The sequence below is a fragment of the Enhydra lutris genome, unplaced genomic scaffold (assembly GCF_002288905.1).
Source record: "Enhydra lutris kenyoni isolate GAN:26980312 unplaced genomic scaffold, ASM228890v2 scaffoldscaffold59, whole genome shotgun sequence".
Classification (NCBI taxonomy): domain Eukaryota; kingdom Metazoa; phylum Chordata; class Mammalia; order Carnivora; family Mustelidae; genus Enhydra; species Enhydra lutris.
In genome coordinates, this window is record NW_019154143.1 from 8,498,963 (window position 1) to 8,571,051 (window position 72,089).

A 72,089-nucleotide genomic window follows, 5' to 3' on the forward strand; every position below is an offset into this window, starting at 1 on the left:
ATAGAGAGCCCAGGAATAAACCCATGATTTAGGTCAATTAGTCTATGACAAATAAAGCAAGAATATGCAATGGGGAAAAGACATTCTCTTCAACAAAGGGTGCTGGACAGCTACACACAGAAGAATGAAACTAGACCATTTTCTTACACCATACACAAAAATAAACTCAAAATGGATTAAAGGTATAAACGTGAGACCTAAAATCACAAAATTCCTAGACGGAAACATGGGCAAGAGCTCTTTGATGCCAACCGTAGAAACATTTTTCTAGATATGTTTCCTAAGGCAAGGGAAACAAAAGCAAAACTAAACTGTTGAGACTACACCAAAATAAAAAGCTTTCCACAGCAAAGGAAACAATCAATAAAACAAAAGCCAGCCTACTAAATGTTAAAGGACATTTGCAAATGACATATCTGGTAAGAGGTTAGTATCTAAAATATATAAAGAACTCATACAACTCAACACACACACAAATAAATCCAATTAAAAATGGACAGAGTACCTGATTAGACATTTTTATCAAAGATGATAAAATTTGTGTATCAAAGAAGATACACAAATGACCAACAAAAGATGCTCAACATCACTCATAATCAGGGAAATGCAAATCAAAACCACAATGAGATATCTCACCTCACACCTGTGAGAATGGCTAAAATAAAAAATAGAAGAAATAAACAGTGTTGGTGAGGATGTGGAGAAAAAGAACCCTCATGCACAGTTGGTGGGAATGCAAGCTGGTGCAGCCACTGTGGAAAACAGTGGAGTTTCCTCAAAAAATTAAAAATAGAGAGGCCCCTGGGTAGCTCAGTTAGTTAAGCATATGTCTTCAGCTCAGGTCATGATCTCAGGGTACTGGGCTCAAGCTCCATACTGGGCTGTCTGCCCAGTGGAGAGTCTGTTTCTTCCCGATTTCTATGATCGCTCTCGCTTTTGCTCTCTCTCAAATAAATAAAATCTTTAAAAATAAATATATAAAATTAAAAAATAAAAATAAAAATGGAATTATTATATGACCCAGAAATTCTGCTACTGGATATTTACCTAAAGAAAACGAAAACAGGGGCGCCTGGGTGGCTCAGTGGGTTAAATCCTCTGCCTTTGGCTCAGGTCATGATCCCAGGGTCCTGGGTTCGAGCCCCGCGTCGGGCTCTCTGCTCCGCAGGGAGCCTGCTTCCTCCCCTCTCTCTCTGCCTGCCTCTCTGCCTACTTGTGATCTCTCTCTCTGTCAAATAAATAAAATCTTTAAAAACAAAAACAAAAACATTAAAAAAAAAAAAAAAAGAAAACAAAAACACCAATTTGAAAAGGCATATGCACCCCTCTGTTTATTGCAGCACGATTTATAATAGCCGAGCTATGGAAGCAACCCAAGGATCCATCAAGAGATGAACAGATAAAGAGGATGTGGTATATATATACCTATACACGCAAAGGAATATCGGCCATAAAAAAGAATGAAATCATGCCATTTGCAATAACATGCATAGATCTAGAGGGTATAATGCTAAGTGAAATAAGTCAGAGGAAGGCAAATACTGTATGATTCCACAAATATGTAGAATTTAAGAAACAAAACAAAGAAAAAGAGACAAACAAACAAACACAGACTCTTAAAAACAGAGAACAAACCGGTGGTTGCCAGAGGGGAAGTGGGTGGGGGTAGGTGAAGTAGGTGAAGGGGATATTAAGACCTTGGGGAGCACTGAGTAATGGACAGAATGGCTGAATCACGATGTTGTACGCTTGAAACTAATACCACACTATATGTTAATGACACTTGAATTTTTTTAAAAATTAATTTTAAGAAAAACAAAGTGGCTGGCTCAGGTTAGCACTATTTTGTGCTAGGATTTTGGAAAGGGACAGGATGAGCGATCACGCCAGCCTGTGCTAGAGCGTGAAAGAACAAAGCACCAGCCGTGCTAACAGGGCCTGGCATGAAGTAAACACTCAATCAATGACTGTTGGTTTATGTAAATCTTGACCAAATGTGTATAACTTAGTGAGTGACAGGCTAGAGACGCTGCCTTACCCATCTGCTATCTGTGGCATTTTCTGGCTGCACGAGGTTCATAAAAATCTTACAGTCAGTACACATCTTGCAAGTGACCCCAAGGGTTGTTGACAAAGGTAGATTTACGTGAAGCTAATTAACCTTAAAACCTAGCAAGGTGTTCACATGTCAGATATATATGTATAATATATGTATATGTAGACATATATATGTTCAAAGATTTATTTATTTATTTTAGAGCGAGAGCACGAGCAGGAGGGTTAGAGGGAAAAGGAGGGAGACTCTCAAGCAGGCTCCCCACTGAGCAGGGAGACCCATGCAGAGCTCCATCCCAGGACCCTGAGATCATGACCTGAGCTGAAACCAGGAGTTTCAGAGGCTTAACTGACTGAGCCACCCAGGTGCCTCTCACATGTCATATATTTTTATAAAATTCGCAAGTTAAGGAATTTTTTGCTAATTTCTTCATGAGTTCCCAAAACTCTATAAACTTCAGGCTCTGTAAAACCTGGATTTGCCACCTTAACTCCTCAAAGCAGGGCTCAGAAGTGCTAATAGCAGAGGGAAATAGGATGCTGGAAAGAACCATGCCTTCCTGGCAGTCTGGAGCCTTCAACACCGATGGATTGTGCTCTGAGTGAGTCAAAAAACCACAGACCCCCGCCTCAGGCCTGGCTGACACTCTCTCCTCTCCACACCTGGCAAAGAGTATGCAGAGCTCCGCTCCCCTGAGGGTACCAGCAGCTACAAGGAGCCAAGGAAAACCCTCTGCAGCCCTGCAAATCCCTTAGGCTCCTTCTCATTATCCCAGGGCTGGGAGTTCCTCACTCCTAGACCATCCCACCCATGCCGAATTCCATTTTGGCCCCAAACGACGGGTCCCCGCCTCTGTCCCCAACTCAGTGACCATGCTACCTAACCATAAACAGCAAGGTGGTCAGAGAAAATGGGGATGCCTCATACACAAGGAGGGCTTTACAAACACTGTGATTCAATTTGAAATATTTGCTTTATGTAATTTGTAGATTTTAGCTATTGGACTAAGATCATTCACAGAAATAGATTATAATTTACTGCTGTATCACTGGTTTTTTTTATTACAGCATAATTAAAACCTACTGTTAGCTAGCACTGTGGGGAAATGTCTGTGCTATGCAGTATGCATTTTAATAGTCTGCATAACCACCATCCCTTCTTTCAGCAACCCTGCTTCTCTGCAGCGGGTGTGCATAATTCTCAGATCCCATTATGTTCCTGTAATCCATAGCCTTTCAGTAAACCTATGCTCTGGTTCTCCAATGCTCACAGCCCTAAAGATGCCTGCAGAATGAACGATGTCAAAGTGAGGGTACACGGGCAAGGGGAAGCTGTGCATAAGTGTAAGCGGGACGTCTGGAGGAGGCTTGGCATGGAGCATGGGTTTTGTTCCTTTGGCTGTACTCCCTGTGGCTATCAGGGTTGACATAACGAATGCAAAGACAAGAGGAGATGGGGCACTCAAGTAGGCAACAGTACGAAAGAGGATTTCAGATTCTCTCTCTCTTTTTTTTGTCCAGTACATTGACACACAAGGTCTCATTAGTTTCAGGCATACACTTTGCTATACTTTATGCTATCCTCACCGTAAGTGTAGCTCCCATCTGTCACCATACAACGCCACTGCCTATATTCTTTTTGAATATATGCCTTTTGAATATATGCCTTTTGAATAAAAGTCCTCCCATGAAGAGGATTTCAGATTCTTAATAAATAATCAATCTCCACCCATTCTATAGGGTCTTTTAGGCAGCAAACATATATCTACTCTGTGACAGTCACTGTGCTTGGCCCTCGGGGTGTAGCAATAAATAACACACAGTCTTCGTCCTCGGTAAGCTCACATTCTAGTAGGAAAGGATTCACATAAATAACTGCATTGCATCACCATGGGTTTTACTAGAGATCTGAGGAGCTGGTTGAGGTAACGGAAAGGACATGGTCTTTGGAATCAGAGAGACCAGGATTCAGATCCCTCTTAGGCAATGTGTTCAGCTTGATCGCCTTTGGAAAATCTACTGCATTAAAAACCTGCGATGTCCTGGTGATGAGAGAACACTGCTCGGCAGGGTGCTGAGAGGCTTCGGGGTTGCAAGGAGGGTGTGGCTGGTAAAGGTGTCCTGCTCTCCTGTGCTCTTCTCACTTTCAATCCCCCAAGGCGGCAGGAGAGTGTCCTATGACAAAGATCAGAAATGACAGATGGCAGGTACCAGGTACAGCGGTAGCGTGTCACAGGCATTTGGCAAATGGTAGCGATCATTGCTGACAAGTCTTGGGGAAACACCATTTCTTCATGTCCCTGGGCTATTTTAGTAAGCAAGGGACTCCACTCTCTGCTCCCCCTGAGCCTTCTGATGGAGTCCCAGGAGAGCTCCTTCTGCCATGCAAAACGGATCTGTTAAGGACCCATTCTGAATGCTTACTAGCTCCACCTGTCACAGAGAAATTCTATCTTCTTGGCTTAGACTGTGGGCACCACAATGTTCCCTTCCTTCCCTTCCAGCTCACCACCGAGCTCTCCTCCCGTGACCCTCCCTTTGTCTCTTACGGAGCCAGTTCCCTGCCATGGCCTGCTTCCTCCTGCCTCCAGATTTGGGACATTCTATTCCCATCATGGTCCTTCAGGTCTAGCCGTGTCTGCTTGTGCAAATCCCTCTGAGAAGCCACACACTCCAGCCACCCTCATATCCCACACAACTATTCACAGAATCCCCCTAACTGCTCATGCACTTTCCTATTTGCACCTCTCCAATCCGTTCTCCAAATTGCAGCCCAGCCGGTTTCTACATACAAATCCCACCAGGGCACTTACTCTCTGTTGTATGGTGACAGAGGGCAACTACACATATCAAGGGAGCACAGAGTCATGCAAAGAATTGTTGAATCACTATGTTGTACACCTGAAACTAATATAACATTTTTTGTCAGCTATATTTCAATTAAAAAAAAATAATAAAACCTTCAGTGGCTCTGCTCCCATCACACTTGAGTGAAATCCTTCTCCTGACCAAGACCTGCAAGGCTCTGCTCTCCACTTGTTCATCCTCCAGCCACACTGGTCGGTCTGCAGTTCCTTGAACCCTGAGCCCTTTCCACCTTCACACGCACACCTGCCTCTGCTTCGAGAATGCTCGCATTCTGTCCTTTGCAGACCCCACCTCCCACTCAGCTCCAGGACCACTCCCTCTGGGAGCCCATTCCTATCTCCCCAGACAGAATCATGGCCCTATTATTCTCTTTCATCGTACCCTGCTCTTCTCTTTCATAGGAATTACCTCTCTGCATATTGATGTGTTTGTATATTTTTTACTTAATGCCCTTCTTTCCCTCTAGATTGTAAATTCCATGAGGACAGGGCCTTAGCCCCAAGCAGGAGGCTCAGAACCCACATTTATACCTAGCAGAAAGATTAACTCATAAAGGCACAGTGGTCCTGCACCTGTAGACAAAAAGAGAAAAGCCTTGCCTTCAGATAACATTATGATCAAATGCAAAAAAAAAAAAAAATTAATTTCCAGGACTATACTGAAAATGTCTGCAATCGTAAAGTGGTCAGAGTATTTACGTAAAGTAATATTGGTACTAAATTGCCATGTCTCACCTTACTCTTGAGAGAGCTTGGCCAGGGTTTCTATTCATACTGAGGCCTCTGATACCCTGAAGAATAGAAGGAAGACCTTTCTGGGGACTTAGAAGAAAAGAACAAAATGTTAGGAGAAGGGCAGGGAAAGGCAGGTTGAAAGGACAAGAAGAGGCCAAACAGTGGTGTGCAAAGAGCCTGAGTTCTGAAGTCAGGGTCGATTCACACCCACTGGGCACTCCCCCTCCTCAACCGTGGCTTTGGGCAGGTCCCCCGTCCTCTTTAGATGTTCATTTCCTTGGGTGAAAAATGAACATAGAGTTGTCTTGGTTGTCATAAGAATCAGATTAGGTAAAACAGGTCTGGCATAAATGCAAAGGCACCTTAGCAGTCATCGCTCACAGCCTCCATTCATCTGCATTTACGCATCCAAGTATTTATCAAACTCCTACTGTGCACCCAAAACTCTATTAAGCTGCTGAGGTTACAAGCGAGAGCAAAACCACCACGTTTTCATGCTCGCAGAGCTTGCAGCCTCTTCAGGGATGTAGACGTTCAAACCTATAGTTGGTGAGACGGAGCAGATTCTGCTGTGAGCACAGGTAACCATGGGGGAAGGCAGTGACCCAGGGCAGACTCTGCAGTCACCTGGCCTAGGTCTGATGTCTCATACTCCCACCTACCAGGCAGGACCTTGGGTAACTCAAAGTGTTTCCTTCCTGACTTCCTTCCATTCGCTGACCTGTAAGAGAGGGGTAAATAGTAGTGTCTACCACACAGGCTCATTGTGAGGGTTAAATGAGTTAGTATAGAGAGGGCTGGTACTCGTAACTACTATTTAAGGATTTGCTGTTTCATTATTACTATTTTGCTTACCTGGGGCAGTTAAAGAAGGAGTCATAACAAGAAACACTTGAGCTGAGATAGTCACAGATTATTAGTGCTATCTAGATGAAAGGAAAGAGGAAAGAGCAGGTGAGAAGATAGTATCAAATCGAAGGAATGAAAAGCAAGGCAGTAAGGTTGCAGCTGAGAAATGAAGTCAGACCAGGCAGGACTTTGTGAATAAAGTCAGGAGTGTTATCTTCAACCTACAGGCAATCTGAGCCTATAGGGAGAGCACCTCTCTGCCTTCAGAGTATAGGAGAGACCTGTGAGGGGACTGAGTGAATGCCAGCTGGAGGTTTACTGTAGAAATCTAGAAGACATTAGGATAAATGGATGAGTGGGGTGGTAATACACATGATGAGAGCACAGATTTGAGAAGGGTTTTAAAGATAAAAGTGAAAAGACTTGGTAATGGGGCAAGAGGCAGAGAGAAAAGGAGCAGAGAGAGAGACAGCAAGTACAGCTCGTGGATACCCAGTGACAAAACCAGACGGGCAGGGGCACTGTGCACTGAGATGGAGAAGCATGATGTAGGTCCTTGTAGGGGCAGCATGGAAGGCAACAGAAGGTAGAATGCCACCTATGAAACACTGTACGTGAGTAATCAGAGGGCAAGGAATCTGGGGACTCTTCCCTTGCAGAAGTCACATGACCTGCATAGCTCATCTTCTCTTAATAGCTCTACCAACAGGGGAGACAACTGATCATCCAAAGGCCATTCATATTTGGCTGTGGGACGCAGTGATGTGAGAACAATGTATACTTAACCTGTCCTTTCTAGCCCAGACAGTCCTCCATGTCAGGATCCTCCAAGAAGCCTGAAACCAGGAAGGGCAGAAAGATAAAGTTCTAACTAGATGTCCCACTGAAGCAGAGAGTTAACTAAGCAAAGGGCATTAGAACAAAACCATGTTCTCCTGGGTGTACAAAGAATCCAGGTACACTGTCACAGAAACAGTCAATGGATTTTTTTTAGCTCATTGTTATTTCTAGCTGTTCTTGACAGAGCACTTAAAATGCGCCACACATTTCATCTACCTTGTCTAACATCCTCCCAGGGCACCTACAGAGACCAGAAGAAAAATTCAGAGAGTTAACTTACCTGAGTCACACAAAAACTGAGTGAAAGAACAATGGATATGGACCCAAGTTTGCATAACTGAGACCAATCTTTTGTAACCCAATCTTTTGTAACCTAAGCAGAATTTCCATGACTGAGCAAACATATCAGCATTGACTGCCCCACCCCCACTCCCAATATGAACAACAGGCATTTCCAGGTGGTTAAACACAATTAGGGTGAAATCCTTGGCCACACAACAGAACAAAGCTTATTGGCCTCTGCAGAGATCAAAACCACGACCTTGTCCTTATTTGGTCATGATGCCAGTGGGGTGTTTAAGGCAGACAAACACTTGCCATCAAATGGCTTTCAAGCATTCATTTCCCTTCATATTGTATTGGTTGCTCATTTATTACAAGAACTCAGCCTTTCAAAATAAGCCAATGGATAGAAGAGAGACAAGTGATGCTTCTATAAATTATCAAATGGAAAGGCTTTTACAGAATTTGCCAATGACTTATAAGGTAGGAATAGGGGACTGGAACGGTACCTTCAGAGATAAACAGAACCAGCGCCCACCATTGCCTTGTCTCATGCTCATACTGCCACCTGCTGGACATCCCATGCATCTCCCCTTTCCCTAATGGTCCACCTGAAGACCAGCACTGCCCATCAGGCAAATCACTTACAATTTTATCACCTCCTTTTCGCATTTTAAGGTGTCATCCTCAAGAGGAATTTTTCTTTTCAGACAAAAAAGTTCTTTTCAGACTGATATCCAAGAGATACAGGTGGGAATCCATGCAAGTATTGGTGGTGGAGAAGAGCCAAGGACACAAGGGAACATTCCAGGGGCAGGGGAGGGCAGTGAGGGGAGGCCACGTGGGCCTGGGACACAGCCAGGAGACCCACTGCACCCAAATCCAGTTGTCTCATTGTCAGAGCCCTCAAGGTTTTTTTGCAATTCTCTACTGATAAAACCTCTCCAGATCCCTTTTAAATACAATGAGATCCATTCCTCCCTGCATATTTTCTTTTCCTACAAGCACAGCTTGACTATCTAAGGGTAGTGCGAGCTCCTGCTTCAGAACATAGCGCTATTATTTTACAAGACCACAGGAAGCAGTCTTTCTTTTTAAAAGAATTTCAATCTTCCCCTTTCATTCACTCACAGTGTGAAAATAAATCACTGTGCTCAAGCATTTTAAAAATTAAAGGCTTAGATGGCACATGTTGATCAAAGCTGATCTTCAAATACCTATTTCCATGGCCTATTACTTTTTTAAAGTTTTCTTTCTTGTTTTTCTTTTTATTTACTTCATGTGGCATTACAGAGATGCAGCAGACTGAAATCGCTTTCTCTCACTGCAAACTAGATAGAAAGCTAAACTCCATTCCTTCTGGACAAGTTTGGAAGAGAAAGATTGGTTGGAAAGGATTGGGGGTAAAAGTCAGGGTACCTGTGTAGTGACTTTTCTCTTGAGGTTCAACTCAATAAGAAATAACTTAGAACCATGTCCTGAATTCACTTTCCAAAGGAAGATATTCAAAGACTCTAGCTTGTCCAGATTTCCAGAACTTCTAGAAGAGGACCTGGAATTTCTCAGCCAGTTTTCAGGTTTTCTGCATCATTCACTGAACCCCATTACTGTCTTCTGATTTCACGTGGAGAAACCATACAGGCAGTCTCACCCCAAGGGGTCTTGCGTATTCCCATGGCCTCAAGTCCACATGAGCGTCAATGACTCCCAAGTCTATGTCTTCGGTTTCAAACACTCACCCAAGGTCTAGACCCATCTCCCTAAGTCCTCACTAAATATTTCACCTTAGATGTCCCACAATACCGTAAGCTCATTGTGTCTAATCTCAAGTCTTGATGATCAGCCTGGCCCCATGTCTCAAACCAACTTTTCCTTCATGTGTTCATTCCATTTAATGGTAGAACTGTCCACTCAACTATGTAAACCCAAACCCCAAATGTCCACCTGATACTCCCACCCTCTGTGTATGATTGATCACAAAGTCCTATTACATCAGCCACCAACAAAACTATTATTCTCTTCTCTCCAGCTATATGGACACTGCCTTTTCCCTTGGGCTATTCTAACAGCCTTGCACCAATCTACCTTTCCCCATGCTTAATGCTCTCTTTTTCATCCTCCAGCTGACAAATATATAACAGATCACCTCCTTCACATCACAATCATAATACATAAAATGAAAAATTGATAAATCGGGCTGCATTAAAATTAAAAACTTTCACTCTGAAAAAGATCCTGATTAAGAGGGTAAAAATATAAACTATAGACTGGAAGAAAGTATTCATAGTCGCTTATCCAACAAAGGAATTGTCTCTAGAATATATAAAGAACTCTCAAAACTTAACATTAGAAAAACAATCAACTCAAAAATGATCAAAAGACATGCATAGACACTGCACAAAGGAATATATACAGGTAGCAAATAAGTACGTGAAAAAGTGTTCAACATTATTAGCCATTAGAAAAATGCAAATTGGGGCACCTGGTTGGCTTAGTCATTAAGCGTCTGCCTTCGGCTCAGTTCACGATCTCAGGTCCTGGGATGGAGCCCCAGATCGGGCTCCCTGCTTGGTGGGAAGTCTGCTTCTCCTTCTCCCACTCCCCCTGCTTATGTTCCTTCTCTCGCTGTCTCTTTCTCTGTCAAATAAATAAAAAATAAAATATTTTTAAAAAGAGAAATGCACATTAAGCCTACAATAAGATACGACTACAGCTATCAGAATGGCTAAAGTAAAAAAGTGATGACATCAAACTCAGGGAAGGATACAGAGAATGTGAATCTCTGCTGAGAACGTAAAATGGTAGAGCCACTCTGGAACATCATTTACTATTTCCTTTTAAAACTGAAAATGGACTTACACCATACAATCTAGCAATTGCACTTGGGCATATATCCTAAAGAAATGAAAACTTATTTTCACACAGAAATTCATACGCAAATGTCATAGCAGCTTCACTCGTAAGAGCCAAGAACTACCCAAATGCTCTTCAATGGGTGAATGGTTGAACAAACTGTAGTACAGATATCCCATGGAATATTACTCAGCAATAAAAAGGAATAAACTATTGATACAAACAACATCTTGGATGAACCTCAAGGAAATTATGTTGATTGAAAAAAGCCAATGTCAAAAGGATGTTATTTTGCATGATTCCATTTATGTGAAATTTATGAAATGACATAATTATAGAAATGAACAAATTAGTGGTTGCCAGAGGTTAGGAAGGTGTGTTGGGCGGGGAGATAAAGGAGCTATAAAAGGCTAGCAGGAGAGAGTCTTGCAGTAAGGGTAGTTAAGAATCTTGATTATAATAATGGATATATTTAATATACATGTAATAAAACGGCATAGCCCTACACACACGTGCACAAACAAGTGAGATTAATGAGTGCTTATATTAACTGGTAAAATCTGAATAAGCACATTATACCAATATTATACTCTCGTTATACCAGATGTCCACATTAAGAGGCTGGTGAAAGGGTGCATAGGGCCTATCTACACATTTCTTTGCATCTTCTTGTGAATCTATAATTATTTCAAAATAAAGGTTTAAATAAACCGATTATGTTACTCCCTTCTGAAGTTATTTATAGCTCCCAGTATTCATAGAAAAAAAAAAAAACTACATTAATCTCTGCTTAACATATAAAATGCTCCATTCCAGCTTCATTACCTACTAAGTGTTATGGTTAATTACAGCTCTGCTGTCTTTCATTTCCTTATTAGGTGTGCTAAATGTCTACCATTTTTTAGAATTGCCTTTACTTCTAAGATTATAGGAAGTGTATGCATGAAAACTGAAAATTCTCAAATTTGCTACAGTTGGACATTCTAAACATGTTCCATGGCGATTTAGTAAATCTTTGCATGCCTAAACCAATAATCTATCAAATAACTATCCATTCTGGATACTATAGGCTTTATGCAGTTTCTCTAAAGAGAAAGAAAAGATGAGATACTGTGGTGAGAGCAATAGATGAGTGAGAATTATTATAGCACAAAAAGCATGGGAAAGGTGAAAGGGGTCCACAAATCTAGAAAATATCCCTTCATTGGTGATTTTGCTCATTTCACAAAGACAGTGTACTCCTTTCCTAGGGCTAGAGTAACAAAGTATCACAAACTGGGAGGGCTTAAACAATAGAAATATATCATCTCGCAGTTCTGGTGGCTAAAAGTCTGGAATCAAGGTGTTGTCAGGGCCAGTTCCTTTTATGGGTTGTGAGAATCTGTTCCTTGCCCCTCCTCCAGCTCCTGCTGATTTTCTGGCAATCCCTGGCATTCCTTGGCTTGTAGAAACATCACCTTAATCTCTACTTTCATTTGCACATGACATTCTCCCCGTGTGCGTATCTGTGTCCGAATTCCCCCCTTTCATAAGGATGCCAGTCATATTGGATTAGGAGCTCAACCTCCTCCAGTACTAACTCGTCTTATTTAGCTAATGATATCATCAATAATCCGATTTCCAAACAAGGTCACATTCTGAAGTATTAGGGGTTAGGATGTCGATATGTAAATCTGGGGGAAAACAACCCCACCCCTAACACCCAGGTAGGATTAGCAACCAAAAAAACTGTGTTCCTACTTCTGTTTAAATGAACAGATAGTCTACATGTCAATACTGTGCCTGGTACCAGAGGGCACACATAATTTGGTGTGGACACTCAGTGGGGCTTACTGGGAAGATGCTTATGCCCACCACATAAGAAGACATTTAGTAACCACATGAGAGTGTTTGACACTCCGTTAGCAGATATTTGACAGCTTGCCAAGTATGCAGGTTGGATCATTCTACAATCAAGCTGCTGATCACATGACAATCATATTCCAAGGAAGGGGCGCCAGGATAGCCCAGTCGGTTAAGCATCTGATGCTTGATTTCAGCTCAGGTCATGATCTTAGGGTTGTGAGATCAAGTCCCACGTCAGGCTCTGTGCTTATCACAGAGTCTGCTTATCTCTCTCCCTGCCCCTCTACTTTTCTACCCACTTCTCAAATAAATAAATACATAAAATCTTTTTTAAAAAACATATTCCAGTGTATATACTTGACTCTCTTTGTGAGTCAGTCTAGAGTCATCAATTATCTATAAAATTCTATGGGGAAAAAAATTTCCTTATTGGAAACAAACCATAGTTGGTGAATAATTCATTTAATTTTTATAAGAATCAAATTGCTTAATCAAGGTATTGTAACTAGCTCTGACAAGGCACTGTGAGAAGAAATTGGATGTGGCCATTCTAAACACTGCCTGGGAACTGCTTTGTGTCTTCTGTGGGATGAAACAGACTGTCCAAGGAAATTCTCTGCACAATCCTCCTTCATCTCCAACAACCCAGACCATTCATACATGTTCAGTGCAGTTAGGTCAATCTAACAGTTCCTGTTACCAAATTGGAAGCTATTGTCTGATAACTTCTGGTATCTCCTATCTTTTGGATCTTAGCACCTTAATCTAAATTTCTAATATCACATCCTGTATGTATGTCTAGTTTCTGCTGCATGTGATACAGAATTATCTGTATTTCTAGAAACATCTAGAAACATCCATCACCTACTCAGGAGTTTAAATTCATATCAAGATGTTACACAAGACATCCATTCAGGGAAAATTAGAATATAATGAGGTTCTGTGGGAATGTATCCTGTGAGATAGAACTCAGCTGATATACAAGAAATAGTCTTGCAGAGATGATAGGAAATGACAGGCCAAAGAAAGCAAAGAGAATCATGCAAGTAATTGTTTCATAACTGGTATAGCTCAGGCATGGAGCCCATAGCCCATGAAGAGCACCCCGAGCAAAGAAGAAAACAAGGGGGCCTATGTGTGATAGGGAGTGAAAAACCAATCAGGAAAGAAGGGGCTGGAGCCCAAATTCTAAATCTACCAGGCAGCAGAAATCCAGGACAACACCAATACCCAAGAGATCCAGTCTGAGGGAAGCAACTTAGATTCTTGGCACAAAGTGGATATCCACAGTCAAGGAGGCCCTAAGTCTGAGAAAAAGATGCTGAGTGGGAACAGTTTTGTGTCTTAGTGCTAGAGACTCTACACATTCCAAATTACCAGATACTGGAAGTTTCCCTTCTCTGAGGTGGAGTAGGATGGGTGGACCCAAGCTGCTCAAGGTGCCCAAGAGGAAAAGATTCCCCTTTTCCAAGGGGAACCTTGGGAAAGAGGCATAACAACATGGGTATGTCCAAGAATTCATCCAAGTATATGCAAAAAGCCAACAACTATCAACATTGTCACTATCACCATCATCATCATGGTCACTAATGCTTATAGAGCATTTACCATTTGTCTGGCACAGTTTTAGGTCCTTTATATAATTCATTTAAACCTCAAAATAACTCCATTAGTGTCTTTTTTTAACAAATGAGGAAACGGAAACAAAGAGAGCTTAAGTAATTTGTCCACATCATCACCTGAAAAGTAGCAAAGACAGGATTGAAACCTAGGCAGTATTGTTCCAGAGTCTACAAGAAACCACCATAGTCTGCCCTGCTTCCCTCCCAGGTCATCTGCCTTGACTTCAGTGTGACATCCTCCCTCTCATTTTTCTGCCTCCATCCCCTGAATTCCTGCCTCCTCCTGCTACTACCTATGCTAACCAACAATACCCTGCACTTGGGAACAAAGCTAGACAACTGTGCTCTATAGCCAAAAGGTTAAGAAGAGGACTAGGGCTGGGCTCTGAATGGGACTGTGGGCTAGAACAAGAGCCCAACTGGGTGACTAGCACAAGCCCATTTCCCCTTCTGCTTTGCTATAAAAGCAATAAAATTATAATGATGAAGGCAAAATGGTCTGCAAGCAAATGAATTAATGCTTCACCCCCGTATGGAACACAGCACAGTATATTCTCTCCAAGACTGTCAAACAAATATTCTCCTTGCTGAATGCATTAGTCTGCTTGGGCTGCCATAAGAGAATATCACAGATTGGGTGGCTTAAGCGACAGAAATTATTTCTCACAGTTCTGGAGGCTAGAAATCCAAGATCAAGATGTCAGCAGATTTGGGTTTCTCTGTGAGCACATATCCCTGTTATGTCTTCCTCTTCTTATAAGGTCACCAGTCCTATCAGGGCCCCACCCTTATGACCTCATTAAATCTTAATTACCTTTTAAAAGACCCTATTTCCAAATATAGACTTGTTAGAAATTAGGGCTTCAACATATGAATTTGGGCAGGTGGGGCGCACAGTTTGGGCCACAACACTGGAATTAAGCCACTTGACTACAGAGCTTATAAACCCCAGGGCTCTGGGCATGGTTGAAGGCTCCTCTAGAGGGAGAGCCAATGAACTACCATAAATTTTATGAAGGTAGGAACCAGAAATCTTTATTATATCTTTTTCTTCCACATTCATGTACCAGGTGATGAAATATATCAATCAGTATGTATTAATTAAAAGAATTAAGAGTCCTGTAGAATTGCAAGTCCTTTCTCTACGTGAGTGTAGTTCATTGGGAACATCATCATGGCCCCTGCTCTAGCACATCTCCTTTGCAACCAGTAGCAAAAAAAAAAAAAAAAAAAGTATACAACATCTGGTCCTCAATATTAAACAATACAAGAAATTATATTGTTTGCAAAAACAAAGCACATTTTTTATTTCACAGAATAAAAGTGAACTTTTCTCCTTAATAATCTTCCATTTTCACAAGCCTAGAGAGACAGCAGCAATTTTTAAATACCACTTCATTGATTTAAATGTCGTACTGCCCGTGTTTCACAGCCTTCCTATTTTGGCTTGTTCCCACAGGGTGCCCGCCTTAAGACTTCGTTGTAAGACCTTCATTGCCTGCACGAAGGAGAACAGAGAGTGCACGTGAGGTATATTACAAAGTCAAGCTTGCAATGCAAACAAGCCTCTTATCTGGAGGACTATGGAGCTCGCTCTCAATTCTCATTCCTCCTCAGATCAATCACGGAGCCCACGAAGGGCACTGAAGGGAAGTGGTATCACCGCGGCAGCCACCTTTCCCTTTGAGTAGGAAACTGAAACAAGCAAAATGTCTTTAAGATTCAAGAGGAGATCTAAAGCATAAAAAGTCCCTTAGGGCTAACGGCAAATAGGTTAACCATGGGGAAAACACTGGGAATAAATTAAACATGCAGGCAAATGGGAAAACTAAAGGGTAATGTAAATAGAAGGTTGAAAAGTAAACTCAGGATTGTCAGGGAATTCCCAACTTTATTTCCATATTAGTTTAGTAACGTGATGCCCCTGCAGAAACTGTTTAGCAATATAGCTCACTTCATAAATGTAAATAATCCTAACTAATTTAATTTTCCTGAGATGGAGTCCTTTTAACAGACCTGCCCAGGGCTTGCCTTTCCCCACTCCGAACCATTTGACACATGCTAATGCCAGAGTGATTTTCCAAAAGAGCATGTCCAATCCCATTACTTCAGAGCTACCTCTAATACACAGAGCATCTCTGGGCAAATTAGAAATACAGCACCCCCTTAAGTTAAAGGGAAAAAAATCTGTGTGGATCTGTGTGTGTAAATTAGTGTGTGAATGCACAACCTGAACAACCTGCTCCAGCCAGTCACCTGCTCACATGTCCCCAGAATGCCAAGAAGCAAATGCCATTAACAGTAGGTACCCATGTGTATGTCTACACACACAAACATACACACTTCAACCCCAAGGTGAAATGCTGTGGTAGGTCTGGAGTTGACTGGGGTCAAAATCCAGCCACCAAGATCAGCAGTTGAAAGGAACACTGAGGGCTCTCGGGCTGGATACAGAGCATGCCAGTGGGTGTGTGATGGCTTCTGCTGGAAGTCTTCCTGCAGCCTCTGGCACTCAAGCTGAGACTAAATCTCCACCCTTGCCCACTGCTCTCAAATCAGTTACCACAGTGTTTCTCAAAGTGTGGTCGGGGGGCCCTGGAGATCCTCCAGGTGCTTTCAAAGAACCAGGACGTCAAAAGTACTTTCATAATAATATTAAGACAAGTTTTTCACTCTCAGTGTTTCATGAGTGTTCAGCAGAATTTCAGGGGTGATGACCATATCCCTCTAAGGGCTAATGGAACTGGTGCTCCTGTATTAAAAAATTTCCCGTTAATTTCTAATACAGTAAATACAAAAAGATATCACCTACACAAACAAAAGCTCTTTGGAATCCTCAGTTATTTTAAGAGTGTTGGGGGCCCTTGAGACCAAAACTGTTGTGAAACACTGAGTTACATGTCTACAGTGTGACTGGTACTCCCTAAAGTGTAGCAGCCACATATGGTGGTCGTAATCACTCCCCTACTCAAAGCCCACAGTGCAGGAGCAGTGAGGCAGCATGGAATGCATCCCAGTTTTGGAGACAGATCTATATTCAAATCCTAGTTTGACCACTTATTAGATTATGTGACCTAGGCAAGTTACTTAATCTTTTTGAATACGAGGACCTATGGGGCCTTAGAGTGGCATCTTTGAATCTTCCCCATTCTCCATCTATCATTCTGGGATTCTCAAACCAAAGAAACACACCCACAAGAACCAACAGCTAGATGAGAAACAAAACCAATTTTATCAGTAGTTGGGCAAGTGCCCCAAACCCCAGCTCCACCAACAGGTAGATGAAGAACAAGGTAAGGAGTTCAAGCAAGGCTTCCTCCTCCCTGTTTTCCAAATTCTAGAATGATGGCCTATCTGAGCAGACTCCTTAGTCTATATACCAAGCTGTCTGGACAGCACACCTGGCCCACCTTACCCACAGAGGCACAGAGGAATAGCCCATGGACTCAAAAGTGCAGAAGAAAAGGTGCAGATGTGAGCAGAAAGTATCTCAGAGTCCTGTAATTCAGGTCCCTGGGGAGGTGTGATCCAAGAAATACTTCAGATACTGATCAGCAAAATTAGCTATTTTCCCTTCAATGGGGAGTAGTAAGAGATCAGAGGTAAAAATGTTAAGTTAGCAATGGAAGGATCTCCTATTTTCATTAGAGATTATAATACCTCATGACCTGGCATATACCAGTCACTCAAGAAGTGATAATAGTAGGGACACCCGGGTGGCACAGTCGGTTAAGCATTTGACTCTTGGTTTCAGTCCAGGTCATGATCTCAGGGTCCTGGCATCAAGCCCCACATCAGGCCCCGCAATTAGTGCAGAGTCTCCTTGAGATTCACTCTCCCTCTCCCTCTTCCCCTCCTGCTCATGCTCTTGCTCTCACTCTCAAATAAATCTTTTTTTAAAAAGTTTAAAAAAGTGATAACAGTAGTATAAACTGGAGTTAATAGGAAAAGAGTCTGAAAAATGAGAGCCCTCAAACTTTTATAGCCTCTGTTTTCCACCCTTATAAATGGGAGCTTAAGGGACCCTATGAAGTTCCACCTCCCCGCACAGGGGTTGTCCCTTCCCAGATTCTCCAGCCTCTGATGGTGTGTTTGAAGTCTTAGGTACTCAACATTCTTTGAGGCTTTTAATTCAATGGAATGACAGCTTTTTTTAAAGTTCTACTACAAGGTCCTACACAGCGGTATACCATGTTCATGATATAGAAAGAAAATCATGACTTCCCCAATTATCTGCCAAAAAACAAAACAAAACAAACACAGTGACTGCTATCTCCTCTTAAGAGTATGGCCTTAGTGAGGTGACTGAAATTCAGCCAGGAAAAGATGTGAGACATGTAGAATTCACTCAAATACTTTTGAGACCTGGCCCTGCAGTTATGGAAGGTGAAGAAAGAAAGTAAGGTTAAGTTCAAACTTTGAATTGGTTAATCGGCTCCCAGCAAGTGATAAAGCAATCTAGATAGGAGTTACAGAATTTCATCGACCCAAATCAAACAATAAAGTTCACATATGTCACATAAAAAGTAAGGTCTTAACTTGGACTCCAGGGACTTAGGCTGCAAAACAAATCCCATTTTATAGATCAGGGTCTTGTGCAAGTCTCAAGGCAGCCATAAAGAAAACCACCCCAGCTTTTACCCCAGCCCCAAATCTCTGGTCAGTTAGCCTTCTCAGCCAGCTAAGAAGAGCCTCAGTCTGCTCAAGATGGTGACCCTATTCTCAGTGGGTAAGGGCTTTTCAATGGCCAGAAGATTGAGAGATAAATAGAAATGATAAAGTAAACAAATCCACAGAATCAATATTTTTAAATTGCTTAATCTGGCACATCAACACAACTGACAGATTAAAATATGTAATTGAATAACTGATTTTTTTTTTTTAGACTTAACAGTTTAAGTTAAAAGGTATAAATGGATTTGCCAATGTTTGTCTGTAGTATTGGAATATACAAAAGAATATGAGATTTACAATACTTACAAATTTTATTTACTAAATTAACTAGAGCATTTTAAGTACTTAGAAGAAATTTACCTGTCATAGGCATTTACTTCTTAAGAAAAACAAATCCATTATAGTTTAAAATACTTAAGAGACAACAATTGATCGGGTTAGTTAATAAACTTTTTAAAGTGATTGGTAACATTTACTAAAATTATTAACAGAATAATCAAATTTAGAAATTGAATCTAACAGTTCAATTAAAAATATTTTTAGTTTATAATTTTAATACATCAAATACAAATTTTAAAAAACAAAAGTAACTGCAAATATTCTTTTCTATGAATGATATCAGCCCCCAATACCACTAAAACATACATGACACTTCTGATTCTGGGTTCCTCTGATTTCAGGATTTCAGCATTTGGTCCTTTAAAGAACATAACCCTGACCCATAAAGAGCCAACCTTTCAGAAGGAGGAAAAATCATTTACATATCAAATGTGAATCTATTTCCTTACTATATTTAATCTTCAGGAATGGCCTCATAAAATAATAAAAGTCCCAGTTCAAATTAGTATCTGCCACTTCATTCCATTATCAAAAACCATTCCTACATAATTTATCGGCCGACAGAAAGGAAACTCCTTTTCTCATTGGTCTCTAGCTCTATCTAGGTAGATCAAGTTCTGGTTGTCTGTAGGCCCATCAATATTAATCAAAGTTACACAAAGACACATGCTCTGTCTACATAATTTTTTAGCAAGATTAAAACACATGAGTGCAGAATCATTTGTAAATATTTACAACCTGGGATTTATGTATGTGTGGCTGACAAAAGAAGGAATGCAAAAGGAGAGAGGAAATGTACAGAATGCAGTAGAAGTGGTCACATTCTAAAGTGAAGGGTTAAGAGAAATAATTGAGATATTACTGAAGCTGAAGAATCAGAAATAGAGCATTAAGTATATTATTTAATTAAAGCTATAAAAGTGACCACTAAAAGAACTGAAATTATAAGCACAAATTATATACACACACAAATTATATACACACATATGCTTGTGTGTGTGTGTGTGTGTGTGTGTGTGTATCTAAAATCATGAGGAAGAGGAGAGGAGGTGAGAGGAGGGTATAAGCAACCTTATCTTTCATATCAAAGAGAAATGACATATATATTATGCATAATAAATGGAAACTATATAGTATAAATTTTAAAATATGATCTGGCATGCACTACCTGGAGCATCAGTGCCCAAAATAGTAACCACAAGCCACAGGTGGGTATTGAGCATTTAAAACATGTCTAATCCAAATTGAAATGTACTGCAGGTATAAAATTCCTAACAGATTGTGAAAACAATACAAAAATATAAACTATCTCATTAGGAAGCTCAATTTGATTATATGTTGAAATGATATTTCAGATACGCTGGGTTAATTAAAATCTATTATTAAAATGAGTTTTACATGTGTACTTTTACTTTTTCATGCAGCTACTAGATAATTCAAAGTTATAGATGTGGCTCACATCACATTTCCATTAGACAGGACTAATCTAGAGTGTCTGGCATTGAACATCAGAAGGACTAAAATGACAAAGGACCTGGCCTCGGGGAAATAGAACTGAGGGAGACCTAGGAGGCAGCAGCCACCTGCTTCTTTTCAGAAGCTCCTCTACAGTCCTTGCAATATCTTGGGCATACAGTGCTTTGCAGAAAAATTGAAATAGTTGAGCGATTTTTAAAATGAAAGAATAAATTCTCAAAAAAGGGACAGAGTAAATGAGGGCATAGATAAAGGTTAAGAGAGAGAGAGATGGAAGGACACCAGAGGGAGCAGGGGGAAATGTAGCCGAATAACAACAACCAATGTGCAAGACAGAATCACAAGATGGCTCCGTGGGTCAGGATGACAGCATTAGGAATCGTTGCAGGCTGGTGTCTGTTGGTGGCTCTCATAAACAAAACGTCTTTACTTAGTCTCATTTCAGGTCATCCTCGACTCCAGTCCTCACTCTTCTCATATCGAGGAAGACCCACTTTCTCTGCCCCACAGCCTGGCAGTGGCATCCTCTGGATCTTCAGCACTGCCGTGGGAATCAGAATGTCTTTCTGATTTCCTGATTTCCTGATGGCTCTTGGCTCAAAGGGCTCATGAGCTCCCAGGTCAACATCTTCCTCCTCTCACCTCACTCCCCCTTACCAACAGAAACTTCAATACTTCTCAAAGTCTCCTCCTTCGGCGAGCTCTCGGTTGTCGATAGCTAAATGTGGCTGCCTATGGACACCTCACATCTGATCTTTTCACATTTTCCTCACATAGGAAACAGAGTATCCCAGTGCCTAAGGCAGTAAGAAGGGTGATCCATGCAGTAAATAGCAGTAAACAAATATATACATAACCTAATTTTAAGGAATGAAAAGTGCCGCTTTATATTTTTTGTGATTATAAAAAAAAATGTGCAGATTAATGCGATAGAGGGTTATAGGGTGGGTGAGCAGAGGTGACTGAGAGATTTCTTACTGAAGAAGTGATATTAGAGGGAACATTTGGACAATAGAAAGGGCCCAGCTATGGAAAACATTCTGTTCCCCGTAAGGAAAGACAAGGTCAAAAGGCTTCAGGTGGGAACGAACTCAGTGTTTAAAAACAGCAAAGTGTATGGCTGGGAAAAGTGAGGAAGAGAGGGAGGCTGAGGTACCAAGGTAGCCTGCCTCCTACATTGCAGGGCCCTTGGGCCCTGGTTAAGCACTTTGATTTTATTCCAAATATGATGGATTCCATCAGAGGGTTTGGAGCAGAGAATAACTGACAGGAGTTTTAGCCTTACTGATTGACTGTCCTATGGAATTATAAGTAAATAGTCAAAAGAGCTTTCCTTTTTCCTTCTCCACTCTCAAGATCAGTGAAATAAGAATTAAATCAGAATTCTTTATTCAGCATGAACTTGTGTTTTCGTTTTTTACCTTATAATACCAGACTCAATTTTGTCTTTTTTTTTTTTTAATTCTAGTAAACTCTACTCCCCCATGTGGGGCTTGAACTCACAACCATGAGATCAAGAGTCACATGCTCTACTGACTGAGCCAGCCAGGCTCAGAATCTGGAACCAACAAACATAGCTATTTATGGGATGGTGTCCCTCTCCACTGCTCTATGCCATTTGCAGGCAAACTTAGGTTTCACACCTGAGTTCTCCAGACTTAACAAAAATTTACTGAGCCCTTTCTAGAGATCAACACTGCATGTCTACATGATCTCATTTCATCCTCCTCACAACCCGGTGATAATGGTAAGATTATCCCACTGCATATTTGAAAAGCAGGCCTAGAAATTAAATGACTTGTCTAAGAGTCTAAGCCAATAAATGACAGAGCCTGATGCAAAGCTCCACACCACATGATCTTTTTCATAGCTCTCTTATCAACCATAATGTGTTTTTTTCTGGCATTTTAAAAGACAAATATCAAAAGGAATAATCTACTTGGAGGTAAATAGTGGTAATTGCTGTCAGTTTCTGACAGTAAAACAGAGACTCAGCAAAGTAGAATAATTTGCTTGCAATTATGCAACTTGGTAGTGGCCAAGCTGGGATAATTATTAGATTTTCCCAAATGCTTCCACTGTTATTCAACCCCATCTTCGAACATTCAAAAACAGAAAGACATAAATTAAAGCTAAGAATGGGGGTGCCTGGGTGGCTCAGTGGGTTAAGCCGCTGCCTTCGGCTCAGGTCATGATCTCAGGGTCCTGGGATCGAGCCCCGCATCGGGCTCTCTGCTCAGCAGGAAGCCTGCTTCCCTTCCTCTCTCTCTGCCTGCCTCTCTGCCTACTTGTGATCTCTCTCTGTCAAATAAGTAAATAAAATCTTAAAAAAAAAAAAAAATCAAAGCTAAGAATGAATATGGGTTGGGCGCCTGGGTGGCTCAGTGGGTTAAAGCCTCTGCCTTCGGCTCGGGTCATGATCCCAGGGTCCTGGGATTGAGCCCTGCATTGGGCTCTCTGCTCGGTGGGGAGCCTGCTTCCTTCCCTTTCTCTGCCTGTCTCTCTGCCTACTTGTGATCTCTGTCTGTGAAATGAATAAATAAAATCTTAAAAAAAAAAAAAAAGAATGAATATGGGTTTCAAAGTAATAAAGGTTAATTAAGTTCTACATATACTCACCCAAAAAAGTGCATAGCATCTGCAAAAATGAGAATATTCAAAGTATGCTTCCAATGTAGAGATGTGGGAGAGCGTATTACGAAATAGAAGCAGCAACTGGGTGGGTGGATGGACGTGGATGAGCAGGAAACCTGGTACCATCCAGGCTAGTACAGCGATTCTACTGAGTAATTAAGTTCCTACAGATTAATCATTAGGAACTGTTTGCTAGGGACCACCTGTACTTTAAATTGAAATTGTGTTTGTCTTGTGTTTTGCCTGTGATTTCCCAATAAGACTTGTGTCATTTGGATTGGGGTACATCAATCTTGAAAAAGCTGGTGGAAAAGAATGTATATTTGTATTAAGATTTATAAAAATAATATAGTGTATGTGGCAGCTCACACCACTCCCCTGCAGCAATGCCACGACAGTAAAACGGAGGGGAAAATTCTATTATGGTAGTACATGCTTTATTGCACTAATATTTTCCTTTTGATTTTAAGCTGTATTGTAAAACAAACCGGACCTTTCAGGAATCATTTGTCTTGGCATTTGAAAAAAAGCATTGATTTTAACACTGGAGCATATAATCAAGTTTTAGAAACATTCACATCGAAATGATCTTTGAAAGGCAATTTGTCAGTGTTCCATTTGTCCAACCTCTGAATATTACATTTTTAAAGTCTTTTTCCCTGCTCCTCTAACTCATGCATAAATTCCCTTTAGGATTATGTCATTATTTTTAAATTGTCAGCTTATCATGTTTTTTATTTATTTCACTTCCAAAATTAAAATACCTATATAGCAAGGTAAAGAAATAGGGAAGGTGGTTTTTTTTTTCCTTTTACTGGCATAATTAAAATGAGAACAGCTTTGATGTCAAAAATAATTATGGAATAATTAAGAATTTAATTAAAAGATTCAGGGATTAAATCTCCTTATTTTTTTATATTGTCATCCCCAACACACAGCCTCTCCTGAAAAGGGAAAGAAAATGTGGAAAATTGCACAGCCTACAAGTAGCACACATTAATTTCAACCATATTTTAATGGACAAAATCCAACATATGGCCCCAAACCACCTGCAAGGAATACCAGGAAATGTAGTTTTCCCATGTGCCCAGGAAAAGAAAATGGAATTTATTAATATAGAGCAAGTAGCACAAAGAAAAAAATAAACTACACAATGTTAAGGTATTCAGATTTCCTTCTATAACAGCTAAAAGTAGTTCAAAGCTTCATCCCAGAATTCATTTATATGTATATATCTTTTTTATCCTTATGAAGAAAACTCAAGAGCAGTTGGCACAAAAGAAGGGCCTTTACTACCGACATTCCGAGAGAAAAATAAACCCCTGAATTTATGATTCAACTCATCTCAAGAAGCAGTTTTTTTAAAAGCTGTTGAAGATAAAGTTCTGGATACACCAAACTCTAGATATCTAGTTCCAAGTCAAGCCCAACCACAGACAGACATCCCCAGTCCCCTGTCCACTCCCGTTCTCTGGTTAAATTGAAAGAGTAACATCCTAATTGTCCGACTATGCTGCTGCAGCCAAGTTCAGGACCAAGCACAACACTATAGAAAAGCAAAAATATATGCTGACTCTATGATATCCCTCAAATCACTCAGCAGAAAGGAAGAAAAGTATCAGATGGAGTCATGCAACCTGGAACCATCAACAAGATTGTATGTAAGTGGTGAACATAAAACAGCATTTAATTTCTACCCTTGGCCCTACTTTCAGGTTCTGAATTATTTCAGTGCCTATGCCCAAACTAGCAAGACTGCTTGGTGGAGCATAGAGTTGGAAGCTAATTACAACTTTTATAACAAAATGTGTGGAGCCATAATGGATACACCGTCTCTTTTAATAGTAATGAGTCCTCTGTCACTGGCGGTTCCATCAATCAGAGCAAGACCATTGGAGGGAATGCTGGAAAGGGCTTCATTATTGAATGTGAACCCTAAATGATAGCCACATACCACCAAGGCTCAGATTTCAAGATTCTATGCACTTAAACCTGCTATTAAAAAAAAAAGGAAAAAAAAAAAAGACTATTTACCAAGCCACAACTTCAGCTCTGGCCATCAGTATCCTCGGTTCAACGAATATGTAGGAAAGGTGAAGAATGAACAAAAAAACAGAAAATCTTAAACTATAACCTAAATGAGTGTTTTGTTTTTTTTCTCAAATAGATTGTTTTACTAGCTACCACTTATAAACAAATTCAGAATATTCCACTTAAGTCATTTTCAACTCAAAATAGCATTCAGTTTTGCCATCTGAGGGTATATCAGAGGTAACTTACATACAAGAATGAATACAGGAAATGAAAATACAAGTATGGTGATCCATACTTCTGGAGGTATGGTTTTCAAAAATTATGCTTAAAGATCACAATTACTGATTTCTTTTAAATTGGGGTATATAATTATACCCACAGTACCACAGATTAAATCATCAGGGCTTTAATGGCTTAACCATGTTAAGCCTAGAAATTATAGAGAAGCTTGATCTAGGATAAAAAGACCAGCAACCTCAGAAGGCTAGGGATTAGTTCTTGTTAGCATCATTGGAGTTAATAATTCCAAGGGAAAAATGGAGCCACGGCCGTAAATTAGACTTAGTGTTTCTTGCTGACTAAACTCTGCATGTTGCTGTTAAAAATGCTTATTTCTTATGTAGCAAAACATCTGCTTTTTGATGCTAAAAGAAGGATCCTAAGGGAAGCAGTGATCTTTCCCAAGGCAACTTGATTAATAGTAGGCTTCCAAATTTTAGCTAAAAGACATTTTGATGAAACCAGCAGTACTGAATAATTGTTTCCACAAATAATCTTAATGTATATTTCCTTTCTCCCCACGATTTTGGACAGTGGGACTCTGAGATGTACTGGTTTTCTTCACTACAACTCTTGTTCTCATAGTTATTTCACAAGTCAGGGGTATGGGCTGACCACCCACGCACCTGGGCAGCGTGCTCAAATGTCCTTGCTTGCTGGTTCCTAGGAGTCTAAAGAGAAGTCTTTTGAACGTGGAGAAACAATAAACAAATAATAAACAAAATGGGCATAAAGTTTAAAACAAGGACTAAAACTTGTATTCCAAGGTGTTCATTTCATTGCAATAAAATGGAAATCAAAAATAAAACTGTATTTTCAAATGCAAAGAAGTGGAGAATTCTTTCTTCTGGATAAGATATAAACATGATTGTTGAGGGTGAATAATCTTCATGCAAAGTAAGTAGAAGATACTTCAAGGGCAAAGCAAGGTTTTTTTAAAAGTTGGGTAGGCCAATGTTGACTTGAAAACATAAAATAAGTCCTTAAAACACACCACAGGAGGTGAGAGAGATGGAGAGAAGAGAGTAAAGGAAATGGACCAGAAAAGGGAAAAAGAAACAGCCTGCTGAATTAGGAATTACAAGACCTGCATTCATGTCCCTGAGCCATCCCAGCCATGTAATCTTGAGCCACAGTCATCACCATCAATACCTGTAACTTACAGAGAACCTAGAGTGAACTGGCCCTTCCCACAGGCTGCCTCCTTCAATCCTTCCAGTGACTTTATAAGCATGTCCTGTTATCTCCACTTTATGAAAGGAGAAACAGAGTCAGAAAACTTAGATATCATCCCAAGGTTTTACAACTAGTAGATATCAGAACCAAAGATTTCCCCTGGCTTGAAAGCATGTGTATAATTGAAAGCACCCACCCTTTCCACGATGGTGGGATGCTTCCTAAATATAAACTCTTATAACCTCAGTCTCTCCGTCTAGAAAGGGATTATTATAACTCCTTCTCTCATCACATGAGGATGCGTGCCTGATGTCTTGTGCTACAGTAACTTAATCTGTTATTTCTCCTGGGCCAGTGAGAAAATGAGGCAGTCTGCTCATCTTGGCTGGATGTGGTAGGATAGTTTTAATAGTCTGCCCATGAGTCTGGTAATCAGCTGGTTGTTGGCTGACCTAGCATGGCATCACTGAGATAACTAGCTCTGCTCCAAGTGACCTCCCACTTCCAACAGGCAAGCCCGTACTCATTTCTGTTGTAGCAGCAAAGAAAGCATGCAAGTCCTCTTGAGTCCTAGAGTCAGAAATGGCATCATATCACTTACATTACGTTCTGTTAGCTAAGTAAATAATAGGACCAGCCCAGATTCAAGGGCTGGAAAGAGATTCCAAAATCACGTTTCAAAGGGCCTGTGTACATGGAAAAGTGAAGAATTAGGGCCATTTTGCAATCACTCTATGATAGAATATGTGTAAATACGCTCTATAAAATGTAAAATGCCATATCACGGGGTCCCTATCTAAAACCCACTCATCTCAAAAAGCACTAGCCACTGCCACCAATCCAAAGACAGCTTGTTTCCATAACTGTCATCTCTTCCAGCTGAGCTTGTAAAAAAGAGCTAGACAAAACCATGTAATGAGAATCACTGTATCAGGCTTTCCTTATGTTCTCTGAATTCAGATGAGATTTTCCTCCACGCTTTTACTCTGAGACACCATCCACAGTTACATCGTATTAAGTTAGAAATTTCTTCCAGAATTAAAAACCAAGGAGAATAATTTCCAGGTTCGGTGTCATTTATTCTTGGCCTTTCTGAAATTGTACATTCCATCATTTTTGTTATTCAAGTATTTTGCTTTCTTTCTCCCTAAAGCAAAATCCCAAATGTTCAATCTCAAAATCAGAGTTCAAATGCTTTAAAACCACGTTTTATATGTCCCTAAGGGACATAGTCTGGGAGGGCATCATACCAGCACTGGGATTCATGTTAAGCCATGAAATTAACTGTGATTTGAACAAAAAGCTGATGTAACCAAAAACTCCAGAGATTATCTCTTTCCTGTCTCAGAAATATTTATCTATATTTTTAAGTCTGCCCTGAATCACATCCAGATGAGCTTTGAGAGGATGTCAACCCTTATCATGTCATATGATCTTTCCAAGCCAGTGGCTCTCAGCCCTAGCTGGCTGAACATTAGAATCACCTGAGGAGCTTTTACTAAATCCCCATGCCCAAGACACACTCCAGGACAAACAAATCAGAATCACTGGGATGAGACACAATCTTTGGCATTGTTTTCAAGTTTCCTGAATGATTCCAGTGTGTCCTCAAGGTTGAGAACCACTGCGTGGGCCCTTACCTTCCCTGCCTGAGAATGGAAGGCTTTGCACACTAAATTCCAGTTTCTACTAGAGTCCAATTTGATTTCTCTCTTTGAATTGCTGGCAAAATCACTTGACTATTTCTCATTAAACTATTGTGAAGCAGTGTAGAGTAGAAAGAGGCTTTGGAATCCAAGCTGCGGTTAAATCCCTGGTCAGTTACTTATTAGGTACATGGCATGGAGCCGGTCATTTAACCTCCGTAGCCTCTCTGAGCCTTGATTTCCTCCTAAGGCAAATGGTATAATAATTCCTCCACTTAAGGTGTTACAAAGATTAAGTGAGATAAAGTATATTAAATGCCCCCAAGGAAGGCAATCGGTAAATATCCACTTCTTTCCCTCTTTGCTTAGGGATTCTTAAGAACAATTTGCTCAGCATTCTCAAGTAGACTGCCGTTGACTGCTGAACCAAAAGGAAAGATTAACACTCAATGTCTAATACACGGGTCTGTACACAGTGAAGAGGTCCAGTCCTCTGCCTTTCCCATTCATCAGAAAATCCTGGGGCTAATTCTCTTGGGAGTGAAATATCACTATGTATCTGTTTGCTGGAGCCCACTCCACAGGGGGTCTAAATGTCACTTGCTCTTTGTTCACACACATCATTGATGGGGTCTTTATTTTTATTTTTTTTCTCCATCAGCCCAACAGGCCTGATGCAGATCGGGTTTGAGGGGAAAGTCACACAGGGAAGCATGGCCAAGGACCTGGCCAGCCTTCCTCTGCATCACACTAGCTCACCACATAAACAAAGAACTAAAAATGACTGCAGAGTAAGGTAATACCACCATTACAGCTACAGAGCAGCAAAATCATCTTTGAATAGTAGACTTTCAGGGTTTTTTTTACTAATCATAAGTCTCCTAGACAGATCTGCAAATGTACTTCTGCAAAAAGGAGTAATATTAAATTGCTGTAGTTTTTTAAGAAGCCTGGCACCAGAAAGCAAATGATTTTTTTTTTTTTGTCTCTGCATTGGTAACAAAGAAGAAATATATTTAGATTTTCCCTTAAAAAATGTTATGAAGCTGAATTAGTATATAAGTATCAGGTGTACAACATTATAATTCAACATGTGCATGCACTACTACAAAGTGATCATCATCAAAAGTCTAATTACCATCTATCACCATACAATTGATACTCTTCATTTCTTTCACTCACTCAACCCCATTCCCCTCTGAGAACCATCAATCTGTTCTCAGTAACTATGAGTTCGTATTAGTATTTTTTTGTTTGTGCATTTGTTTTGTTTTGTTTTGATTTCACATAAGAGTGAAATCAGATAGTATTTGTCTTTCTCCGTCTCACTTATTTCACTTAGCACATAACCCGCTAGATACAACCATGGTGTTGCAAATGGCAAAATTTCATTCTTCTTTATGGCTCGATAGTATTCCAGTGTGTGCGCACATGTGTGTGTGTGTGTGTGTGTGTGTAAGTGTGTACCCCACATCCTCTCTGTCAGTGAACACTTAGGCTGTTTCTGCTTCTTGGCTAATGCACATAAGGCTGCAATGAACACAGGAACACATACATCTTTTCAAACTAGTGTTTTTGTATCCTTAGTCAGATACCCAAACATGGAGAAGCTGGATCATATGGTAGATCTATTCTTAATTTTTGGAGGAACCTCCACACTATTTTCAGTAGTGGCTGCATCAATTTATATTCCCAACAACAGTTTACAAGAGTTTCCTTTTCTTGGGGCGTCTGGGTGGCTCAGTCAGTTAAGTGTCTGCCTTTGGCTCAGGTCATGATCCCAGGATGCTGGAATCAAGCCCCACATCAAGGCCTCCTTCTCCCTCTCCTTCCGCCTGCCACTCCCACTCTCTCTCTCTCTCTCTGTCAAATAAATAAATAAAATCTTTTTTAAAAAGTTCCCTTTTCTCTATATTCTCTCCAACCCTTGTATTTTTTATCTTTTTGATAATAGGCGTCCTAACAGGTGTGAGGTGATACCTCATTGTGGATTTGATTTGGATTTCCCTCACAAATAGTGATGTTGAGCATCTTTTCACATGCCTATTGGCCATCTGTATGTCTTCTTTGGTAAAATGTCTATTCAGATCCTCCACCCATTTTTAACTGAGTTATTTATTTTTTTATTATTGAATTGTATGAACTCTTTATATATTTTGGATACTAACTCCTTATCAAATACGTGATTTGCAAATACCTTCTCCCATTTTGTAAGCTGTCTGTTCAGTTTGATGACGGTTTCCTTTGCTGTGCAGAAGCTCTTTAGTTCATTATAGTCCTGCTTGTTTAATTTTGCTTTTGTTTCCCTCAGCTTGGGAATCAGATCCACACACACATCACTAAGACCTGTCAAGGAGTTTACTGCCTATCTTTTCTCCTGGTAGTTTATGGTTTCAGGTCTTACATTCAAGACTTTGATCCATTTTGACTTAGTTTTGAGTATTGTGTAAGATAGTGCTCTAGGTTCATTCTTTTGCTTGTGGCTATTAGGTTTTCCCAGCACCATTTTTTGAAGAAACTGTTCTTTCTCCATTGTACATTCTTGGCTCCTTTGTCCTAAATTGTTTGAAAATGTGTGGGTTTATTTCTGGGCTCTTAATTCACTTTCATTGATCTATATATCTGTTTTTAGGCCAATACCATATTGTTTTGATTACTATAGGTTTGTACTATATCTTGAAATCAGGGAGCATGATACCTCCAGCTTTGTTGTTCTTTCTCAAGATTGTTTCTCAAAACTGTGGTTTCATACCAATTTAAGAATTCTTTGTTCTACTTCTATGAAAAATGAAAAACGCCATTGGAATTTCGATAGGGATTACACTGAATCTGTAGATTGCTTTGGGTATTATGAACATTTTAACAATATTAATTCTTCTATCCACAAGCATGAAATACCTTTCCATTAACTTGTCTCTTCTTCAATTACCTTCATCAATATCTTACAGTTTTTAGTGTATAGGTCTTTTACCTCCTCGGTTAAATTTACTTCTAGGTATTTTATTCATTTTGATGCAATTGTAAATCGGACTTCTTTCTTAATTTCTCTTTCTGATAGTTCATGATTAGTGTATAGAAACATCACAGCTTTCTATATGTTGTTCTTATATCCTACAACTTTACTGAAGTCATTTATTAGTTCCAACAGTCTCTTGGTGACATTTTTCGGTCTTCTATATACAGCATCATGTCATCTGCAACTGGTGATAGTCTTCTTCCTTTTTAATTTGGATACCTTTTATTATTTTTCATTTATTTATTTATTTATTTGCCTTAGTCCTATGGCCAGGACATCTAATACTATGTTAAATAAAAGAGTGACAAGTATGGCATCCTTGTCTTGTTCCTGATCTCAGAAGAAAATTTTTTGGTTTTTTACCATTGAGCATAATGTTAGTTGTAGGTCTGTCATTTATGGCCTCTTTTATATAGAGGTATGTTCCTTCTATAATCACTTTGTTCAGAGTTTTTATTGTAAATAGATGTTGAGCTTTGTCAAATGCTCTTTCTGCATTTATTGATATGATCATAGGCTTTTTATCCTTCATTCTGTTGAGGTGGTTTATCACACTGATTGACTTGTAAATGTTGAATCATACTTGCACCCCTGGAATAAATCCTGCTTGATCACAGTGTGTGACCCTTTAAATATATTGTTGAATTCAATGTGCTAAATTTTACTTAAGATTTTTTGCACCTATATTCATCAAGGATATTGGCCAGTAATTGTCCTTTTTTTGTGTGGTGTTCTTGTCTGGTTTTGGTATCAAGATAATGTTGGCCTTATAAAATGGGTTTGGAAACGTTCTCTCCTCTTCAATTTTTTGGAAGAATTTGAGAAAAATAGTATTAGTTCTTTAAATGTTTGACAGAAGTCACCATTGAAATCATCTGGCCCTTAGCTTTTGTTGGGAGGTTTTAGATTACAGATTCAATCTCCTTACTAGAAACTGATCTATTCAGATTTTCTATTTTTAAGTGATTTAGTCTTAGGAGATTGTGTTTATAGGAATTCACCCATTTATACTTAGCTGTCCAATTTGTTGGTGTATAATTGTTTGTGATAGTTTCTTATGATCCTTAGTATTTCTGTGGTACCAACTGTAATTTCTCTTTCAGTTTTAATTTTATTTATTTGAGCACTCTCCTTTTTTCTTGGTTAGCATAGGTAAAAATCTGTCAATTTTATATTTTCAAAGCACCAGCGCTTAATCTCACTAATCTTACTGTCTTTTTAGTCTCTATTTCATCTTTCATACTCTGATCTTTATTTTTTCCTTCCACTAACTTTAGCCTTTGTTTGTTCTTCTTTTTTCTCATTCCTTTAGGTGTAAAGTTAGATTGCTTGAGATTTTTCTTGTTTCTTGAGATAGGGTCTATACTACTAAGACCTTCCCTCTAGAACCACTTTTGCTACATCCTATAGACTTTGGTCTATATGACACCATATCTCTGTTTCCATTCGTCTCTAGGTATTTTTTAATTTCTCCTATAATTTCTCCAATGACTCACTGATTGTTCAGTAGCATGTTGCTTTATCTCCACATTTTTGTGTTTTTTCCAGCTTTCATCTTGTAATTGACTTTCATACCATTATGGTCATAAAAAATATTTGATATGATTTCAATCTTCCTGAATTTATTGAGACTTGTTTTGTGGCCCATCATCTGATCTATCCTGGAAAATGTTCCATGTGCACTGAAGAACAATGTGTATTCTGCTGCTTTTGGGTCCAATGTTCTGTATATATCTGCAAGGTTAATCAGGTCTAATGTGTTGTTTAAGGCTGATCTTTAATTTTCTGTTGGATGATCTACCCACTGAAGTAGGTGGGGTATTAAAATCCCCTATTATTGTATTGCTGTCAGTTTCTTAATTTAGGTCCATTAATATTTGCATTATATATTTTTGTACTCTTATATTGAATGAATATGTATTTATGTGTTATATCTGTTTGCTGGATTGACTCCTTATTCATTATGTAATGCCCTTTTTTGTCTCTTGATACATCCTTTGTTTTAAAGTCCATTTTGTCTGATAAAAGTATTGCTATCCCAGCTTTCTTTTCACTTCCACTTGCATGGAATATCCTTTCCATCCCTTCACCTTCAATCTGTGTGTGTCTTTGCATCTGAAATGAGTTTCTTTTAAGTACCATATAGTCTCTTGAAAATCCATCCAGTTACCCTCAGTCTTTTGATCTAGTTCATTTTCATTTAAAGTAATTACTAATAAAGTAATTACTAATAAAGTAATTACTAATTAAAGTAATTACTGATAGGTATGTATTTATTGCCATTTTATTAATTATTTCCTGGGGGGGTTTTTGTTTGTTTGGGTCATTTTTTATTTGGTTTCATTACATTTATGGGTTTCAGCTATGTTGTTACATGATTTAGATATTTCATCTTTTTTTTAAAGTTTTATTTATTTTTTTAAATTTCTTTTCAGTGTTCCAGAATTCATTGTATCTGGTTGTTTTTATAGTTCATCTCTACTAAAAAGAAAAAGAAAGGTCTTTTTCTTTTTCTCTCATCCCTTGGGGTTTGACAATTTTCTTTAGTGCTACGTTTAGATTCCTTTCTCAATTTCTTTTGTATATTTACTATAAGTCTTTTTCTTTGTGGTTACCAGGACACTCATATATAACATCCTATGTATATAATGGGCATTTTGATAGTAACTTAAATTTAAACACATTCCAAAACTTCACATTTTTATGCCCCCTCCAACATTTTATAATTTTAATATCACATTTTCATCTTTTTATTTTATGTATCACTTAACTAATTATTGTAGTTTTGATTTTCAGTACTCTTGTCTTTTAACCTTCATATTTGCTTTAAAAGTGATTGATCCACTGTCTTTACTATAAATTTACCTTTTCCAGTGAGATTTTTACTTTCATATGTTTTCTTGTTATTAATTAGTGTCATTTATTTTCAGCTTAAATAAGTTCCTTTAACATTTCTTGTACAGCCAGTTTAGTAGTGATGAACTCCTTTAGTTTCTGCCTAACCTAAAAACTTTTTTTTTTTTAAGATTTAGAGAGGGAGAGAGAGGGAGAGAGCACAAGCAGGAGGAGTAGAGGAAGAGGGAGAGAGAATCTCAAGCAGACTCTGCACTGAGCATGGAATCCAGGGCAGGGCTTGATCTCACAACCCTGAGATCATGACCTGAGCTGAAACCAAGAGTCAGACACTTAACTGAATGTACCATGCAGGTGACTCTATCCTGAAAACTTTTTTTTTTTTTTTTTTTAAAGATTTTATTTAATTATTTGTCAGAGAGAGAGAGGGAGAGAGAGCAAGCACAGGCAGACAGAATGGCAGGCAGAGGCAGAGGAAGAAGCAGGCTCCCTGATGAGCAAGGAGCCCAATGTGGGACTCGATCCCAGGACGCTGGGATCATGACCTGAGCCGAAGGCAGCTGCTTAACCAACTGAGCCACCCAGGCGTCCCTATCCTGAAAACTTTTAATGTCCCCTTCAATTCTGAATGATAGCCTTGCTAAGTAAAGAATTCTTGACTGGAAGTTTTTCCTTTCAGCACTTTGAATACATCATGCCACTATCTTCTGGCCTGCACAGTCACGGTGCCTGCAGAGAAATCTGGTAATAACTTTATGGGATTTCCTTGCTATGTAACAAGTTGTTTTTCTCTTGCATTTTTTCATATTCTCTCTTTATCTTTAAATTTATAATTTTAATTATAACGTGTCTTGGTGTGGATCTTTTTAAGTTCACCTTATTTGGAATTTTCTGGGCTTTCTTGACCTGGACATCTGTTTCCTTCTCCAGATCAGGTAAAATTTTCAGCCATTATTTCTTCAAACAAGTTTTCTAGCCATCTCTCTGTTTTAAAAGTGATTGATCCACTACCTTTATGGGACCCCTGCAGTGGAAATATCATCCTGCTTAATGTTGTCCCAAAGATCCCTTACATCACCTCCACTCTAAAAAAAAAAAATCCTTTCTCTTCTTGCTGCTTTGTCTGAGTGAGTTACATTGTTTTGTCTTCTAACTCACTGATCTGTTCTTCTGCTATTGAACCCCTCTAGAGTATTTCTTCAGTTCAGTTATTGTATTCTTCAGCTCTGTAATTTCTTTTGATACTACCTTATATTTTCTCTTTGTTGAAGTTCTCACTGTCTTCATCCTTTCTTCTCCTGAGTTCAGTGTGCATCTTTATAACAATTACATTGAACTCTTTATCAGGTAAATTGCTTCTCTCTGTTTCATTAAAGTCTTTTTCTAAGGATTTGTCTTGTTCTTTTGTTTGAAGCAATTTTCTCTGTCTCCTCATTTTGCCTGACTCTCTTGTTTCTACGTATTAGGCAAATCAACTACCTCTCCCAAACCTGAAGCAGTGGCCTTGTGTAGGAAATGTCCCATGGGTCTCAAAAGCAGCACTATCTCCCTAGCCACATGCCCCAGGCATTCAAGGGGCATTCCTTGTGTGAGCTGCACAAGCCGACATGCTGTGATGGGACTATGGCTGTAGTATGAGGGTTGGCAGGCTCTCACCCAGTCCAGCTGTGGTAGATGGGTGCAACATGGGTTAAGGATGGCAACCTTCACTGGGGCACCATCAACACCAGCACCATCAAGTTAGAATGATATCACAAAAATGGCACCTGCCAGTGTCTCCATCCACAAAGAGAACGCCAATAAGCAAATGCTTCAAGGTTAGTAAGTGGGTATCCTTCACACATGGTCTAGGCACTCTTCAGACTGGTGTTTTTGCCCTGGGTCTGAGGGCAAGTGAGTCTGTGAACAAGTAATTTAAGAGCAGGTTCTTTATTCTCTATAGTTCTATAATTTCCCTGGACATAACCCACTTTGGTTTTCAAAGCAAAGCATTTTGGGAACTCATCTCTCCTATACATCACCCTAGAGTTTGGGGTGCCTGATGTGAAATACAAACCCCTCACTTCTCAGGGGAAAATTATGCATTTTTAAGATCCCTCCTGGTTGTGGATCCGACACCTACGATGGGTTTTTTCTTGTTTGTTTGGCAAGACTGTGTCTTTCCCTCCTACCCATTTTTCTAAAGTTTTTATTTAAGTATCAGTTAATTAATGTACAGTGTAATATTAGTTTCAGGTATACAACACAGTGATTCAACACTTCCATACAACATCCATTGCTCATCCCAACAAGTGCCCTCCTTACTTTCCATCACCTATTCAACCAATCCCGCCCCCCATCTACATCCCCTCTGGTAAACACCAGTTTGTTCTTTCTCTTTTTTTCCCCTTTGCTTGTCTTGTTTCTTAAATTCCACTTACGAGTGAAATCATACAGTATTTGTCTTTCTCCTACTGACTTATTTCACTTAGCGTAATACCCTCTAGTTCCACCCACATCATGGCAAATGGCAAGATTTCATTCTTTTTGATGGCTGAGTGATATTCCATTATGTATATATACTACACTTCTTTATCCATTCATCAGCCAATGGACACTTGAGCTATTTCCATAATTTGGCTATTTTAGATAATGCTGCTATAGACATTGGGGCTCATGTATCCCTTTGAATCAGTACTTTTGTATTCTTTGGGTAAATATCTAGTAGTGCAATTGCTGGATCATAGGTCTTCTACCTATTTTGATGCTTCCCTTTTATCTTTTGTTGTAGAGTCTCTATTAATCCAGGTTTAGATCTTTTTCAGAGGAAATTATTCCATATGCAGTTGCAAGTTTGTGGTGTCCCTGGGAAGAGATGAGTTCAGAATCTTCCTATGCTAGCAACTGGAACCCCTCTCCCAAAATATATTTTTAATGATTAAAACCGTTTAATTCATTCTGACTCACTTTCCAATTACAGAAAATCTTTATATATTAAGATCGATTAAACAGAAGCAAGGCAGAAATTGTAGTATTATTAATTAATTATATGTAACCAAATGCCATAATTAAATAGTAATTTCAAATGACCAGTCTCTGTGGAAATCTGTCTGCCTTCAGCAGCCCCTCACCCTGCAATTTAGGACAAGTCATGACTGCTCCATCTTCAACCTGTTGCAGACAAGCTGCCCTAAATTCTACCATGGCAAAGCCCACACACTAGTGATTAATTATGTGTTGGCACTTATAGCTTTCCCAGTCTTTATCTTCTTATTAAAGTCAAGTATTTTTTTAAAGATTTATTTATTTACTTACAAGAGAGAGAGAAAGAGAGTGTATAGAGGGAGGAAGGGTGGGAGAGAGGGAAAGGGAAAATCTCAAGCAGACTCCTCACTGAACGTGGAGCTCGACATGGGGCTGGATCTCAAGACTCTGAGATCTTTACCTGAGCTGAAATCAAGGGTCAAATGCTTAACCAACCAAGTCACACAGGCACCCCATAGTAAAGGATTTTTTTTTAAACAAGTATACTTAGGTTTCATGACACAAGGAATACCTAGCCAATATTTAAGCCTGTGCAAAATGAAGTTGTTTGGATCAGAAATACTGAGTTGTAATGAATGTGGTATCTTTTGTTGATCTTGTATCTCAGTGAAATTGGCACTTCCCACTTAAATATTATATACCTATCTGTTTATATGTTTACTAAATATCTCTACATTCTAGGTCAGGAATCTACAAAGTATGGCCCATGGGCCAAATCACGTTTATATATTTTCTGTGGTTGCTTTCCCATTACAAAGGCAAGGTTGAGTAGTTGTGACAGAGACTGTTCCACAAAGCTAATAATATTTACTATCTAGTCCTTTATAGAAAAAAATTGCCAGCCCCTGTTCTAGACTCAAGGCTTCCTAAACAAGGACTTTGCTATCAACTGAGTGACCTACACAGAGTAAGTGCTCAAATAAACATTCCTCGCATAAATAAATAAATAAATAAATAAATAAATAAATAAATACATAACGTGAAATAAGTTTACCCTCTCAGCCACAAAGCTACTTTTCAGGTGCAGGTCTTCAGAAAAAGGAAAAGCAGACATTTGTGCTTTATTTACAAATTAAAAAGTTGAAGACATCCTGATGAACAAACCCTTAAGTTTTCAGCTGAGAAGACTGAGGCCCAAAAAGCTGAAGTGATTGTCCCAAGGTTAGCCCAAGGAGAGGTGAGAACTACTCCCACAACACATTTGTTTTTCCTTTAATTAATAAGATATTCTGTGAAGTCAGCCTATTCCTGGGAGGGCCAAGGGCCTGAACACAACATGTATGCAACACTAATTACACTTGTTTGGAACTTTCAATTCTGACTTATTCCCTGAAGTTCTTTAAATGCTCACCATCCCAATATATTTTCATAAATTTGGTTTGAAAATGATATGCATGCATTAGAGAACACAAAGTACAGCCTTGCAACAAACTTTGTTAATTAAACCAACACTCAGAGAAAGTTTCAGTGCACACTGAATGATTACTCCATCCACCACCTTTCTGTTTTGACAAAAGTGTCTCTAGATCTGATATCCCAAACAAGGTACTGGTTTAAATTTTAACGCATCCACCTACTCCCTCAAATGCGAGAGAGAATAATTTAATTCTGCCAAGTCATACTAAAAAGTAGGTAAGGATCACCCAGCACAGTACAGTTTCTCTGTCTCTTGCCAGCACTTGTTAAGAAAGAAATGCTGGGTGGTTTGGTGTTCCCAGCGCCCTAAAGCAATTTTTCTTACATCATCATTTATTTTTTTCTCCCAAAAGTTCTTTGTAACTCAGTTTCATAAAGGAAGGATCAGAGACAGAACTAAATCAGGGAACAGGGACACATTAGGACTGCAAGGCCTGGAACCCACAAGTGCAGCTCCTTTCACTCATTTAGTCACCATCAATTAGGCACCTAGTCCTGTGTCAGGCACTGAGGGAAACAAAGAGGCATTTGGCATAGTCCTAGGGCCCCAGAAAGAGTTCCATTTCATATGGGAGAGAGTCAAGGAGAGGGTTACAGACAGTACCATGAAACGGGTCCAATGTGTCTACATGGTAAGCCCAAAGTGCACGGGAGGACACCGAGGGACACCCGGATCAGAATACCCTGACTGTCGAGTTAAGACTCAGCCAGGTGAAAAATGGGAGAAAAACAAACTCCATGAATGTGAAGTTATATGTACAAAGACAAGGAAATAAAGGAGAACGGAACATGTTTACAAGAGTAAATATGATCCAGCATGTCTACAGTTCCAAGTAAAGGTGAGTCGGGAATGACCTTTAAGCTTTGACAATGTATACCCCACAACAAGCATTTGTTCTAACCCCTGTCTGTCCTGGGTGGTGGGATATAGGCACCAAAACATGTGTTTAGGGTAAAAAAAGGTATCCTTGAGGTAAATCTTCTGTGTAGCAGGGATTTCAGGGGCTCTCCTCTTCCATCCAATACAGAAATCTATTCCAACGCCCTAAACAGAAGATTATCTGCTCTTAGTTTAAACACTTCTAATGATAGAGAAATTATTGCCACAGAAAACAGCTTATTAGAAAGTTCTTTACGTCAAGTTGGAAACTGCCTTCATGTACCTGGCCTCAATATGACATAGGCCAACAACTTATCCCTGACGAAAGGCTCAAACAGAGTAAACAGAATTCAAAGATCAGGTTTAGAAATGTACACAGCCTTAACTTAGTTAACACAGTGCTCGATTAACACCAATCACATTCCAAGATGCAGTTTATTTCTATCTCCCCAACAAACCTCAACCATGCCAAGACCAAAGAAAGATCTTCTGAATCAAGATACACCTCCCAAGAGGGATTAGGCCTCTGAATCCTGAACTTCTAGACCCAAGGAACAAAGCAGGTCAGGGGAGGAGAGGGAGGAAAAACAAAAACAAAAACATACTGAACCAAGCAAAATATAAAAGCCAAAACACATAGCTCCATGGGTAGAAGCAAAAGAGAGAAAACTGGAATCAGGCAGACAAGTTCAGGAAGGAGCAGAGTCATGTTGCAATGGTTCAACTGCATGACTCAGATTCACGGGGTATAGAGAAGCTTTGTACAACATGACAGAGACAACCATAAAGACACATTAAATTACAGACAAGAAGAAAAGGGGAGCAATTCGCAAGCCAGAAAATATGTTACTCTGTTGAAGAGGGAAGGTAGAATTACTCAAATCCTATTTTGCTTTCCTCTTTGCTACTAAGAAAAATGATGCTGACTTTGCAGAGTAGAATGTGCATCGTCAAGAAAGAATGGAAGCCAGGGATGGAGGAGAAGACAGCAAGATCCCATAACTGCTGTTGTACATTTTTTCAAGGCTCTGGCCCAGAGTAATCAATTCCAAGTCACTGAAAGAACGTGCAGATGTTATCAGAGCCCCAGAGCTGCAAATCTGTGAAATCACGAACAATGACAGCAGAGGCAGAGACTAAAGCTAGGCTAATACCATCTTTGTTCCTAAAAAGATAAGTAACTGGATTCTGTGAAAATGTGGAACAGACTGAGAGGCTGTAGTACTAATAAGTAAACAAGAGAAGCTTAAGAACCAAGTAGTGAGAGAGAAAGAGGCAAGGAGCCATGACTCACACACATCAATAAGTAATTAACAGTAAGAGAAGCAAATGCAAAACTGAGGATAGCAAACTGTGCTCACCATGCCAGGCACTTCTCAGCACTGAACCCTTAGACCAACTCTAAGAGGCAGATGCTATTATTACCCCATTTATAGATGAAAAAAACCAAGGCACAGACTTTATGTAACATGTACAAGATTGCACAGCCAGTAACAGTCAAAATCAGGATTTGCACAACCATGCAGAGCCACACCCCTGAGGAATAGAGCATGATATGGAGGTGACCTTTGAGGAGGAAGCAGAAATTAGACAAGGTTGAGAGAGGAGATTGAAATGGGAATTGGCGAGGCAGATGGAAGCCATGAAAAAGAGAATCCTCGCTGGAGTTCGGGGGCATAATGAGGTCAGAGAAGAATATGGTGGGAAACATGAGCACCTTGAATGGGATGGAGAGAAGGTTGCCTTTCCTTTCCACTCTCAGGTGCTTTACCATTATGGTAAGCCTTTCAAATTTGCTCCCTGCTCCCAAGATCTCCCTTCCTTTCTTATTAAAGGCACTTTTGGTTGCAAGTAATATAAATCTCTTGAAATAAGCACATGCAAAAATGCTTAGAAACAGGAATGTTATTGGGAAAATCCAAGGTCAGGAAGAGCAGCTGAGCTTCACCAGGGCCTTGAATCCAAGACTGTGTCAACAGGTTAAGCCCCAGTGAACTTTCATTTGGCATTGCTAATGTAATCAGTTACCTATAAAAGGCTGAGACCTAAGAAAACTCCTGTTATGTATATATATCTTGTCTCTCCATCTAGACAAATATTTTCTAATTTCTTTACCACGACCCAAAGTAAGAAATACATTTTGCATTATGACCTGGTCTACATACATATACGATCATAAGCAGCATATTATCCCCTATGATAATACACACAATCCAGGATTCTTACTGAAAAACATTTGTTGGCTGACTGGATGATATACTGATTGGTGGCTATATTGCTTTCTTAACATCATAGAATAAAATAATCATAAAGATTCAGAGACCATAAACCATAGAGATTATCTTGTCCAGTGACTTTCAACATTTTAGTAAGTGATTCTTTTTTCCAAATGAAATCATAATTAAAGGCCAATATATAAGGTATGGGTCATAAATTTACTGACATTATACTCAGTGCAAAGAAGACATACCTTTTTAATTTTCTGTAATGGATCTGACTTTTAAAAGCCACAATACCACCAAACTCACTTCCCAAAGCCCAGATGCTGCACTGGGCAAATGGGGTGGGCAAATGGGGCAGACTAATGGAGAAATACATTTCAATTTAGGAAACAGTCTCGTTTCGACTGACTTAGCTTTTCTGGTTTTCTCCCCCTCTTCAGGTCCTCTCCAAGATGGTGTCTGGGTGTAGAGGGAGAGAAAGTGGCTCTATGGCATTGGAGTTGGGATGAGGAGAACAGAAGACCCCATCCTCCACCACCTCCCTGTGCTAGTTCTTGGGTGTATACTGGGCTGGGACCACATAAGTGAGGTACATATGCTCAACCCCATTACTCCACCCTGGGGCATTCCACTGGATTCCACTGCTGACACTTATGGCAGATATAATTCACAGACTACTCTTTGTTGGCCTGATTAGGCCCAGGGTACCCCATTCTCTCTTGGCCCCACCTCAGCTCTCACCCACCCTACAGAGGCCCTAAAGTTGGCCAGTGACTCCTCTACAGTCCTACCCCAATGTCCTACCCTATAGCCTTGGCAACATGACCACCCACACTGCCCCAACCACTCCCACTTCTGGCAAACTGCCCAGCCAAGTTCCCTAAAGAAAGGTTTCTTCTGCAGCGACTGGGTGACCCAGTGAGTTAGGCATCCCACTCTTGATTTCAGTTCAGGTCATGATCTAGGGCCATGAGATTGAGCCCCACATTGGGCTCCATGCTCAGCATGGATCATGCTTAAGATTCTTTCTCTTCCTCTCCCTCTGCCCCTCCCCTCCACTTGCACATGTGTGTTCTCTTTCTCTCTCTCACTTTAAAAAAAGAAAGGAAGGAAAGGAGGGAGGGAGAGAGGGAAGGAAGGAAGGAAGAGAGAGAAAGAGAAAAGAAAAGCTCCTTCTGCTCTATTTGGGAGCTAAGGTCAGGCCCTCACTCTGCCTAACCAAATGGCCACTCCAGCTTACTGTGGGTGCAAGTCAAGGTAGTCTCTGAGGGCCCTGAATAGGAAGCAGCACCAACGCCCAGCTTCTGTCAATCTGCAAACTTAGGCCTCCTTCTCAGCTTTAGCTGAGAGGAAACAAAACACATGTGTCTTCCCCCCCATTCCTGGATCTCCCCTTCTTCTTGCCACAGCTCCTCAGGCTGGAAGGGAAAGGTTTCTTCCTTCCTCTTTTTCTTTGCTTAGAACATTTTTCTAGTCTTCCCCCACCCCCTTCCTCTGGAGTTATAATGGTGAACACAGTAGAGTGGGGGTGGGGAGAAAAAGAGAGAGAGAGGACAGTTTTAAGTTCATAAGGGAACCTAAATTCAAAGGTGTTTCAAATTAACAATACCCATTTTATTTAAAAGAGATGAAAATGAAGCCAGGGTTGGGAACACAGAGCCTCACTTGCTTGAGCTATCTCTTACTCTTCTCAGAGCCCCTGAGGAATTTCTAAGGAATCTTGGAAATCCACTGAAACACATTTGGAGAACCACTGATAATCTAGCTAGGGCTCTCCAATAGAACTTTCTGCAATGATGGAAATGTGTTACATCCACACTGTCCATTATAGCACCATGACCCACATGTGCCTCTCAAGCACCTGACCTGTGGCTGTGTAATTAAGAAAATGAATTTTTAATTTTATTTAATTTTAATTGATTTAAATAGCTACCATATTGGACAGTGCAGCCTAGCCCATCCATTTTACAAACAGATAGGACCTTGAGGCCCAATATCACCCTGTAAATTGATGACAAGAGTCAACATGAAGACTCATAGGCCCCACATTCTCTAACCATTTCTTCCCACCACTTCTCAGCTCTCACGCCCAGGTCAGTGCCTCATACAAGGCTACTCAGCTACCTCCAACTTTAAGGAAGTGTGCTGGGCTTTGTTGTAACATCCACTACTGTACCATGAAACTTGGTCTGGATTCCAAACCTTCTTTTTTTAAAGAAAGGTGTGTGATCCCTCCAGAACCCTAACCGTTAGGGAAAAGACCCAAAGAATGCTGTCACAGAAGTTTCAAAACAATGTGATCTCAGCTATAATGGCATCTGAAGGAGTAGCTCCAACAGATGTAGCATTTTGGATTTCCATAAGTGCAAGTGAAATTTTTCATCAGACAATGTGACTTTGTGAGATATCCTGCTGACCATAGAAAGACAGTGCAACCTGGTATGAGGACATTAGGTGAGGAGACAAGGGAGCAGGGAAAAGGTTTTCACTGACCAGCTGCACATTCTTGGGGAAAGCCTCTACCTGTCCTGGGCCCCAATTTTGTTTTCTATGAAACATACACAGCAATACCTCTTCCTTCCTGCTTTCAAGGATGCTATGAAGATAAATCAGCAATATATATGAAATGCTTCTCATTGTACTCTATAAATCTTCTCACTTCTCATTGTTAAACACAAAAGTCAAGCTTCCCTGAATGTAAGATAGTTAAAATCAAGCATCCTGTATCATTTTATGCCAAAAATTATTATACCATTAACCAGGGAGGCTACCCTGGTGTCCAATATTAACTAGAAACTTCATGTTAGAGTCATAATTTTACTGTTATTTAAAAGGAGAAAGATGATTCAAAATGACAGAAGCCAAATTTCTTTGCTATCTCCTGTTGCAGGGAGTAACGTAAAGCACTGGATTTTAAAAGGACACATTTATCATGTGTGCACATACTGCTTTGGCAGCTAATACACTGAAAAGCTTAAAGAAAGTAAGTTAGCATAGGATTTCAGGAAAACTCAATGTAAAACCAAATCATTCTTGTTATCTTTATTTTTTGCCTTAAGCAGTAACAATAAGAATACCAATGACATTGTATCCTGCTATATTCCAAAAATGAACCATAGAAACACAGCTTTGAGACATCTTGGTCCCACCCCAAATAATAGCCCTTTGGGCTATAGACATATCTGCATGAGCCGGTGGGCTAGAGAGTAGGGTGTCATTGGCCTATGGAGCAGAATAGTAGATCAGTGCTTCCCCCCTGCACTCCCACATCATTCTGCTTATGCTTGTGCTACAGAGTTTGCCATATTGTGTTTAGTAATTTATTACTATTCCATGCCCCTCATAAACCAGTGATATTCTGGAAGGTGGAGCCATGTCTTATTTGTATTTGAATCCCAACCACATGCTGAACAGTTGGAAAGTTAAGGCTGTATTAGGCGATCACCATCCACTGGGCATCAATAGTCCCAACTCCAAGTGCCCAAAGACCATCAGAGTCAGCCCAACTCTGCACACAGTTGATCTTATCCTGGTAACATTTATTCTAACTTATAAACAGGCTTGATTCCAGAGTCATAAGCAAGGCTTGAACCCCTCTAGTGGGAAATACAGCACGTTAGCAAAAACAAAATATCCCAGCCCATTTCCTCCCTGGCCACGAAATGCGCAATACTTGCATTGGGTGTTTGGTCCATAACATCAGCAAGAATGGCACCTGCTCGCTCTATCACCCCAGTATTTATCAGCATCATCTGCCTCCATGTGTCATATTTGGTCCAGAGTATTATGAACATTTTTATCTACTTATGACCCTGAATTCTTTATGTGACCCTTGGGAACAAATTGGCTACTAGCTTCTCAGAAGAAAACCCCAGGGTAAAGACACACTGGTTAAATTCCAAAAACAAGCTATCTCTTAAGCATAAAGTTGCGCCCGTCAAAACTGCTAGGGACTTTTCAGGATTATATGATCCACCCCCTCATCTTTTTAACAAAGTGAGTTGGCCAAGGCTACATGCCAATGCTGTCACAAAGCAAGGACGGGAACTCGGGCCTCTCTACTCCCAGTCCAATTAGCATAACCAACAGGCCTAGTGTAGCCAAGGTTCGCAGGACAAGAAATGTCCTGTTTTTAAAGCAGGAGAAGCCCAGGCGGACTATGCCTAAGACTGAGAGGTCTCCTAAGGTATAAGATTTTTGGTACAAAAACAGGTAAAGTCTCAGACAATCTAGTACCAGTTGAGTACCCTAAGTTCAGGGCTCTATTCCCTATATAAATCTGTCCCATTTGACCAGTTTGATAAAATGTTACTGGTTCTGCCTCAAATACGTAAGGCCAGGAAGAGTCCACTGATAAGACATTGAGTTTGACAGTAGCTGCACAGCTGTATCCCCTCCAAGAGGGATAAAATTCTCTCCACTAATTATGATACACAAATCATCAAAACTAGAGCCTCGAGATTCTCCATGAAATTTTTAAAGGACTTTGCAGGTCTTTAAATAATTAAAAGTTAAAAAAATTCAAGAGGAAGAAAATGAATATCATGAAAATGAGCATTAAGAAACCAGTCCTGTTTAAGTACCAAATTATTATTATATGTCCAAACTAATCAAGTTGTCAATGCTGAGAAAAGAAGGCCATGGAAGGCTCACAAAGTTACGCTGATTAATTATACCAAGAGCCAATTCAGAATGCAACCATTACTCATGAGACACTGCTTTGACACTGTAATTAGCCTACCATTCCTGTGATTCCAGGGAAGAGTTCAGAGCCTGTGTTTAAAACTCTGAACGCCTTTCCCACAAAAGGAAGCTGGAACTGATATTTCAAGTTCTCTGAAGGGACTTGGGAATCTGGGTGCATGATATGTCTATTCATAATAGAATTAATTATCTTCCCTCCAACTTAACCCATAGTTTCACAGAACCAGGTTCTGGGGTAGAATTTTGTTGGAGTGGGGGGGGGTGCAGAATCAGCAGGAAAGTACTGTTGGATTGGGCCAATCCTATATTCATGAAGTCACAGACTAACCAGTCAGACAACATAACTGCGCTCTTCCTCTATACACACTCTCAACATCACAGTCTTCAGAGCCAATGCCATTATCTCAAGTATGTAAGAACCTGAAGTTCCAAGTACTCATTCACCACAAGACCACAGAGCTAGTAAGCAACAGTGCCAGTTTGAGTCTGGGGCTCTCTGGCACCAACTCCAGGCCTTTCCCTCATTAGGTCTCCTCCCAGACATACCCTCACTACCAGAGAAGCTGCTCAACTCCCATGTTCTGAGAAGGCCAGGTTTGTAAAGGACAAAATGTATCATACCATACATATAGAAACACAAGTCTCATCAGAAAAGGGAAATATCTAACAGCCCTACTAAAGGGAAAGAAAACTCCACTTTACAATTAAAGAAGGTAAAAGCAAACGTGCCTGCCAAATCCCCATATGTTAGTTAAAAAACAAATCAATTAAGGCATTTTCCAATATAGCGACAGTGAACAAGCTATGAAACACAACGGTCTTCAATTTGATCAGCCTTATGGAAATTTCTGATTACAGGGTGGCCATTATCCCTAAACAAATCCCTGCAATCCATATTCCATACAGGAACAAAATCTCTTTCTCCGCTGAAAGTTGGTCTCTGGACCTTTATACTTTTAGGGAAATATAAGAAGCAATAAGTTATAACTTACCAAGTGACAAGAATGGAAACCTGGAATATAGACTTTCCTGGGGGGTGAGGGAAGGGACCTCCTTACCTTTGGCTTTCCTCCTCTATTATTGTCAACCTTTAAAAAAGAAAAGGAAAACAAAAAAAATAGAAAAAGAAAAGAAGAAACTTCCAGTAATTTCAGCTCAAGAATTAACATTCCAGATTGCTCTCCTTCCCAAGGATGATGATAATCTGATTTACTGCCTCCTTGCCTGGTTTAAATCAGTAAAGAACATTAAGTGCGAGTTCTAGATATTTTAAAAGACAAATTTACCATTGAAAAGGGCAATGCTGCATGCAGCCAAAGGTTCCAATGCCTTAACTATTAATAAATCCCCTGAGTCTTCAAAACCTTTACAGCAAGATCATCCAAAGAGCAAGTTCCCAGCCCCTTGGGATTAAGCACTATGAGTTTCTAACCCAGCATTCTTGTCCCATTAACTTTTCTTTTTGTGCAGTTGACAGGTATTTTTGCTTCCTCTGCTCCTGGCAGAGCTCCGGGGATGGCCCTCTCTATCATCATGCTGGACTTCCCTCTCTGCACGGGGTCCCCTGGTGAAGAAAGACCTTTTGGGAAAGCCAAGAAATACACCAAGATTTCCTGCAAATTCTACTATTTTGTAGAGAAATTACATGACTATTTTTAAAAACAAGTTTTGAGGATACAAATTGGGAGTTATCAGAATTTCCTAAAGGACTAAATTAGAAGCAGGACAGCACAGGGAGATCTCCTACACTCTCAATAATTGGAAATGCAGAGTTTTACAAGAAGATCATTTAAAAGTGATTTCTCTACTTCTAGCAGGGCTCACATGAATGCTCTTAAAAGGCGAGTCTCCCCAGTCCATTGCAAACACAGTTCATGTTACGATGCGGTTAAATAAAGCAGGACGCTTGGGGAATTTGAGTCTTACTGTGGAATATTGTGCTTCTACAATCTTCAAGATGTTTACACCAAGCATAAAAGCCCCTTGGATATGGGAACACATCTGACCCAAGTAACCAAGGAGAAGTGAGCCTGTGTACCTTTGGGGACAGGCAAGAGGTTTATGAGCTGCTCCCAGCCTTCCTCCCAACCCTCCTCCCAGCTGGCACCAGCTGCTCCTCCAGCTCAAACCCCAGGGCCCAGGCTATGAGCAGCTCTCTGCTGTTTGCCCACTCATCTTTAAGCTTATTCCCCTGGTTTATTAGCAGTTCCCCTCAAGGTGGGCAAAGGAAATGGAACAAGATAAAATCAAAGCAATCATTGCAGCTGCTTCTGAACAGCCCTGATGAAAGTCTTTCTACGTGACCGAGGCTGTGCTTACTACTACTATCAACAATGAGGATTCAGGAATACATGTGAATTTCAATTCTCCATACTGAACCTATCTCTCTCTAGCCTGACTGCTAGAGATAACCTGCTCCCTTCAGAGTCATGATCTCTGACACTCTCAACACTTCTGCTTCTGCTGACTTGAGAAAATTGCTGAATCACTGGCTTGATTTCCCAGCAAACAATCTAGTCGCAAATTTCCTAAGTCCTATCCACTCATCCCTTCTATCCCAGCCCAACCTAATGGCGGTTCTTACCTCTTCTTTGTCCAGAGAGAAGGAGCACTTTTTCTTCCAAGCACCTTATTAATTTTCCCATCACTCTTTGTCACTAATACACCCCTAGTGCTGGCTCTTCTCCAAAAAATTGTATGAGCCAAGAAAAACTGGGGCTGCCTAGAGGCATGCAGAGCGAGCATTCTTCTGTTAAGAGGCTGGGCTGAGTGACCATCAGTTACTCACATACTCTCCCCCTTACAAAGATAATCAACCTTTTCTTCAGATCCAGCAGTGTACAAATGGTCTGCACCCAAGTTGCTAGCTGGGTCTGTATCTGCCAATATGAAAAGTAAGATGCAGAGAGGGAGCCCAGAGAAATGCCAAGAGCGCTAGGCTAGGAGTCAGACACTGAAACTGATATTGGTCAAACAGTGAGGAAAAAATTTGAACTCAAATCTGTTTGTTTCTAAACTCCATGAACTTAACCACAATTATTCTACTTCTTATATTAAGAATACGTGAATTGTTATTGCAAATATACTATGCTGGGTGCTTGATTGGGCATTGCTATACCAATTTTTAAAATCAAGGAAACCAACCTCCGTAAAAGAAGTATACTACCAATGTTTGACTCCAAAGACAGCTGTGACATCATCCAAATGTCCAATGTACAGAGGCAGGTTGGAATGAGAAAAGGGAGCAAGATTGCAAACAGCACCCATGACTATGGAGGGTTGATGGTGGCTGAGCCAGGGCAGGACTGGCTATGTTAGGAAGAGGGAAGGAGACAATGGCAGCATTGAGTGGAGGCAGCATGGGAGTGCATCAACAGGGTTCTATGCCCTGTGGGGAGCCCTGGGAACACAAAAAAAGCAAAGGGACGTTCTATACCCTCAAGGACAGCAGCAGGAAGGAATTACAACAGACCTGTTGGGAGTCAATCTCAGGAGACTATGATTGGGCAGCTGCTTAAGGACAGGAGGAAGGTCAAAGCAATGCCTGAGACTCAGCTCTTCTGAAGCACACAGGGCAGGAAGCTGGTGAGGAGACCGGGAAGACACCAGGCAGCCACCAGGCAGTGATCCATGAACTCTAAGGTAATCAAAGTCCCCCAACAAACATAAACCAGTGAATCAAGTTAAAAGAGATTAGAGGAAAAGAAAAATGTCAAGACCCAGGAAATCTGAGCAGGAAGGCTACGAAGGCTCTGGACAAGGACATAAGCCCAAACTCTCTGGCAGCAACTACAGTCTCAGAAAAAAAAAGGCTCCCTGGCTCCAGATTAGCTCCAGGTAGCTTCCAAGGAGGCAAGAGTACCAGTGAGTTAGATCTAACTTAGAATCAGATATGCAGGAGAACTTAAATACCAAATTATATATAAGAGGCTGCCTGGGCTGCAAATGAGAATAGTGTTCAGCTCAGTCCTATTACCAAAACATACATTTTTAACAGGGATGTGTATAAAGTACTGTGATGTGTGATCTAGAACTTGGGAGACCCACACAATTTGGTAATAAGCCATGGAGAAAACCTGTCCTTTCTTCTCCCTAATTCAGCCATCAGATGACTTCAGTCTGAGATCCAACCCACCCTCCATTCTGTTGCCTACTCCTCCGATCCACAACCCTCAGTCTCTCCTCCTACTTCTGATCAGCCATCATCATCTGAGTGCAGAAGTGTGCAAAGTAGATGCTACAGGAGCCCACAGGTTGGGAAACCAGAAGAGAGAAGATAATGACCTGGAAAGCAATGAGAAAGATGTAAGTAAAAGAGCCATCAACCTCAAAGCAAGAGAGCACAGACACTGGCCTAGTCATAGTCTGATGGTCACACTTCTTCACTAGCTTGAATAGGATTTTTGAATCATAAATCAGCACTCATTGTGGCCCTCTGGGTATCTGTGAGATTGTTTGGACAGAGAGAAAAGATACTGCCATGCCCTTGAAAAAACTGCAGTCTTAGAAGCATTTATGCATCTTTATAGACTCAAAGACTTGTCTCAGAACACGAGTCCAAACTCAGGGCAAAAGAGAAGAGATTGGTTATTCTTGGGGGTAAAAAAGAGCCTCAAGGAACTCTCCGCCCCTCCCTCAGCTTCACACAAATGGTAAAGAAATTAGGGAAGCTGAGAAGAAGGACTTATCTAAAGCTCATCACTGTAATTAGGACACCAGCACTGCATCCATCCCAGTTATGGTACCTTGAAAACATGGCAGGCCAAGCATCTGGGAAGATACCAATAATACTCTATTATCACCAAATCTCAGGTATCACCAATTATAAAATGCATTCTAGTTTCAGAGATAAAATTTTAAACAATGGCTTTGGTGATTATAAAATGATACTGAGTGTTCATGGCATCCCAATTTCAAAGATACTAAAATGGTAAAGAAAAAAAAAAATGCATCTTAGAATCAATAAAAGGAACAAAGAATAACTACAAAAACAACGATTAAAATAAGTAACAAAATGGCAATAAGTACATACTTATCAATAATTACTTTGAACATAAATGAACTACACACTCCAATCAAAAGATACAGGGTGGGATGCCTGGGTGGCTCAGTGGGTTAAGCCGCTGCCTTCGGCTCAGGTCATGATCCCAGAGTCCTGGGATCGAGTCCCGCATGGGCTCCTTGCTCAGCAGGGAGCCTGCTTCTCTCTCTGCTTCTGCCTGCCTCTCTGCCTGCTCTCTCTCTCTCTCCTTCTCTCTGATAAATAAATAAATGAAATATTAAAAAAAAAAAAAAGATACAGGGTGACAGAATAGATAAAAAAGCAAGATTCATCTCTATGCTGCTTACAGGAGACTCATTTCAGACCTAAAGATACATGCATACTGAATGTAAGGGAATGGAAAAGAAGTTACCATGCAAATGGCAGTGAAAAAAAAAAAAAAGAGCTGTAAAAGCAATATTTACATCAGAGGAAACAGACTTTAAAATAAAAACTGTAAGAAGAGACAAAGAAGAAAACTATATCATCATAAAGTTTACGATTCAACAAGAAGATACAACAACTGTAAATAATTATGCACCCAACATGGGAGCACCCAAATACATAAAGTATCTAACACCTAACATAAAGGAAGCAATCGATAGTAATATGATAATAGTAGGGGAAATTAACACCCTATTATATCAATGGATAGATCATCCAAACAGAAAATCAAAAAGGAAACCATGCCTTTGAATGACACATTGGGCCAGATGGATTTAACAGATATATTCAGAACATTTCATCCTAACACAGAAGAATACACATTCTTTTCAAGTACACATGAAACACTGTCCAGAACAGATCACATGGTAGGTCACAAAACAAGTCCCAACAAATTTAGTAAGATTGAAGTCATACCATGCATCTTTTCTGTCCACAACACTAAGAAACTAAAAGTCAACCAAAAGAAAAGTCTGGGAATAACACAAATACATGGAGGTTAAATTACATGTTACTAAACAGTGAATGGGTCAACCAAGAAATCAAAGAGGAAATAAAAAAAATACATGGAGTCAAATGAAAATGAAAACACAATGGTTCAAAATCTTTGTAATGCAGCAAAAGCGGTTCTGAGGGAAGTTCATAGCAATACAGGCCTACCTCAAGAACCAAGAAAAATCTCAAATAAACAACCTAACCTACACCTAAAGAGCTCGAAGAAGAAGAAAAAACAAAACCCAAAATAAGTAGAAGGACAGAAATAATAAAGATTAGGCCAGAAATAACTGATATAGAAACTAAAAAAAAAAAAAACAACAGAACAGATCTATGAAACCAGGAGGAGATGCTTTGAAAAGATCAATGAAATTATAAACATTTAGCCAGACTCATATAAAAAGGAAGGAAGGGAGAAGGAAGGAAGAAAGGAAAGGAAAAAGAAAAGAAAAAGAAAAAGAAGGGGGGAGACTCAAACAAAATCAGAAATGAAAGAGAAGAAATAACTTCCACCACAGAAACACAAAGGATTATAAGAGAATATTGTGACAAATTATATGCCAACAAATTGGAGACCTGGAATAAATGAATAAATTCCTAGAAACATACAACCTCCCAAACTGAATCACAAAAAAAAATAGAAAATTTGAAAAGCCTAATTACCAGCAAAGAAATTGTATCAGTAATCAAAAATCTCCCAACAAACAAAAGTACAGGGCCAGATGGCTTCCCAGGGGGATTTCTACCAGACATTTAAAGAAGAGTTAATACCTATTCTTCTCAAACTGTTCCAAATAATAGAAATGGAAGGGAAATTCCAAACTCATTCTACAAGGCCAGCATTACCTTGATTCTAAAACCAAAGACCCCCACTAAAAAAGACAATTACAGGCCAATATCCCAGGTGAACATGGATGCAAAAATTCTCAACAAGACACTAGCAAATCAAATCCAACAGTACATTAAAGGAATCATTCACCACAATAAAGTGAGATTTATTCACAAATAAATCAACATGATATACCACATTAATAAAAGAAAGGGTAAGAAACATGTGATTCCCTCAACAGATGCAGAAAAGGCATTTAAGAAAATATAGCATCCATTCTTGACAAAAACCCTCAACAAAGTAAGTACAGATGGAATATACCGCAACATCATAAAGGCCATATACAAAAGACCCACAGCTAATACTATCCTCAATGGGGAAAACCTGAGAGCTTTTCCTCTATGGTCATGAACAAGACAGAAATATCCATTGTCACCATTACTATTTAACTCTTAGCTTCAGCAGTCAGACAAGAAAAAGAAATAAAAGACATTCAGATTATCTAGGAAGAAGTCAAACTTTCAGTATTTGCAGATGACATGATACTTTATGTAGAAAACCTGAAAGACTCCACCAAAAAATTGCCAGAACTAATATGTGAATTCAGCAAAGCTGCAGGACATAAAATCATACAGAATCGTACAGGACAAAAAATGTACAGAAATCTGCTGCATTTCTATACATCAATAATGAAGCAGCAGAAAAAGAATCAAGGAATCAATCCCATGTACAACTGCACCAAAAATAATAAGATACCTAGTAATAAACCTAACCAAAGAGGTAAAAGATATGCACTCTGAAAACTATAGAACACATATAAAGAAATTAAAGGGGACACAAAAAAATGGAAAAATATTCCATGTTTATGGATTGGAAGAACAAACATTGTTGAAATATCTATATTACACAAAGAAATCTACACATTTAATGCAATCCCAATCAAAATACCCTAGAATTTTTCACAGAGCTAGAACAATCCCAAATTTTGAATGGAAACACGGAAGACCCCCAAATAGCCAAAGCAATCCTGAAAAAGAAAAGTAAAGCTGGAGGCATGATGATTCTGAACTTCAAGCTATGTTACAAAGCTGTAGTCATCAAGACAGTGTGGTACTGGTACAAACACAGACACAGAGATCAATGGAACAGAACAGAGAACCCAGAAATGGACCCACAACAATATGGTCAACTAATCTTCGACAAAGCAGGAAAGAATATCCAATGGGAAAAAGACACAATCTCTTCAACAAATGGTAAAGGGAAAACTGGACAGCAACATGCAGAAGAATGAAACTGGACCACTTCCTTATACCATACACAGAAATAAATTCAAAATGGATGAAAGACCTAAATGTGAGAGAGGAAACCAACAAAATCCTAGAGGAGAACACAGACAGCAACCTCTTTGACCCTGGCCTAGCAACTTCTTACAAGACATATCACCAGAGGCAAAGGAAGCAAAAGCAAAAACGAACTGTTGGGACTTCATCAAGATAAAAAGCTTCTGCACAGGAACCCTAGGTGGCTCAGTCAGTTGAGTTTCTGGCTCTTGGTTTTGGCTCCGGTCATGATCTCAGACTTGTGAGATTGAGTCCTGAGTTTGGCTCCATGCTCAGCAGGGAAACTGCTTGAGATTCTCTCCCTCTCCCGCTGCCCTCCCACCTCAAATAAATAAATAAATCTTTAAAAAAAAAATTTTAAAAAAAGCTTCTGCACAGCAAAGGAAACAATCAATAAAACTGAAAGGCAGCTTATGGAATGGGAAGCTTATCAGGAAGTTGCAAACAACTTACCTGATGAAGTGTTAGTACCCAAAATCTGTAAAGAATTTGTCAAACTCAATACCCCAAACCCAAATAGTCCAGTTAAGAAATGGGCAGAAGACAATGGATTTATCCAAAGACATCCAGATGGCTAACAGACATATGAAGATGCCCAACATCATCATCATCAGGGAAATACAAATCAAAACCACAGTGAGACAGCACCACACACCTGTCAGAATCGCTAAAATAACAACATAGGAAACACCAGATGTTGGCAAGGATGCAGAGAAAGGAGAACCCTCTTACATTTTTGGTGGACATGCAAACTGGTATGGCCACTCTGGAAAACAGTATGGAGGTTCCTCAAAAAGTTACAAATAGAACTATCCTACAACCCAGCAACTGGACTACTAGGTATTTACCCAAAGGATACAAAATTACAGATACAAAGGGTTACATGCACCCTGATGTTTATAGCAGCATTGTCAGCAATAGCCAAAGGATGGAGAGAACCCAAGTGTCCATCAACTGAGGAATGAATAAAAAAGATGTTGAATACAATGGGATATTACTCAGCTACCAAAAAGAATGAAGTCTTGCCATTTGCAACAACATGGATGGAAGCAGAGTGTGCTAAGTGAAGTAAGTCAGTCAGAGAAAGACAAATATATGATTTCACTCATGTATGGAATTTAAGAAAGAAAAGAGGACGACATGTGGGAAGGGAAAAAAGAGAGAGAGAGCAAGAGAGGGAAGCAAACCATAAGAGACTCTTAATGATAGAGAACAAACAGGGTTGATAGAAGGAAGTGGGTGGGAGATGGGCTAGATGGGTGATGGGTACTAAGGTATTATGATGAGCACTGGGTGTTGTATGTAAGTGGTGAATCACTAAGTTCTACTCCTGAAACAAATATTATATGTTAACTAACTAGAATTTAAATGAAAACTTGGAGGAAAAAAACAGTAATAAGTGTTGGCCAAAAAAAAAAAAGAAGAAGAAGAAAGAAAGAAAGAAAAAAAGAAAAAGAAAAAAGAAAAAGTGACAGCCCAAAAAACACTCTTAACTATAGAGAATAAACTGATTGTTAGGAGAGGGAAAGAGGGTGGGGAGATGGGTGAAACAGGTGACAGGGATTAAGGGCATACTTACTGCGGTGAGCACTGAGTAACATATAGAACTGTTGAATCACTAAATTGTATACCCAAAACTAATATAACACTGCATGTTAACTCTGCTGGAATAAAAACAAAAATAAAATAAAATAAATCTGGGCTGCCAGTGGGGGGAAAAAAGATTATCTGAGTTGTCCAAAGTCGTGTATACTGAGGGTAGATGGGATACACTGAGGATTAGATTTCATACCCTCTAAAGAAAAAATGAGCCCCACAGATAGCATGTCTATCTTTATCCTGTCTCCAAATCCTTGCTCCACTACTCCTATGAATATACATACACACATACGCACATACACACATACATACACACATACATACATACGCACATACATACATACATACGCACATACATACATATATACATACATACCTTCTGTGGGCACGTGGATTTGAATCCCAACCTCTTCCCTTTAAGCGGCAGCATGACATTCAAGAACCCGGCCTACAGAGCTTAAAACTCAGACTACAGGGGCGCCTGGGTGGCTCAGGGGGTTAAAGCCTCTGCCTTCAGCTCAGGTCATGACTCCAGGGACCTGGGATCGAGCCCCACATCGGGCTCTCTGCTCTGCGGGGAGCCTGCTTCCTCCTCTCTCTCTGCCTGCCTCTCTGCCTACTTGTGATCTCTGTCTGTCAAATAAATAAATAAAAATCTTTAAAAAAAAAAAAAATGCTCAGACTACAGCAAGAGCTCAGGCCTGCCTGGTTGCAACCCCACAGCAATGTATTTGCAGCTAAAAGCATGAGTTGACAAGATCTAGAAAGGCAAAGAGATGAATGCTGAGATGAAGAGTCTTTTCACAATTAGTGGATGAAGAATGACAAGGGAGAATGTAAAGAAGATATATTCTTCATGTTCTGCATTTCATTTCAGTTTCTTATATATACTTTACATCCTGCCTGGAAAATCAGACCCAGTCACTGCTGGTTTGCTCTGAAGTTGCCAGAAATCATGGATGACTTCTAAAAAACTCATCTCTCACTAAAACACGCACATAAGAAAATTCCTCAACAAGAATAGGCGGCCCCTTGGGGCCCCTGACCTCATCACTGCCACTCTCATTACTTCTGTGCTCAGAACCCCAAATTGTATGAACCAAAATTATTTCCTCAAATCAACACCATACTAAGAATTCAGTTACTTCATTTCCTAAGCTAGGAAAAGCAGCTTCCCAGAGTCAATGCCTAAAGCCAAAAGCCAAAACAACCAGCAACCGGATTCCAGGTTTACCCTTGGTGCCCCAATGGGGCCTTAAGGTTTAATTTCAACAAAATGAAATAAACTTTATAATTTTCCCCATTTGGGGGCAAATGGCAGGACTTTAGCTCTTTTCCATCACAATCCCTCCCTGAATAGACCCCCAGCCCTGACCACAGTGCCTTCCCAGGGTATGGTCTTATTCATGGTTCACACTTGGTCAAGCACCTGGTTCTGAAACCGTCCGTCTGAAACTGTCCCTGAGACAGGTATGTTCGGAGCCAAGTTGTATGACCTTATCAACCCCTCCGAGATTCTAGTGCTTACAAAATAACTGCCTAAGCCCCTATTTCCCTTATCTGATGCCACAGTAACTGTGGCTGCTTTTAGTAACTCTGTAAACTAACTTTCCCACTGAATAGATATCAACGTACAAGATAAAAGCTTTCTGAGTTTCCCTCAGCTTACCTGGAATGAGTCCACCGGATTTTAAGGCTAAGCATTTTCTTCTTAGAATGTCAGGCTTTTATTATTTTTTGCCAAAATATAAATCTGATCACCATGGAGCCAGATGAATTCTCTGGGATTATAGGATTGGATATTCATATTGTTTTGTGTAATAAGGTAAATATGCATAAGGCAGAAATCCTGCCTAAGATTATGCGTCCCTTTCCTCTATACAAAAGCACTATTTTCCCACAGCAGGGCTTTGGGTATCAGTTCCTTAGGGAGAGTCCAAGACAGTCTGCACCTACAGAACACTTGAACAATGGTTCTGAATCAGCTGGGGGTGTCTATCTCCTTCAAAACTTGGCAGAAGGCTTCTCTCGAATAAAATGCACAGAGGCACACATAGAGGCTGTTTGTAATTTCAAGGTGCTCACATCCCCGTAAAGTCCATCCATTTCATCCCTGCTTTGACCCTAGTCCTGTCCTTCTTTCCCAATGAAAGGGGATGTACATGCAGGAAATGCCAGCTTACCCCATCTGTTGATGTCACCCCCTTTCTCTCACAGAAGCTTGTTACCCCCAAAGAGGGAACTCCACTTCATTCCGCTGAATCTCAGTTTCCCCACAAAATGGGAATTATAATATATGCCAATCCACCTAATGGGATATTGTGAAAATAAAATAAGGGAAGAAATATAAATATACTCTAAATTATGGATCAAACATTGCCCGCTGGTGCAATATCATTGAAGAGGGCATGTGTCGGCTGTATTGGACTCTGTCCATTCTGCTTCCAATCCCTTCCATCTATGTCTGCGGATCAGACACACCAGACCATTGACTGGATTTGATTTTTCACTGAGGGCTTCCGGGGCCCACAGTGCTTACACATACTTTTGCAAATGAGGGTGTGTGCGAGGGGAACCGCAAGACTGCCGACGCTTTAACGACAGCGTATGGGCACCCGGGTAATAGCCAAATGTTGCTGCAATCCCAATAATTCAGAAGCCTCCATAAATCACCCAGATGAGAAAGAAATGCTAAAGCAAGGATATTGCTTTCTGGTGCCAAGGAGAGAGAAAGAATGGTTTAAGGAAGGTTCCTTTAGGGGTGACCTAGTTGTCCAATAACCCGTCCCTAAAACTATCATGTGTAATCAAGGACCTCAATGATAGGATGCAGGGAAAAATAAAAATACTAATGAAAATATCATCCTGTGTCTGTCTTAGATATTTTTGCATGTTAACTGCTTTAATAGATTTAGGGTACTTCTTCGGACAAGTTTATTTGTTAGGATACGCTAACTGCTGCAACAAATACATCCAAAGATGTGTAACAGACCCAAGTGCATTTGGCGTCTATCTCTCCCCCACACGGTGTGGGGCATATCTTATTTGGTTCTGCTAAACGATACAGAGCCGCAGAATGACAGAGGCTTTGCCAGCCTCAACACATGGCAGGCAATGTTGTCTTGTCATAGACATATTGTAAACAAGAGGGGAAAGAATGGAGAGAATTAGGGGTGGAAGGTTTCATGGAGCAGACCTGTGTGCGAGACGGACAGAACACTTCTGCTCACATTGCATTAGCTACACGGAACTGCAGGCCGACTCTGGGAAATAACTGCCATCCAGCTATGTACCTTGGGGGGAAAAAGGAAATGGATTTTCATGAGCATCTAGCTCCCTCTTCCCAGAAATCATTACAAAAATAATGATTTTGAAATGAATTTTTGAGCCAGTACTTGGGGGAACTCAGCTGCTTAATGTGTTCATATACTCCTTCACGTAGCATGAATTTGTCAACCATCTCTTCTGTGCTAATCACTCTCTAGGCACACAGAACACAGCCATTTTTTTCTTTTTAATGGCAAAGTCTTTGTAAGCACAGAGCTTACATTTTTGTATGGTCAGAGAGACACCAAACAAGACAAATAAGTGACCTATGTGGGATATTAGTGATGAGTAGTAAGAAGAAGAAATTAGGGAAGGAAATAGGGAAGGTTGAAGACAGGTGGTATGCAACTCCAGACAGGGCAGCTGGGTAAGATATCAATATTAATACCATCTGAGTTTGGTTTAAAAAAAAAAAAGGTTGAGATTTTCCTCCTTTAAAAAAAAATGCATTATAAAAGAATTCAGACATAAAATGGTATATTATGCTTTTAACTGAGAAATATAAGCTCCCTAAAACTCTCCAGAAATATCATCTCTGCTTTGCTTGACAATCCATAATATTGGAGTCAGCCCTGGGAATCATATTTTTAAAGACATGAACCAAACAAGATATATTCCAGAGGAAGCAACCAGGATGGCAAAGGAAGTTGAAACCACATTCATATTCAATTCTTCATTTGTACATTTAACAACAAATGTATTCTGAGCCCTGGCTCTGTGCCAGCCTCTCTTCTCTTCAGAGCAATGAAAGAACCTGACAATAAATAGGTAACAATTAAATAAGAGGGCTTAGCAGTGCAGGGCCCTAAAACAAGATGGAGTTTGGCAGGTCTGAGTAGCAGGAATGCAGTTCAAGCACCATGGACAAGGGAGAATGGTAGGGCTCTTGTCCAAGGGTTAGCAAAATGGGCTACAGATTTACAGGCCACAGGAAGGTGCTTGGAGTTTCTTTCCTAAGAGTACCAGAAAGCCATTTGGAAGGTCTGAGTAGGCAGTGACCTGAAGAGCATATTACTTTCCTCCACTGCTATAATAAATTACCACAAACTTGGTTGTTTAAACCAACACAAATGTATTTCCTTACCATTTTGGGGCCAGAAGTCTGAAATCATTCTTACTGGGCTAAAGTACAGTGTTGGCATGACTGGTTCCTTCTGGAAGCTCTAGGAAGGAATCTGTTTCCTTGCCTTTTCCAACTCCTAGAATCCTGCTGCACTCCTTGTTCCTTTTCTCATATCACTGTGATGTTTGTCCACTGTGACATCCCCCTACTTGTATCTGTAGTTGAATCTTCCTCTTGAAAAGGCACTTTTGGGGCACCTGGTTGGTACAGTCAAACATCCAACTCTTGGTTTTAGCTCAGGTCATGATCTCAGGGCCATGAGATGGAGCCCAATATTGCACTCTGCAATCACACTCTCTCTGCCCCTCCCCATACTCTCATTCTCTCTCACTCTTTCAAATAAATAAATCTTTAAAAAAAAAAAAAAAAAAGACACTTGTGATTACATTTAGGGCCCATCAGATATTCCAGGATGATCTCCCCATCTTAAGATCCTTAATCATACCTGCAAAGTCCCTCTTGCCATATAGATAACATTTATGGATTGCAGGGATTAGAACCCAGATACTTTCAAGAGCCATTCTTCAGCCTGCCACAAGGATCTGAAGAAACTCCAGCCAAGAGTCACATTTCCCAAAATATGTTCTTCAAATCTTGAACAAGATACTAATTTTTACATGAGTTGAAAAGTTTCCCTGAACAAATTAGTTTGGGGAAAATGGATTAAGCGAAATTAAACAATTGTCCTTATTCCTCAGAGCCTCAAATAAAACTTTCTAAGATGAAACATAGTTGCAATTTATGTAAGCACTGAACCATCTGTTTCCACAGGACATTTTATAAAACTGATACTCCCTGAGGTTCTAGGAGATACTGGCCTGGAAAACCCTCAGGGAGGACAAGCTGCTTTGAGATATTTGAAGAACTACCACAAGAAAATGAAGTGGACTTGTAGAAGGCGCTGGATGTGAAACTAGGAACAAATGGGAAAGTAACAGAAGGTCGAATCTTGGCTCAGTATCAGCCTTTTAAGAATTTGCTAGGAGGAAATGGGCTGCTCCAAAATGTAGTTAAGTTTCACCCCACCAAGAATGTTCTTGATGGTCTGTATTGGTGCTTCTCAGATTTTCCTATGACATATGCATCATCTAAGGGTCTTGAAAAAAAAGGCAGATTTTGACTCAGTAGATCTGGAGTTGAACCTGTGATTCTCCTTTCCTCCCAAGAGGTAATATTGATGCTGCTAGATGATGAACAGAGAGATTCGGGCACCAAGTTAAGTGTTTAGACCCCGCAGTCTTTATATATCTTGAGTTCTATGCACTATTGGCATTACCAGAAACTTCCTGATTGTTGAGAGTTTATCCTCCACAATGAGCATGAAATAATAAAACAGTGAAAACTACAGGATGATTGATATTGCAACATAGGAAATATAACCAAGTCGATTAAGTTTTGTGTAGTAGGAGAGATTTTTTTCCATGTTTGTATTAAATTTAAGAAGTTCAATATCTGGAAGACAGATATAGACAGAGATACAAATATATGATTTCTATATGAATCGTACTTATGATCACTTATGAACTTGGAAACATGGTAAATGAGCTTGTTAGAATTGTATATAGAATAAGAATAAATCCACTCTGAATTGCAGCATAAAACTGGCCTGATTTTATTGGCTTAGTTCAATGATAAGCTAAACTTGATTCATTCAACAAATAATTTTATTACTATAACAAATATCTATTATGTATATACTATATAAAAATAATGTCTATTATCTACCAGATACTTCACTAGGTACTAGGGAGCCAGCAATGGGCAAAACAGACATTCATGGAGCTTAGCAGACCCCAAATAAATAATTACCTCGTTAAAAAATTAAAAACTGTGATAAGTGTTTTGGTTGCATTTAGCAGGGAGCCCTAAAAGAGTATTGGAAGTATGGAAATAAAAGACTAAGCTGAGTCATATTGGACAGGTAGTTGTCTGAGGACAAGCTTGGAATACCTCATGCCTCCCAGAAGTTTCCAACAGAAAAAAACGGCAAAAAAACAAACTCTTATTCTCCCCAGTGAGTGGATGTCAAAAGACTAGAAATAAAGCCCTAAAAAATAAAAGGCAGTGCCTCTCCCTAATAGGTTGATTCTTTCCACAACCATAAGAGAGGGGGAATCTCCATTTTTATATTCAAAATCTTTTAAACACAAAGAGACACAGAAAAGTAATAATGGTGATGATGATGATAAACCATTTCTGCTTCTGAGCACCCACTTCCTGTCTAAAGGACCCAACCATAAGGATGAAATTGGCAGTGAACAGAAGGCAGTGTTCTGGTTCCTTCTTGGTGTCCAAAGGATATTTTTTGTGGTGCTACTGTTTATGGGTATATAAAATGTTTCCTCGTAAATTACTGATCCACTAATACTCAGTAGATATTTATACACCTGTAATTGGTCCTGTTGCTTTTAGGTTGGGAAGATAAAAAACATCATTTGTTAATTTTTATTAGTGCACAGTGTTATATGTCATAATGGATTTATTCATCCTACAACTGCCAGATATTTGGCTTGTTTCTGGTTGGAAGCTACAAGAATGAAGTTACTCTGAACATTCTTAAGAATTTAGTGTACATTTATATACATTTCAGTTGGGTACATTTATGTTGGACTAGAACTGCTGGGTCAGAGTATGCATGTATGTTCAGCTTTTACAGACACTATCAACTTTCCAAGGTAGTCTACCAATGTATACCTCCCACCAGCAGCATATAAAAGTTCCAGTTTGTTCCACTTTCTTGCTAAGAGTTAGTATGGTCAGTCTTCTTCATTCTAGCCATTCTGGCAGATGTGTAAAATAATCACATTATGTAGTATCTCAATAAAGCTGAGGGAAAAATGAATCACTCTCACAAGTAATTTTATTTAAAAGCCTCTGTGCTACTTATTAAATGCTCACCCAGGCCCCACAGGGAACTTAAATTACTTAAAAAAATAAAGAAATATCCCATTGTGATTTTTATTTGCATTTCCTAGTTCACTGAGGTTGAGCAACTCTTTGTCCTTTTTTGACACTGAATATACTTTCCTGGAAAGGGTCTATTCAACTCTTTTGCCCCCTTTCTATTGGGTTGTCTATCTTTTTCCTTCATTGATTTGCAGGAGTATTTTGTTTTATGTCAAAGAGTTTTTTGTCAGTAATATGTATTCCAAATATATTTTGCCACTGAATGGCTTGCTTTTTCATTTTCTTAATGGTTTCTTTAAATGAACAAAGAATCCTAATTTTGTATGATTGGCGCTCAATTTCTTCCCAAGGTCACACTTACATTCCCTTTTTTTTTTTAATTTTATTTTATTTTATTTTATTTTTTATAAACATATAGTATATTTTTATCCCCAGGGGTACAGATCTGTGAATCGCCAGGTTTACACATTTCACAGCACTCACCATAGCACATACCCTCCCCAATGTCCATAACCCCACCTCCCAACCCCCCTCCCCCCATCAACCCTCAGTTTGTTTTGTGAGATTAAGAGTCACTTATGGTTTGTCTCTCTCCCAATCCCATCTTGTTTCATTTACTCTTCTCCTACCCCCTTAACCCCCCATGTTGCATCTCCTCTCCCTCATATCAGGGAGATCATATGATAGTTGTCTTTCTCCGATTGACTTATTTTGTTAAGCATGATACCCTCTAGTTCCATCCACGTCATCGCAAATGGCAAGATTTCATTTCTTTTGATGGTTGCATAGTATTCCATTGTGTATATATACCACATCTTCTTTATCCATTCGTCTGTTGATGGACATCTAGGTTCTTTCCATAGTTTGGCTATTGTAGACATTGCTGCTATAAACATTCGGGTGCACATGCCCCTTCGGATCACTACGTTTGTATCATTAGGGTAAATACCCAGCAGTGCAATTGCTGGGTCATAGGGTAGTTCTATTTTCAACATTTTGAGGAACCTCCATGCTGTTTTCCAGAGTGGTTGCACCAGCTTGCATTCCCACCAATAGTGTAGGAGGGTTCCCCTTTCTCCGCATCCTCGCCAGCATCTGTCATTTTCTGACTTGTTAATTTTAGCCATTCTGACTGGTGTGAGGTGATATCTCATGGTTTTGATTTGTATTTCCCTGATGCCGAGTGATGTGGAGCACTTTTTCATGTGTCTGTTGGCCATCTGGATGTCTTCTTTGCAGAAATGTCTTTTCATGTCTTCTGCCCATTTCTTGATTGGATTATTTGTTCTTTGGGTGTTGAGTTTGCTGAGTTCTTTATAGATTTTGGACACTAGCCCTTTATCTGATATGTTATTTGCAAATATCTTCTCCCATTCTGTCAGTTGTCTTTTGGTTTTGTTAACTGTTTCCTTTGCTGTGCAAAAGCTTTTGATCTTGATAAAATCCCAATAGTTCATTTTTGCCCTTGCTTCCCTTGCCTTTGGCGATGTTCCTAGGAAGATGTTGCTGCGGCTGAGGTCAAAGAGGTTGCTGCCTGTGTTCTCCTCAAGGATTTTGATGGATTCCTTTCTCACATTGAGATCCTTCATCCATTTTGAGTCTATTTTCGTGTGTGGTGTAAGGAAATGATCCAATTTCATTTTTCTGCATGTGGCTGTCCAATTTTCCCAACACCATTTACTGAAGAGGCTGTCTTTTTTCCATTGGACATTCTTTCCTGCTTTGTCGAAGATTAGTTGACCATAGAGTTGAGGGTCTATTTCTGGGCTCTCTATTCTGTTCCATTGATCTATGTGTCTGTTTTTGTGCCAGTACCATGCTGTCTTGATGATGACAGCTCTGTAATAGAGCTTGAAGTCCGGAATTGTGATGCCACCAACTTTGGTTTTCTTTTTCAATATTCCTTTGGCTATTCGAGGTCTTTTCTGGTTCCATATAAATTTTAGGATTATTTGTTCCATTTCTTTGAAAAAAAAATGGATGGTACTTTGATAGGAATTGCATTAAATGTGTAGATTGCTTTAGGTAGCAAAGACATTTTCACAATATTTATACTTCCAATCCAGGAGCATGGAACATTTTTTCAATTCTTTGTGTCTTCCTCAATTTCTTTCATGAGTACTTTATAGTTTTCTGTGTATAGATTCTTAGTCTCTTTGGTTAGGTTTATTCCTAGGTATCTTATAGTTTTGGGTGCAATTGTAAATGGGATGGACTCCTTAATGTCTCTTTCTTCTGTCTTGTTGTTGGTGTAGAGAAATGCAACTGATTTCTGTGCATTGATTTTATATCCTGACACTTTACTGAATTCCTGTACAAGTTCTAGCAGTTTTGGAGTGGAGTCTTTTGGGTTTTCCACATATAGTATCATATCGTCTGCAAAGAGTGATAGTTTGACTTCCTCTTTGCCGATTTGGATGCCTTTAATTTCCTTTTGTTGTCTGATTGCTGAGGCTAGGACTTCTAGTACTATGTTGAATAGCAGTGGTGATAATGGACATCCCTGCCGTGTTCCTGACCTTAGCGGAAAAGCTTTCAGTTTTTCTCCATTGAGAATGATATTTGCGGTGGGTTTGTCATAGATGGCTTTGATAATATTGAGGTATGTGCCCTCTATCCCTACACTTTGAAGAGTTTTGATCAGGAAAGGATGCTGTACTTTGTCAAATGCTTTCTCAGCATCTATTGAGAGTATCATATGGTTCTTGTTCTTTCTTTTATTAATGTGTTCTATCACATTGATTGATTTGCGGATGTTGAACCAACCTTGCAGCTCTGGAATAAATCCCACTTGGTCGTGGTGAATAATCCTTTTAATGTACTGTTGAATCCTATTGGCTAGTATTTTGGTGAGAATTTTTGCATCTGTGTTCATCAAGGACATTGGTCTGTAGTTCTCTTTTTTGATGGGATCCTTGTCTGGTTTTGGGATCAAGGTGATGCTGGCCTCATAAAATGAGTTTGGAAGTTTTCCTTCCATTTCTATTTTTTGGAACAGTTTCAGGAGAATAGGAATTAGTTCTTCTTTAAATGTTTGGTAGAATTCCCCCAGGAAGCCGTCTGGCCCTGGGCTTTTGTTTGTTTGGAGATTTTTGATGACTGTTTCAATCTCCTTACTGGTTATGGGTCTGTTCAGGCTTTCTATTTCTTCCTGGTTCAGTTGTGGTAGTTTATATGTCTCTAGGAATGCATCCATTTCTTCCAGATTGTCAAATTTGTTGGCGTAGAGTTGCTCATAGTATGTTCTTATAATTGTCTGTATTTCTTTGGTGTTAGTTGTGATCTCTCCTCTTTCATTCATGATTTTATTTATTTGGGTCCTTTCTCTTTTCTTTTGATAAGTCTGGCCAGGGGTTTATCAATCTTATTAATTCTTTCAAAGAACCAGCTCCCAGTTTCGTTGATTTGTTCTATTGTTTTTTTGGTTTCTATTTCATTGATTTCTGCTCTGATCTTTATGATTTCTCTTCTCCTGCTGGGTTTAGGGTTTCTTTCTTGTTCTTTCTCCAGCTCCTTTAGGTGTAGGGTTAGGTTGTGTACCTGAGACCTTTCTTGTTTCTTGAGAAAGGCTTGTACCGCTATATATTTTCCTCTCAGGACTGCCTTTGTTGTGTCCCACAGATTTTGAACCATTGTGTTTTCATTATCATTTGTTTCCATGAATTTTTTCAATTCTTCTTTAATTTCCTGGTTGACCCATTCATTCTTTAGAAGGATGCTGTTTAGTCTCCATGTATTTGGGTTCTTTCCAAATTTCCTCTTGTGATTGAGTTCTAGCTTCAGAGCATTGTGGTCTGAAAATATGCAGGGAATGATCCCAATCTTTTGATACCGGTTGAGACCTGATTTAGGGCCGAGGATGTGATCTATTCTGGAGAATGTTCCATATGCACTAGAGAAGAATGTGTATTCTGTTGCTTTGGGATGAAATGTTCTGAATATATCTGTGATGTCCATCTGGTCCAGTGTGTCATTTAAGGCCTTGATTTCCTTGTTGATCTTTTGCTTGGATGATCTGTCCATTTCAGTGAGGGGAGTGTTAAAGTCCCCTACTACTATTGTATTATTGTTGATGTGTTTCTTTGATTTTGTTATTAATTGGTTTATATATTTGGCTGCTCCCACATTAGGGGCATAGATATTTAAAATTGTTAGATCTTCTTGTTGGACAGATCCTTTGAGTATGATATAGTGTCCTTCCTCATCTCTTATTATAGTCTTTGGCTTAAAATCTAATTGATCTGCTATAAGGATTGCCACTCCTGCTTTCTTCTGATGTCCATTAGCATGGTAAATTCTTTTCCGCCCCCTCACTTTAAATCTGGAGGTGTCTTCGGGTTTTAAATGAGTTTCTTGTAGGCAACATATAGATGGGGTTTGTTTTTTTATCCATTCTGATACCCTGTGTCTTTTGATTGGGGCATTTAGCCCATTAACATTCAGGGTAACTATTGAGAGATATGAGTTTAGTGCCATTGTATTGCCTGTAAGGTGACTGTTATTGTATATTGTTTCTGTTCCTTTCTGATCCACTACTTTTAGGGTCTCTCTTTGCTTAGAGGACCCCTTTCGATATTTCCTGTAGAGCTGGTTTGGTGTTTGCAAATTCTTTCAGTTTTTGTTTGTCCTGGAAGCTTTTAATCGCTTCTTCTATTTTCAATGATAGCCTAGCTGGATATAGTATTCTTGGCTGCATGTTTTTCTCGTTTAGTGCTCTGAATATATCATGCCAGCTCTTTCTGGCCTGCCAGGTCTCTGTGGATAAGTCTGCTGCCAATCTAATATTTTTACCATTGTATATTACAGACTTCTTTTCCCGGGCTGCTTTCAGGATTTTCTCTTTGTCACTAAGACTTGTAAATTTGACTATTAGGTGACGGGGTGTGGACCTATTCTTATTGATTTTGAGGGGGGTTCTCTGAACCTCCTGGATTTTGATGCTTGTTCCCTTTGCCATATTGGGGAAATTCTCTCCAATAATTCTCTCCAATATACCTTCTGCTCCCCTCTCTCTTTCTTCTTCTTCTGGAATCCCAATTATTCTAATGTTGTTTCATCTTATGGTGTCACTTATCTCTCGAATTCTCCCCTCGTGGTCCAGTAGCTGTTTATCTCTCTTTTGCTCAGCTTCTTTATTCTCTGTCATTTGGTCTTCTATATCACTAATTCTTTCTTCTGCCTCATTTATCCTAGCAGTGAGAGCCTCCATTTTTTATTGCACCTCATTAATAGTTTTTTTTATTTCAACTTTGTTAGATTTTAGTTCTTTTATTTCTCCAGAAAGGGCTTTTATATCTCCCGAGAGGGTTTCTCTAATATCTTCCATGCCTTTTTCGAGCCCAGCTAGAACCTTGAGAATCGTCATTCTGAACTCTAGATCTGACATATTACCTATGTCTGTATTGATTAGGTTCCTAGCCTTTGGTACTGCCTCTTACATTCCCTTTTAATATTTTCCAGAAGCCCACTGTTTTACCTTTCACATTTAAAATGTCAATCCACCTGGAATTGATATTCATTTATAGGACAATGGAAAATTTCAAACTTATACAAAATTAAAATAATAATATAATAAATCCAATGGAATCTTTTACCCAGCTTCAATAATTGTCAACTGATAGCCAATCCTGTCCTATTTATATTATGAACTCATGGTTTTTAATATTGTATATGTTTGAAGCCAATCTCATCTCATCCCATTTTTAGCCAATGGAGCCTGATCAAGTTGGTTCCTGAGTTCTTTTAGCACAACCCCAGTAGTTTTCACCATTAGCTTCCATGCTCTCTGTTACAAGTTGTTCCAAGTTCATATTGCTCATCTCCCACCTTGAGTAGATACTACTGGTGCCCCATCAAGATCATTTTCACAGGGCTATGTAGCTATCCCTCAGCTGCTGGGAACACAGGACTGAATAAACATTTTTGTCCTCCAAAATTCATATGCTAAATACTACCCTCCAATGTGATAGTATTAAAAAGTGGAGCTCTGGGGAGTTAATTAGAATTAGATAAGGTCATGAGGGTAGAACCCTCATGAATGGGATAAATGCCCTTATAAAAAAAATGAAACAGCTCACTTCCCCTCTCTGCTCTCCACCATGTAAGAATACAACAAGAAGTCAGCAATCCACAACCCAAAAGGGGACCCTCAACAAACTTAATGATGCTGGCATCCTGATCTCGAACATCCAGCCTCCAGAACTGTGAGAAATAAATTTTGTTGTAGATAAGCCACTCAGTCCATGGCACTTTGCTATAGAAGAAGACAGCTGCTAATGGCGAAGAGCTTGCCCTGCTTCTCCAGAAAACTGCCCTTGAATTATAGGAGCCACCTGGCATACAAAATTATGCCCTTCCCCACATACACATGTAGGGCAACTCACTGCCAGCAACTGACTAATTCCGGGGTGTCAAAGGGATTGTCACTACATGTTATTTTATGCTCCAGAGCTCTTACCCCCATACACACACACAGATCAGGTCAGCACCAGATTTAACCTGAAACTTCCAACTCATTCCCTTTCCCTATCCTGACTCACTCTTCCTTATGGATTTTCCTAAAGGGCACCCTCCTGATAAATCACAAGCACCAGAATCCCTTTCCCAGGGTCTGCTTCTAAAGAACCCAAAATGAGACACTGACCCTAAACTAAAGTTACTTGTTTCATCAAGAATGTGGGTTTCTTTTAATAGAACCTGGCACTTCAAGCTTATGATCTCAGTTTTAGGAGGTTCCATGAGGATATGGGCACCTGAGAAGTATAAGAACACCAAGATGAGAAAGAAATACAGAATTTGAAAAGCTATCTGGATTAAAGAAAAACCTATTTGTTTTCCTTTTAAACTCTTCTCACTGGATATTTCTGAATTCATAATATTTTCTGCAAAAACCTCTGAAATTTCCCTAAGGCACAATCCTGATTTCTTGTGGGCTAAAAATGCACAAGAAATAAAGAATGTGTGTCAGAGGTTATGTGAGCAACTTCCTGGTAAATGGGATTTATATTATCTCTTTAAAACAAACTATTAAGCACTAGCTTAGGTCAGGCCCTAGGCCACCTTGCTGAGGGCATTCCAGGATTGCCCAAGTATTTTGATATTGAATTCTGCTTGAAGAGAAAATGCTCATTTTCTACTTGAGAAGATATCCAGCTTGTCTTATAGAATGTAATTTCAATTTTCTTCCATTTTTCTTCTATAAGCCCCACAAAATCATCAATGAGTGCCTACTAATTTTTACGTTTAGAGAGGTAATTCACAAACAAACATTCCCAACTAGGGGCTAGTGAGAGTTTTTTCTCCCTGAAGAATCTAAGAAATGCCCTACTCTTCCCTGGGGACTACCACAGTAAGAACTTTCTAAGAACAGGATCTAAGATGTTCCCAGAGGATTGAGAACACTTCGGATCACACCTCTGTCTCCCACAGGCTCAGAAAATTCTGTTGTTCCTTTAAGCAACCATCTTTGGCAATTTACTATTTAAGATACCAATCATAATTCCCACAGGACTTTGCTGGGATTAATCTAGAACTCTGGCTCCATCAATGCTGTTTGGAACCTAGCATGATAAAACAGTAAGAAAGCTATATGAGAATAGGGACTTGGTTGTTCACTGCTGTAACCATGAACTGGGTGAATTAACAATATTAATAAAAACTTTCAAGCTTCTTGAATGTTTGAATGAACTTGGTGAATGAATTGAATAAACTGGGTGAATTGACAATATTAATAAAAACTTTCAAGCTTCTTCCATGGCCAGTCACAAAGCTGAGTTTTGAAGCCAAATCTGTCTTGCTCCGAAGTCACTGCACAGTGCCCAAATATATTGACTGGCACTGTGTAAAATTCCTTTAATGAGTCATGGCCACGGTCATGAGCCACATTCTCAGGAAGCTACTAGGATTTGGGGGTGGGAGTGGGGGGGTATTTCTAGTTAAAAAATAATTTTGATTGATTTCTAGTTTCAGCTCCAACATGTAAAGAGATTGACAGTTATCACTCCTATCATTACAACAATGGAGGGAAAAAACTAAACAAACTGAAAATCAATGACTTTACTAGGACCCAAGAGAACTGAGGTCTTAGAGCCAATGATGACCCTGAAATCTAGAGGGACAGATGAATAATTGATATTACAACCATGATCAGTTACCAACAGCAGAGGTTACTGGAGCCATAAACTAACAGAAACACTTAAATGCTCATAAAATCCTGGATGCTGGGTATACTAGCTTAGGAATGAAAAACTCCTGGGGGCTGCAGTATTAGAGGAGAGCCTAGATTTTCATGGGTTTACTTCCAGGAATCCTATACCTTTCTCACTGCAAAGAGCCAAGGAAGATTGCTTCATGAATCTGTTATGTGAATTGGGAAAGTAACCTTGGTAAAACATACATAGAGAATTCTCCATGACAAAGACCCATTCTGTAGAGGAAAACACTTTACCAGAACCTTATCGCAACTGAAGGGAAGGACATTTCCTCAACTCTAGCCTTCTGTAGCCTTCCTATCTCACCAAAGATAGAAAAAGTAAAAGCTAAAAAAACATCTGTGAACCCAAGGACACAGTATTACTAAAAGACTGAGATTTAATAATAAAAATATAGAACAGAGGCACCTGGGTGGCTCAGTCTGTTAAGCATCTGCCTTTGGCTCAGGTTAT